The following is a 72089-nucleotide window of genomic DNA, read 5'->3' as shown; positions in this document are numbered from 1 at the left end:
ACTTGCAAGAGGAAAATTGATAACACATGTACGTATCTGAAATTAAAAAAAACAACATCTGCAATGGTAGTTGAAACGATATAATATAAATGGCTGTACATCCATTGCCTTTTTTGGCATTTTTAAAAAGCTGTATTTATTATATAAAATTAACAGGAATCTGAGAAATACAAAAATCCTTTGGCTTTTAGTTGGATGCTACACATGACGAACCATGTATTTGAAGCACGTCTTATTTTTGTCTACCTTTATGATAATGTTGTCTTATAAATACATCTTACACCAACACGATTAATTATTTGATACAAAAAAGGTAATACAAATACGGATATTTCTTAGAAATGACGGTTATACTATAAAAGTTACGGTTATCCTTTATAAATTACGGTCATCCTTTCGAAATTACGGTCATCATTTTACCAATCACGGTCATCCTTATTATATGTTACGGTCATCTTGAAAATATTTTAAAGATGATTTACGGTCATCTTAGCGAATTTTTCAAATCCAATTTCCCGTTCTATACACGTTCCTCGGTAGAGATTTGTGACTTCCGTGTGAATCTTTTATGAATTTACATCGTACCAATGTATGCTTTGTAAAGAAAATGATGTAGAAACACCATAACAGACAATACAAATACTGACCTAATTTTTCATCCGACATCTTGGGATGACCGTGAATGCAGTTACGGTCATCAGCTTTACCCCAGTGATTATAGGAATTTTACACCTAGGGATTATAATCATTTAAACAAGCCGAATCAACAATATAAACAAAAATCATGTAAATCAAAACTTACAGGGCTGAAGAAGAAGAAGATTCATCACCAAACATCCTATGTTCATAGAACCCTTTCCCGGTACTGTAAAAATTTAAAAAAAAGGAGTTTTGCATATCTACGATGGGAAAACATACATGTTGAAACACAAGATAAAATGTATGCAAATCCTTTTTTGTTTTTTGTTTACGATAATAAATACAAATTTATCATCCGAAAACGAAAAAAAAAAAGAAACGAAAGAATAAATAATGTGTTGCATGTTGAAAAGAAACATTTTCATTCAGGCGAAAATATACTTGAGATGTTAACCCAAAAAAAACCTCCAATAGTAAGTAAAATGATGTTCATATTGACATATAAAATTACAAGAAAAGAAAAGAAACTTACGAAACTTTGGGGTGAAAAGTTGTCCCGAAATGAATTGGGCTACTTTCCACCCCTCTCTCCTCCTCACCAAATCCTGGCATGTCTTCGAGGAATCTATTCATTTGTGAACTGTAAGGAATAAAAAGATAAATCATTCATCACTTATTGAAATATATTTTATGATATTGAAAAGACAAATTGTTTCAATCGTTCAAAATTTTAAATTAATTATTAATGAAACTTTAGGTTGAGTAAAACGAATGTGTGCAAAATAATTTCAACAAAGGAAAATTCAGGTAGATACTTACTTGCTCCACTTTGAAATGGAATCTTCCTCAAAGGTATTAAAATTTCCTGCCATTTTTCTTCTATCTGAAATAGACAGATTCATACCGGTCAGATTCATCAGAACTACGAACAGCGAGACATTCATACACATCGAAACACTCATACACATCGAAACACCAATGGTTCATTCACAGATATTTGACAGAGTAAGAAAATTGTAACAAATAATATTTTTTTTATAATAAAATCGAAGAAGTCGTAACAAGATCAATAAAAACAATCTGTTTTTGTTTGTTGTTATTTATTTCACATCTGAAGGTAATTAATTTAAATTAAAACTATCCTGTCAGCACTAAATTAAATTATTGCAGTAAAAAAAAGAAATTCTTAAGATTGTAAATAAATATCGTCATCATGTAAAGAACTTACTTTTCTCTGAACAGGGAGTTTTTTTATTTAATTTGAAATACTGTAATTTTTCAGCTGTATTTATAGTCAATCCAATTTTTTTTTAGATATGCACTCATAATATCACCCGGCTGTCATTCATGTCCTTTGTCATTAAACATCTATGACAGATTAAGAACATCAACCTAAATTAAATTTCATTTATAGGTCATGCATTTTTTTTAATCTATCTTTTGGCTCATAAAAAGGTCGTGACAATCTATTCTAAACAGATGCATTAAAACATGCTTAATTAGGGCGTTTTAATTATAGTCCGTGACCTGGGTCATTCAGGGTCATTTTTTTTTCAGTGCAAAAAAAAGTAGTCGGAAAAAGTTTGAATGTTTTTTTTTCTATTATCAAATCCTTTTTTCTTATTTTATTTTAAAAATCATATCATATATATAAAAAATACTTAATAAATATATATTGCTAAAAATACAACATATCTCGTGGTTTTTCGTTATTACCCGTGGCTCGCGTAAACTGGCCCCACCTAGTATTTTACAGAAACCACAGAAAATGGCGCGCCTCACTATTTTTGTCTCCATTATTTTTGTACTTGTATCTCTCAACACCACTAGACAGGACGAGGATTGTCCAAGAGGATCAATCCACTGTGTAAGAAGTTCAAGAACTGTTCTAAGATGTGGAAAGGGGGTTCAATGTGTTAGAATAAGAACCCCAATCACACATGTAACCTGTGGGTCAACCTTTACAAGGTTGATAGTGGACCCTGGTCATGACATTACAACATCAGGATGCCAGATCAGAAGTAAGACTTATTATGAATCTTTATCTTTATTCAAATATGTATTGTATCTTATTTTTTGATCAATTTTTAAACAAAATTCGAAAGATTGATGACATGTTACATTAACACCTCATGGAACCTTGAGATGATCCCCATTCCGCTTCAATAAACTTCGGAAAAGCTCGGAGGTGCAATCAAGGATCATTCAACTTATTTTTTTAAGATTGTTTTCTTTAAACTATTATTTTAAAATTTTTAATGGAAAACCGTTAGGTAAACTAAATAATTAAAGAAGTAATATTTATCAATGAACTTGATTACATATGTTTTGAAACGTTACCGAGGATTACATTTTAAACATCCGGTTGTTCTAGTGTATCATGAGTACATGAAAACATGTATTAATGTCTCCCTATTATTTATTTTGTAACAGTGATTAATGATGAAAAAGATAAGAAGGAGGAAAGAGAAGTAAAATGGTATCCTGTGGTGCATGAAGACAACCACGATAAGCACCACAATGAGCACCTACCCACCACTGCAAACTGTGAGGAGTCAATTCTTGGTATGTTATTAATGTAAAAAGAATTTAAAAAAAAAAACATCAACAGACAATAAGAAAAAAGACGTGGTATGGTTGCTTATCAGACAATTTTCTCTACAATAGACCAAATGAAACAGAAATTAAGAACTGTAGGTCAGCATATATACCCTTCTTAAATGAGTAAAACCCATACCACATATTTATAACAGGTCATGGAATAACCATGTAAAACAATTCAAATGAGAAAACTAAAGATCTAATTTAATGTTCATCTACTCTCATTTCTCTAGTATAACTAGTCATATATATATATAGTGATCAGTAAAATACTAAATTTTTTTTGCACTGTTTGAACATGTAGAGACAACACTTTAATGGAGAGATAAATTAGATTTTTAGAAAAGTTTCCTTATGGGATTATATATATAAATGGTTTGTGAAAACAGAGGTACTTTACATATAAAAAATATTTGTAGTATGAATGTCTATGAGACAACTCTCCATTCAAGGTAGCACAAGATAAGTTAAAATAATCCTTCATGCATATTCTTGGTTTATAAGAAACACACAAGCTTTAAAAGTGTTAAACGAAGGGTGGGGAGAAGAAACATATTTTAAGCAAAACATTAGTATAGAAAGTTCATTTAAAAAAAAAAATGATTTTTTTTATTTAAAGTTGTGTTTTTAATTTTTTAAACACTAAACTCTCTGTAGTATAAAGTAAAAACACAAAAATACCGAACTCCGAGGAAAATTCAAAAAGGAAAATCCAAAATCAAAAGGCAAAATCACAAGTCCAAACACATCAAACGAATGTATAACAACTGTCATATTCCTGACTTGGTACAGGCATTTTCTAATGTAGGGGCATCTTTAAATTTATTGTAAATTTAGAATATAAATCTAAATATCTGTGGTTCTTATAACAAGTACCTTGTTAAGTGTAAAAAAATTAAGTCAAAGCATGTTAATGACACGTTTAGTTTGAAATTGCCTGTTGACAATTTGAAGAAAAATTATTCCTATAATTTAAGAGAAAATATTTTTTTATTTTCTTGTATCCTTTCATTGTATAATTATATGTAATCACATTCATACATAGTGGTAAAATTGAAGACAAAAAGATCAGGGAAAAAGTGAGATTATCCTTTTAAGAATTATTTATCCTAGTGCAGTAATATCCTGATATTTATAATGCTATTCAAATGTTAATGAGACAGATAATTAAATGTCAAATATCTTTTTTAATTAAAAAAAACAAACTGTTAAGATAACCACAAATATAATTTATATATTGTAGAAGTTTTTGTATAATGTATGTATACATGTATTTTATGCAAGTGTGTGTCACTTATATTAATTTATTTAAGGTTACATTTATTTAGATAAGATGTAGTATGAATTTTAGTAAGAGAAACATTTTCAACATAGTTACTGTCTATAACATTGAGAAAATAAAAAAAATATACACACACAACACCCTAAAATCTTTATTATGTACACTCGGTGTAAACCACTTTTTTTCCAATTGACTTTAGTGAGGAACTTTCAAGCCAAGGTGTAACTAATGTTATTAGATTTCAAATTTAAAAGAATGGAAATATAATCAAATTAAATACTTATCTTTTGACCTTTAGAACTCCAACTCCTCCTCCATCTATTACTTTAGGTTGCTTCGGAATCAGAGTTGACATGTTTATCCCAAACCCAATTCGATGCTTTACTTGTCAAAAGTTTGGTCATGGAAGCAAACAATGTCGTGGTAAGCAGAGATGCTTCAAGTGTTCTGACGAAGGACACGAGGGAACAAACTGTCACTCTGAATCTTCTAAATGTGTAAACTGTGGTGAATCCCATTTTTCATCGTCTAGGGACTGCCCTGTTTACCTTAAAGAAACAAATATTATTAAAATTAAAACAGAAAGAAACATTAGTTACCCAGAAGCTAAACAGATAGCTTCTGTTTCGAATGATCTCCTTGTTTCAAACAGACCATCGTACGCCAGCAAAGTTGTCCGCTCATTCAGTCACGAGAATACACAAACTCGCATGACTTGGCCAATTGATGCGGACAATTTTAAAATGCTGCTTGTTGAAACAGAACCTACCGATAGAATATTAATTGCAAGAAAACCAATATCTTCCAAAACCAGTACTCAGTCAACTTAATCTTCCCTACAGAGCTCACTATAATCACCAAAAAAAAATGAGAAAAAAAAAATCAAATAAAAAAGAAACAGTAGAAATACACAATTGGAGCGGTGAATCAGTCTGGGATCTTCCCAGTGACATAGATGATTCTTCCACCTCCAAAGGTCTTCCTTCATCTGCATCCAAGAAGGTATCTTCTTCGTCCAGTACACAGTCTACCAGAGCCCCATCTCCTCTTCGTTCTCAAGACAAGAAGGATGTCCAAAAGAAGCCAGGAAATACATCCTCTCAGAAGTCTTCTGATTCTAGGTCGTGGGGTAGGGGTCGAGGCGGAGTAACACCAGCTGCGCGTAGTCCTGGAGATCGACGACTCTCATCGCACAACAGATTTTCAACACTTATCATCGAAACTGAAATGGAAACCGAAAGTGTTCCGCCACCCGAAAGATCACGATCTCAGGGTGAGCGAAATAAGAATGCTGGCAAACTCGACAGCATTCGCCCTTTTTTTTATTAAATAATGACAAATATAATCCAATGGAATTGCCGAGGTCTGAACATAAATCTTCTCGAGTTAACACTTCTAGTTCAGTCTTTTTTACCTATTGCATTTTGTCCTCAAGAAACTCATCTAAAAGAAAATGACAACGTATCTTTAAAAGGGTACAACATGTATAGCACATTTTCTAAGGTAGATGAACGTGCTGCAGGCGGATCATCCATTTTTGTGAAGGACAACGTCATTCATAGCACAGTCCAACTCACAACGGATCTGCAAGCAGTTGCAATTCGTTTATCATTAGACAAAACAATTACATTATGTTCGATATATATTCCACCTAATTCAATTATCGATAAAGCAAAACTCCAAAACCTCACTGATCAATTACCCTCACCATTTATACTTATGGGCGACTTTAATGCCCACAATCCATTATGGGGTAGCAAGACTCATAATGCCAAAGGTAATATCATTGAGGACTTTGTCTCTCAAGAAGGATTATGCATTTTTAATGATGGATCTAATACGTATCTTCATCCTGGAAACGGGTCTTATTCTTCTATTGATATCACTATATGCGATCCCTCTTTGCTTCTGGATTATTCATGGCGTGTTCATGATGATCTATGTGAAAGTGATCATTTTCCAATAGTACTTGAACATCTTTTTAATTCTGCCCAACAGAGAGTACCACGTTGGAAACTTGACAAGGCGGACTGGTCCTTGTTTGAGAATCTCTTTCGAGCGGAACTTCAGTCAAAGATGTTTGAGACTGTGCAAGATCCAATTTTAACTTTTAATACAGTTCTGACGTCAATTGCTGACAGAACTATTCCTAAGACCTCGGCAAATCCAAAACATCCCAGTAAACCATGGTTTGATGACGCATGTGATCAAGCCATAGGTGACCGTAAAAAATCTGAAAGACGGTTCAATCAACAACCAACGACGGAAAACTTGAGTAATTTCCGTATTTTTCGCGCTAAGGCACGGCGGACTTGTAGGCAAGCCCGACGAACATCCTGGAAAAAATTTGTCTCGGGGATTACATCTCGCACTCCGATGACAAAAGTTTGGAATATGGTAAATAAATTAAAAGGTAAAAATTCTAAAGCCACTGTAAAACATTTGAATAATAATTTAATTAATAATTTATTAACATCTGAAAAGGATATTGCCAACAAACTTGGTGAAACTTTTGCGAAGTCTTCTTCTTGTAACAACTACAGGGAAGACTTTAAAAAAGTTTAAAAACAAAAAGAAAAAATTAAATTAAACTTTAAATCAAAAAATGGTGAACATTATAATAAACTATTTTCTCTTGAAGAACTTAAAACATCTCTGTCAAAAGCCCATGATACAGCTTGTGGGCCTGATAATATTCACTACCAACTCTTAAAACACTTGCCAGATTCCTCGATAGAAGCTCTCTTGCAGCTCTTGAATAACATCTGGGAATCTGGTGATTTACCATCAATCTGGAAGCTTGCAACCGTCGTGCCTATTCCAAAACCAAGTAAAGATCATACGGATCCTATTAATTATCGACCAATTGCTCTTACCAGTTGTGTCTGTAAAACACTCGAACGGATGGTCAATGATCGCCTTGTTTGGTTCCTGGAAGCCAATGGGCTATTAGCCAATATCCAGTGTGGATTCCGACAGGGTCGCAGTACTCTTGATCATCTTGTTCGATTCGAATCATTTGTCCGTAATGGTTTTGCGAAAAATTAGCATGTGGTGTCGGTCTTTTTCGACCTTGAGAAGGCCTATGATACTGCATGGAAATATGGTATTTTAAAAGATCTATTTGATATGGGGTAATTTTATTTCTAATTTTCTCTCTAACAGACAATTTAATGTTAGAGTTAATTCGACCATGTCTGATCTTTATGATCAAGAGATGGGTGTCCCTCAGGGCAGTATTTTATCTGTTACATTATTTAGTCTTAAAATCAACAGCCTTGTTGAAGTTTTAAAAAGTAATATTGAAGGTTCATTGTACGTTGATGATTTTTTTAATATGTTACAGAGGCAACAATATGAATAACATTGAAAGACAATTACAATTATGTCTTGGAAGAATTGAAAAATGGGCCTCGGAAAATGGTTTTAAATTTTCCACTTCAAAAACGGTCGGGATGCATTTTTGTAACAAAAGAAAATTGCATCTTGATCCAGAACTAACTTTGTACGGCAACCCAATTAAAATGGTTGATGAAACTAAATTTCTTGGTTTACTTTTCGATAAAAAGTTAACCTTTCTACCCCATATCAAAATGTTAAAAGCGAGATGTTTAAAAGCTTTAGATATTTTAAAAGTTGTCGGCAGCACTGACTGGGGTGCTGATCGCAACATTTTACTTAATTTAAATAGATCTCTTGTTAGATCTAAACTAGATTCTGGCTCTATAGTGTATGGCTCTGCAAGGAAGTCCTACATACAGATTCTCGATGCTGTGCATCACCAAGGTTTGCGTCTCTGTCTTGGCGCATTTAAAACCTCACCAGTTGAGAGTCTGTATGTAGAGGCTGATGAGCACTCACTCACTGACAGACGTTTGAAGCTTGGACTTCAATATGCTGTCAAACTAAAAGCCCATTCAGATAATCCTGCCTACAGCTGTGTTTTAATCCGATTTATGAAGATATTTTTGCAAAACATGAAAATAAAATTTCTCCGTTAGGTTTACGTTTAAAACCACATTTAGCTTCTTTTGATTTAAAATCTGTTGCTCAAGTTCAAACTTGCAAATGTCCTTCATGGGAACTTCCCAAACCAAAAATGGATATTTGATCTCCGTGAACACAATAAAAATAAAACAAATCCTCTTTTAATTCAGCAACACTATGCTGAAATTAAAGCCGATTATCTAGATTTTTCAACTGTCTATACTGACGGATCAAAAGATGGTGATAGAGTTGCATCTGCTGCTGTCTTCAGGGACATAGCTGCAACCCTCCGTTTGCCATCTGATGCATCCATCTTTACTGCTGAAGCAGAAGCAATAATTTTGGCTTTGAAGTTTATTGCTTCTTCAGATAAATCCAAATTTATTATGTTCGGATTCACTTTCATGCTTACAAGCTATACGAAATACTAAAATTAAAAACCCAACAATCCTGAAAATTTTATATGTAATGAGGAATTTAAGAATTCTTCTGAAAGAAATAATATTTCTATGGGTTCCGAGTCATGTTGGAATCCTTGGAAACACAGCTGTAGACCTTGAGGCAAATAATGCCCTAGGTGACCCTCTATCTGACTGTGATATACCATATACTGATTTTAAATCTAATATTAGAGAATATGGTTTTAATATATTGAAAAATAAATGGCGTAAAAAAGATGATAATAAATTGCATGAAATTAAACCTAATTTAGGCAAACCTTTTGATAATATTATGTGCAGAAAAGATCAGTGTGTTATTACTAGATGTCGTATTGGTCATACTAGAATAACACACGAGTATCTTTTAAAAAATGAAGATGAACCACAATGTGTTCCTTGCAACTGCAAGTATACTATTAAACATGTTTTAATTAATTGTATTGACTTTGCTGATATTCGTAAGAAGCATTTCAATGTCAATAATATGTATGATTTATTTAATAATGTTCCATTTACAAATATTGTTGCTTTTTTAAAAGAAATTGGAATTTATTATAAAATATAAAAATGTTATTATATTTAAATCGATTTTAATTTTTATCACGTTATTTTACTGTTGATTTTTATTTGTATATAATCAATTTGCTTTAGTCAAGATTTTTAGTGTATTGAAGGACTTTTTGTCTTATTTTAAAAATATACTTTAAATTGTAAAAATATTCGAATTAGCTCTCGCCGCGATATAGCCTTTTTGTGCTAATGCGGCGTAAAGCAACCAACAATCAATCAATCAATCAACCAATTGACTTTATTTAAGAATACCTTTGTTTTACAGTTACTGTAGTAATTATTTGAAATCTTATCATATAAATGTAACCTTGAATAAATTTTTCTGTGTGTAACTATGTTTTTCTTTGTTATATTTTTGTGAATCTTGTTTTGTTTCTTTGGTGTACATTTTAATGACAAGTATATTTTTTTTTGAATATTATTGTTGATGCACAGTTGAATGTTTTGTGGTATAATAACAAGTTCTCACAGTTATCAATTGTGAATGGTTAAGATAAAGATAATAAAAACACATAAAAAAAAAATTTATATGTTTTTCATTTCCCGTTTAACATAATTCAAACCATCTTTTAAATTTTCTTCCATATTTCCAGATTTTTGTAGATACATTTGTGTGTTTTTTTTTCATTGGTTTTATTTATGAATAATTTGATTTTGGATGCAACACATCTTCTGATAGGCTGACGTTATTTTGTTATGAGCCCATAGACATAATTTAGTCATGTGGTCGTGACGTCTTCAACGTTTATTCATGGTTGTCTACGGTTTAAAATGGAATTTAGAATTAAATTGTAAGAAATGACTGTAATATTTTTTCTGTCTATTTGATATAACATAAAAAATGTGGTGCACACTGCTAAATAACCCGCTAAGCACGTTATTCAGTGTGCACCACATTTTTTATGTTATTTCTTCTTAGACAGAAAAAATATTAGTCATTCCTTAAAATAATACAGTACCTAGTGTACATTTGAATGATAAGTGTAAATTTTTTCTATGAATGTTATTGTCAATTCATTGTTGCATGTTTTGCCGTATAACTTTTCAAATTGTTTTCATTGCTTTTTCTAATCCCATTTAATAATTTAAACAGGTTTTTTTTGTGGAACCTGTATATTTTAATTTTTCCCCATAGTTCACCAGATTATTGTAGATACATTTGTTTTATTTATGAATGAATCAGTACCTGGTGTACTTTGAATAATAAGGTTTTTTTCTATAAATATTATTGTCGATGCACTATCGAATGTGTTGTTGTATATTAACATGTTCTATCGGTTAAAACTAGTGAATGATAAGATAAAAGAAACACATTTTAAAATGTTTTTTTCATATGGATACTACACCAGAGAAGTTAAATTTCTCGAAAACGAGACGTAGAACTTTAAATGAAAAAATCATCAATAACGAATCGTCTACAAACAAAAAAATGCGTTACTCATCCCAGGCAGAAGCAGGTCCTTCATTTCAGTATGGAGTTGGTATTGACAATGAACCTGCGTACACATTTAGTCAAATAAAGGAGCGTACATACGCTAAAACTGGAGCCATTGACAAGACTTTTCAGGCTATTTTTACCAGTCAATTACATAATAAGAAATTGTCTGAAATCACAGATGATCTTAACGGTTTGTTCGATGATATTCTGAATAAGGTCCGTCAAAATTCAGACGATAATAGTCTCGCTCGTGTGATAATTGAGCACAACGGATTTACAGATCCGATAGTAGTCTCTCTACGTGAACTGAATAAAATAAACTCCTCAGTGGTGATGGATGAAATAATCAAAGTGTAACAAAGTCACGAAGAACTACCTGTTGACGACAGTTGTACGATTGCAGTTGGTCGTATAGATATACCGTCTGGGGGTGGACGACTCCGCATCACGAAATTAAGTGGGGAACACAACAGTTTAATGAGAAAACGTTCTATTGTGAACATACCTAGCACGACGTTGTGTATGCCCATGGCAATAGCCGTGTGTTTTCTGAAATCATGCGAGATAGTTTCCCCCACAAACTGGCGCTTCTAACTAAGGGAGACTCTAGTTCGATGCCAGATAAAGTTTTAAAACACAAATGTTACCCTCATTGGTATTATAAACACGTAGTAGAAAAGGGAAGAAAAGAATGTACCGTATTTGCCAGACGTCTTTGTGAATTGGTTGGAGTGAGTACAGAAAAAATGTGTAATATCAATGAGATACAGCTTTTCGAAAGATTTTTAAACCTGCAAGTACTGGTTATATCATCTAAACTTGGGAACAAATTTATTCGCATTGGAGAAAACGAACCAATACGGAAAAAGGTGTTCCTGTACCTGGTTGAGTAAGACGAGTTCCAACATTTTACAGCTATTGTAAGTCTTACAGGATTCTTTACCTGTAATTATTTCTGTAGCACATGTTTAAAACCGTATAATGATAAAGATCAACATTCGTGTGAAACAACATGTACTGTATGTTGCAGCTCGTGCTGTATACATACATCTAGTACAATGTAATGCCGTACATGTAACAGGTTTTGTAGATCACAAGAATGCTTTCTCAAACATGCCGGAAAAAAACAGACACGGAAGGGCGGATCGTTACCCTAAGAATGCGAGAAAAGATATCAGTGTAAAATATGTAAAAAAAACTGCTGGACTGGGACGATCGTCCTCCAACCGTTCATCAGTGTGGGGAATGGAAATGTCCATGCTGTAAAGAATATTACACGGGGGAACATCTGTGTTATCAGAGAAAAATTGTCAATGAACTGAACGATAACATAATGATTTTCTTTGACACTGAGACGAAACAAGAATCATTATTACAGTGTAAAAACGGTTACAATCCTACAGACACAACGTGCGAAAAATGTACAAATCAAGAAATGTGAAAAAAAACTTTTGCAGACATGTAATAAATCTTGGTGTGGTTCTAGAGAACATACGATCAACTTCATATGTATGCAAACGGCCTGCAATCACTGTAAAGAGAAACCAATACTACAGACAACAAAATGTTTTTATTGCGGTGTCCGTTGTTCACTTTGCTCTCAACGTGAAAAGAAAGCTTTCAAAGGTGGCCCTTGTGTCAACACTTGTGGTTTTCGAATGAGATTATTCAAAGACAGTACAGCTACAGATGAATTCTGCAGAACAGTATTTTCAGATCAATATAAAAACAACATTCTCCTTAGTCACAACGGGAGTGGTTACGATAACTATTTTTTTTTCTTCAATGGTTACTCACCAACTCGATCCGTCCAGAAATCATATTTAGTGGAAGTAAAATTATGTACATGTCAGTACGACGAGGGTTGAACATTAAGGTACTAGACTCTTTAAACTTTCTGCCAATGAAACTTTCTAAAATTCCGAAAGCCTTTGGACTGAAGGAGTTGAAAAAAGGGTATTTTCCCCATTTTTTTTAACACAGAGGACAACAAGCTTATGTTGGTCCTTACCCCCATGCCAGGTATTATGGAGCTGATTACATGAATACATCAGACAGAGAAAACTTTTTAATTTGGTATGAGACGCGCATAAATAAAGTGTTTAACTTCGCTCAAGAAATGGAGGAGTATTGTGTCAGTGATACGTCGATTTTGAGAGAAGGCCTTATCAAATTCAGAAATCTCATGTTACAAGTCACTGGAACAGAAATGGAGACCACTGATTCGGAAACCGGCGAACCAAAGATAACTTATCCAGGTGGGGTAGATCCACTGGATTACGTTACAATAGCCAGCGTATGCATGGGAATACCGTATAGCGGGTTATTTTCGCGGATAGAAAATAATCGCCAAAATAAATTCCGCCAATTTAAAAGTGTACATGCAAAGGTAATGTTAAAAATGTTGAACCCGCCAAAATAATAACCGGCAAAATATTTCGTATACCTTATTCAATGAAAATCGCAAAATTTTACACCCGCGAAAATAACCCGCTATACGGTATACAAATCAAAATTTTTAACTGAGGATTTTGACATACAAGTAACAACACTCACCTCAGATCACGTTGAATGGAAGCTTATGCAACCCACAGAAAATGGTTTCAATATACGGCCTGATGATGCTGGCTATCGTCCGAAGCATATCTATCCGGACACCTTCACCATCGATTCGGGAGAAGAAAATTCGTTCGAAGCCCTCTTCGATTTTATTATTTTGTAGAACATAAATTCGGACGAGGAAGAGGGGACATCACAAGAAAAGTGTGCCAGACGAGTTGTGGTTATCGACGAGGAGGATTCAACTTAAAAAATCTCACATTGAAAAAACAATGCATAATCAATATTAAAAACATTATAACCATGATGTCTGTATCCCTACTAACAAGAGACGCAGTTGTAAAACTACCAACTTCGCTCTTAATGGAAGTGTACAAACAATTCGATATGGATTTGGCAGAAAAAGACTGTGGGGTAATATTCCTTTTGCACGAACTGATGACACGGAAAACTTGCATGCAATGTGGACAATGCATCCTTATATTTGTCAACATTTGCCGCTTTCATTCGACATTGTGGCACTTTTAAGAAACTTCTTTCCGCACACGGAAAATGCGTGAAGAATGTTTACATGACATGTCGGATTGGGTCATACATGAACACTGGAGTTCTATTATATCAAAAATTTTGTCTGAAAGACAGGGGTTCTTACACATGGAGGACAATTTAAAAATATGTTGACAAACGGATGTTAAGTTTCTTCAAAAATGGTAAGATGTTTCAATAACATTTAACTTATAATTTAAAAGGATAATTCCGCTTTGACTTATCTCTCTTTTTTGTCTTTCAACCAATTTGTACAATTATATAAATTAAACAGTTAAATGTATTTCATTATTCTAATTTGAGTAAAAAAGAAAAAAAATATACCCCTCTTTATATGATACACAAATATATTTTTTTTAAAAAGAAAACCGGAAAATAAATATTTGTTTAGATGTATTTGTTAACATAACTTTGAAAAAATAAGTTTTAGTTTAAACATATTTTATTGTTCAAAACAAATGGATTAGACACAAGTTTTAAAAAAAAAAGTGTCAATGCTGCGAAGATTATTGTTTTCTTCCTTACAATTCTATGTGCTACATTAGCACAACAGACACATGTTTTCAATATAAGATCGTGTACACAGATTACGGACAGGAATTTTGAAATACATGAACATGTACTGCCAATATATTAGACTCAGGAGCTATAAAATTATCGCCAGCATCACTTTTTGTTTCAAAAGTTTGTGGAACTATACTCATGCATATGGCAGGGCAGCTGGGGGCTTCAGTCATATCTAGTTATCCAGGTGATTTGAAAACGAAAGATACATTTGCCATTCTTTCGCAAAAGACCATTTAACGATTCATTACAATTTATAAGTTGATTTCATTAACAATGGTTTGTAAGGTTTGTACTATTTAAATGAAATTAATTTTTCATCATTTTTACCTTTTCATTAGGATTCCAAATTTTCATTCATTTCCCTACCAAAATTTGTAACAATAATGTGTGTTAAGTATGTTCATTCATATCCTGTGTTATGTAGTATAATTTACATGTGCATAGATACACATTTCAAATTGTAATTAGGTGGATGCATCAACAACCAAAGGACAAGCTATGGCATCGACCAGTAGAGATGTATCAACTAGCAGAGTAGACGCCCTCCCAGTAAAGAAGGTCCACCAATGAGTTTAGTAGAACACTATACCACTAGAGAAGGAGCCTCTACAGGGACAGACACTGATGGTGCACTTTTACAGGCAAACAGAAATCTGGGCCAGTACTTTAATATTGTAAAAATAAGAAATTTGTCTATTTACGGTTCAAACACAAAGACCTTATTATTCAGCAATAAACAAGAGGAAGAGTAGAGCGCCATAAGACACATAGAAACTATATTGAACAAAAAAAATCAGGACATGGCAGCAAAAATTGAATATGAAAATTATGTACAAGAGAATAGAAAACCCAATTAAAGGAACGACAGACATTTAAGGAATATGATACATTACAGACTATTGAATTAAACCTTTGACTGTGTATTTTCCAATGGATTGTGTATATCATGTTTTATTCTTGTTGGGATTTTATATTCATTTTCAAATACCAAATATATGTAATCTAGAGGTACACTTCATTTAAGGGATGTAGTTGTTTTGTACCTCACTGTCGACAGACCTACAATTGTATACCATTATGAGTCCAGTCATATATTATGGTAAATGATAGATCCTTAACATTAGGATACTAAGTTTCAAAGATATTAAAAAGAAGTGATAAAAAACAAAAGAATGTTTAATTATTTATTTTATTTAACAGTTATCAAAATATACAACCAATTATAAAATCAAGATGAATATTGTGAATGACTAGTTATATTATTGACTGTAGCTAGGAATGTATTACGATAAAGAGTTCTATAATAAGGAATGATGGTTTTGTTCTGTGTTTATATAATTTAAAAAAAATGTATTTGTAAAATCACATAGCAAAATTACAAATAAAAATATTTCAAAATGATGAATCACCATAAAGGAGATAGTAATCAAAGGTACCAGAATTTTAATTTAGTACGCCAGACTCGCGTTTCGTCTACATAAGACTCATCAGTGACGCTCAAATCAAAATATTTATAAAGCCAAACAAGTACAAAGTTGAAAAGGAAATATTTCAAAATGATGCATTATCATAAACGAGTATGAAAATGAGGAAATACACAAAGGGGTATGAAAATGAGGAAATAAATGAATTCAAAATGAGTTAAGATTATGTATGAGTACCCCAAAAAAAAAATCAAAGAAAAATGAGAGATATTACAATTGACATTGGTAGTATAACGGACTTTACTATATAATAAAATAATGAACAATACATGACAGAATCAATAAAATTCAAACATAATATAAGCATGATGTAGACTATCATGGCTGAATCAATAAAATTGATATGAAATGTTAACAGAAGGTAGATATCATGTAGCCACGAGGTAGTAGCATAATTTTATAGACGGGTGATAGAATAAACATCATAAGTTATAGGAGTAGTGTTTAATAAAATAAGAGTAGAAAAATCTGATATCAACATGTTTAAGTAAAAATACTTTCATTAAAAAATAACAAATATTTATTTAAAAACACATGACATATTGAATAAGTGATGATAGTAATGAAAAACGAAATCAGACATATCACCAATTGAATAAAGGAAATTTCTTATCAAAGAGAACCAACTCTAATAAAAATAATTATAAAATAAATGTCTTGCAGTAGTAGTTTTATGTTAATTTCAATATGATTGTCATGAACTATGCATATGTGATGTTTATTTAACATTACATTTAAATTATCAAATTAAAATCAATAATCAAAAATTGCACATTGAGAAAACAAATATTATAATATATCCTTGTATGATGTTGGCACATTAAAAAAAAAGTATGATTATATTATCCTTATATGGCATGTTTAACTTCAGGTCACAAATCGAGAACAAAAAAAATGTTAAGGCACAATGAGTATAACAAAAAATATCATAATAAAAGGCAACAAACAAATCAAGGTAATAGCCTTTATACCACATTATTCTATTCAGAACAGAACATTCGCCTAACTCATGAAAGACTTCTGACTCTATTCTGTGAAGTATTAAGTGTTCTTAATGGACACCCGATCACAGAAGCGTAAGATAGTATTACAGACTTAAGTGTATTGACTCCGAATCACTTGATATTCAAAATGTAGTCCTGGTATCTATGATGAGTTTATTGATGCATCAACTTCCGGGTGAAAGCTTTACACCTGGTGTGTTCTCTAAGACCGACAGCTATGTCAGAAGGCGAGGGAGACACATTCAGTATCTCGCTGATTTATTTTGGACTAGATTGCGAAAGGAATACTTACCTCTATTGCAGCGCAAAACAAAATGGACAAAAGCGACAAGAAACATGCAAGTAGGAGACATAGTTCTCATTTCCGACAAGGCACCGAAAAATTCATGGAACATGGCTCGAGTGATGAAATTAATCAGACTAGGACAATGTTATTAGAATTGTTTAAAAGTTTTAAAATGTGCATTAAAAGAGAAACTATATATTTAGTACCTAGTTGACTAGCTGCTATATTAAATGAAGAGGTCAGACGTAAGTAAATTGGTTCCTCACACTGTTTTATTTTTTGTATTTGCAGAGAAGACAGATGTCCAGTGATAGCACTGAAGGCAGCCCGAAGAGGAGTTGGGCTGCCGAGGAAAAGAAAGAAGAGAGAGAGGTAAGCCCCAGGGGACGACAATACAGTAGGGTCCCCTCAGTTGAAAGGGGTACCCAAAACCAGGAAAAGTATAATATTGTAAAAAATAAGAAATTTGTCTATTTACGGTTCAAACACAAAGACCTCATTATTCAGCAATAAACAAGAGGAAGAGTAGAGTGCCATGAGACACATAGAAACTATATTGATAAAAAAAAATCGGGACATGGCAGCAAAGATTGAATATGAAAATCATGTGCAAGAGAATAGAAAAAAACAATTAAAGGAACGACAGACAGTTAAGGAATATGATACATTACAGACTATTGAATTAAACCTTTGACTGTGTATTTTCCAATGGATTGTGTATATCATGTTTTATTCGTGGTGGGATTTTATTCATTTTCAAATACCAAATAGATGTAATCTAGAGGTACACATCATTAAAGGGATGTAGTTGTTTTGTATCTCACATAGGTGTAAATATCTGTAAACTTGTCCAGATAGGACAGTTCTTTTTTTAAGTTCATTTTTAAGTCTATTATAGTAACTTACTAGCCCCACCTACATTTGTACTCAAGGGGGCATCACCAAGGGGGTGAGGGGACTGTGGTCGTTGCTGGAAGGGGTAAGGGGCTGGCTGTACATACCAACAGGGTTAACTTAATTTAGCAATCTCGAAAAAACAAATAATTAGTACCCTTGTCTAATCTGGCAAACAATCAATAAATTCTAAAACGTACAACAAAAAATATAAAGCTAGGGGAGTGTGGTATTCGTTTGTACTAAGCCAGACCCTGCCGGAAGTTGCACGATCCCATGATGCCTTCTCTCTCTCTTTCCGGTACTGAATCAACAAGACATACAGAAAATCAACCAAAGAGAGAATATCTAACAGAAGGACCATATCAGCTTCTTGGGTAAGTGCTCATATTTACTCGGGATCACAACAATGTTTATCGAAACATATTTTGTTCAGAATTTAATATGTCATTCCATAAGCCAAAAAAAAGACCAATGCCAGATTTGCCATAATTACAATACAATGATTGAAACAGGTAATATCGATGAGGCAGTAAAACGAATTTACACAGAGCATCAACAACGCAAGGTTCGCGGAAGGGAAGAGAAGCAGATCGATAGAGAAATTGCCAAAAAAGACAAATCGTACCAAGCAGTAACATTTGATTTAAACGCTGTGTTGCCTACTCCTTGTTCTTTGGTGAGTCAGGTATATTACAAACGAAAACTAAGCTGCTACAATCGGTCGTTTTATTCATTAGGGGATAACAAAGGGACTTGCTATTTATGGAACGAAACAAAAAACGTGGTTCATGTGAAGTGGCTTCATGTCTTCATAAGTACATCACATCCCTGCCACCATATGTTTGTCACTTATCATTTTATTCTGACAACTGTATGGGACAAAACAGAAACAAATTTGTAGCAGCAGCTTTACTATATTCCGTTAAAGTAAACAAACATATAAATATAATGGACCAGAAATATTTGGAAGCTGGCCACACTCACAAGGAGTGTGATTCAATGCACGCTGCGATTGAACATGCTAAACGGAAAACAAATATTTATATTCCTAGTCAATGGGATACCGTTATCCATATGGCACGCAGAAATAATCCTTCTGGGGTTATACCTTTAAAATATTGGGACATTCTTGATTTCAAGAGTTTACAAAAGGAATATTTTAAAAATATGGAGCAAAATATAAAGGGAGAGAAGGTCAGATGGAGAGAAATAAAACAGCTACAGTTCCGGAAAGAAACACCAAATATTATTTATTACAAGTATAGCTTCCGTGAACACTTCAACGAAATCACATGCAAAGTTGTAACAAGGGGTCGGCAAAAATCAGTAGAAAACCTTACAGTTTCTACTAAGTATAAAGAAAGGCTACCTATTACAGAAGCAAAAAAGGCTGACCATCTCTCTCTTTGTCAGAGCGGCATTATATCGGCGGACTGTGCCCAATTTTATAAGAGTTTACCTACTAAAAAAGGGAAGAAAGACAGATTAACCGAGCCTGATGTTGATGAACAAGATCAAGGCTCGGATTAAGATAAAGACAAAAATACAATTCCATCAATAAAAGTGATGACAGATAGTCTTTTTATTGTTTTATTGTATCTGTATGTTGTGATCAAGGTGCTATATAAAAAAATAGTTTGCATAACTTAGCATTTTTTCCTGGAAAAAGAGATAGCACCTTTTTATTTAAATTTTGAAATGAAAAAATAGTGCCAGATGGTGCTATCTCAAAATTAGGTCAATTACGACTTTAATTAAAACATAAAAAGCATTTGCATTATCTGACACAACAAAGCATTCATTGAACAATATGGATATTCTATTTATCTAAATGAAAAGTCAATGGGTGATTTATGACGAACAGACAACTTTAAACTCAATTTTCTCAAAACTTCAAGTTTGTGAGATAGCCCATTCTGGCACTTAACCCTCGTTATTATGTGCATTTTTAAACTGCTTATATACTCGGTTGTATTGAAGCAATATGGGTAAATTGTTATGAAACATTACGTGTATCAAACATACAAATCACAAATAGTTTTTCAGTCAACCTTCACATATCTTTGCTGCTGCGACTTGAAAGAATTTTCAGTATTTGTCGTCGAATCTACATACAAAAAATGGTAGTCCATTTTAACCACATTCAAAACACACAAGATATTATCCAACTCAAAAATGTTCAAAACAACCAACTATAAAATCATTATGTCAGTTCAGAGGTAAAGCCGTGTTATTAATCAGTTTAACCAGACTTTATGGATATTACAAGCAGCTAGTTTGATTGACTGAAATTTGGAATTTGATGGATTGATGGATGGTTGCTTAATTAACATCTAGTGAGAACTGCACACAGTGCATATTCAGGACAACAAAAATTAACCATATATCAATTTGAATCCATATATAATCGGTTTGTCTGTCCATTTAAAATAGAGTACCAATGAAAATTTGCGCGGGCAGTATGATGAATAAAATTTGAGGAGATCAGCATGAATTTGTTTCAATATAATTAGGGGTCCAGACACTACGAAATTTCATCGGTTCTCCTAACCACAGCAATTAACAACACGTTAACAACTATCACCGACGGGGGTGAAATATTCCGTTGCAGCGGCACCTTTGGTCGAGACAAAACCATCAATGTTAACCATTTTGGAAGGGGGACGTACCTGCACTTATAGGCGTCTAAAAAGTATGGCAGCGGGTGGAAACCATAACGTATACGTTGGCAGAGTATAAGGAGTTGGTCAGGCACAACTGAATAGTTTTGACAGCCAGTTCTTCTTCCATGTATGTTTTCGTTGAAATTCATAACACGACATTTATTATTATCTCTTGTTAGATCGATATTTCACTTAAAAATCATAATGATATTTTTATTCAATTTTAATATGTACTGATTTGATTTTTGTCTGTATATGTAATTTGTATATGAAAACACGTACAATTTTTTAACTATATTAGACAAGGAGGCAGCCAAGGAGATCAGCAGCGAAGACAGTGCGTAAACAGGACCAACCCAGGAGATCAACTTAGAATATTTTGTTTAAAAAACAATGTTTGAACGATATATGTAATACCCTGTGCATGGTTCGTGCAACACTACTAACGAGAGACGTTCAAGTAAAACTACCTTCGTTGTTACTAATGGACATTTATCAAACTCTTGAAAAGGATTTGTCCAGCAAAATCACAGACGTTCTCTTCATGCTGTATGAAATAGTGACACAAAGAACTTTCGATCTGAGCAACACATCTTCTCTGTTTCTATCGATGTGTACATCACTCGTCAGATCTTGCGGATTTCTAACTGAAGGAGAGATTTCGCATCATATAAGAAATAGTTCTTCTTATGCTCTGAAAGATCAAACTTACTTATTTGCACACGAACACTGGTGTTGTATCATTTCAAAAATTGTTAATGATAGGATTTGAGACTAGAAAAAATGAGGTAGGACTTTTGTTTTTAATCTACAACATGTATATTTTTCTACTCTTAAATTCCGTTTAAGGCTTTCGTCCTTCATGTTTTTTTCCTTTGCTATTCTTTTCTAGATAAATATGTTACAGTAACAAGACATCTGTAAACTTGTGATGCTCGTGGGGACGTCGGTTTATGTTTTCGACAAGTGATGTATATAATTTAATATAATAAGAATATATATTCCTTTTTGTAGTGTGTTTATTAAGATAACGTTATATTTTTGTACAAATTTTCCAGTAGCAGTCCAATTTCCCGGCCATCATCCCAAATGGCCTCTGTTAAAACAAGACCTTCCTATTGTGTTTAATGTGAACTTGTTCTCGTCCTGAATATGCATGAAATATTTGCCACTGGACGATAAGAAACCAACAATCAATCAATCAAATAATAAAATGTTGATTTTGTTTAACAGATTGCTTCACAAAACCGGTTATTCTGAAATTAAGAGGCGCTGCGAGTGTGAATATTTCGATCTCACATTGTTGTACATTTACGCAGTTATGATGCCAGTTTTTAAATATTATATTTAACGATGTTTCCAGTTATTTCTGTTTAAACTTGTACTCAAGCTAATGCCTTAACGTCAATTCAATTGTAAAACACTACATAACATATTGGAAAAGGATCCGTATTTGATAATGCTCGATTGTGATTGTTTATGCCAAACCGGTTTTACTGAATGTTAGAGGCCCCAACGAGGGTCAATAGGTCTATCTCACATTAAACAATCACGAAGTAAAGATGGCATTTGTAAAAGTTTAAATTTAGAACAAGACGCGTTAACGTTTTATTACGTTAGTATATTTGGAACGACAATATTAACATCTTCAAACGGAAGGGCGTAGCACCATTTGAACCTGAGAACTAGAAACGTCAAATTTATTTGTCGACTACCTGTGTGATTGTTGTTCCGATTTATATTACTTGGAGCTTTGTAGAGATTTACATGCCTGCATACAAATACAAGTGAATATAAAACTGCTAGCACTACACTTCTTTTTCAAGAATTTCAGATATAAGTCCATGTTCTGAGTTATTTATCCGAATCACTATTGATTACACACTGAAATGAGAGTTTTTTTTATTTACAGGTAGATAACAAATAACTTTGACGTTCCATGTTCTCGGGTTATAATTTTTTTAAATGTGGAAAAGCCCCTCCGTTCCTGATGCACAGCATTCTAATGGCGAACCTGCTTGAAAATCGCTCGTTATAATTGTGGGATGACCCAGAGCAGAACGAGATTATTAATATGTCCATGGATATTAGGAGGTTAAATCTACATATGTTTTTCTACCTCATCTGCTTAGCAGAAATTTGTAATTCTGTTACAACGACCGCCCTTGAGGTCTTCTCAATGTGCTTCTCACATGAGTGATGGGGGAGAATTTTTTGAAGCACAGGTGGTCGTGTGGTGTAGTGCGTCAGTTACTGTGCAGGCGATTTGGTGTTACGATATCTCAGTAGCATGGGTTCGAATCCCGGCGAGGGAAGAACATTGTTGGGTTGAATATCCTAACTAAATAACTAACTTGAAACTTAGTGTTCCTTATGATATGATCCTTCTAATTTTACTGCCAAATTAAAGATTTTACTTAATTTTTACGGTCCACTGAACATGGAAAAATGACTGTACGGATGGGAAATCCGTCTACTGCATGACACATTCTTGTTTGAAGAAAAGATACTGCGCTATTGCAGCGACTGTAGTTGGTCCCGCCACCCTCACCAGCTCTCTATATTCTACCAGTGATATGGTAAATGTATTCCATCCAGCAGCATCCTTTTTCGGTGATCTCGGGTGAGCATATGTCATCCCACCAAACTTTCACCGTCTTATTTTTACGAAAGGATCAATTCGAAAAAATAATCAATCATCTGCTTCCATGTTTGAGAATCCCTCCCTTTCAGATAGAATTTTGAAATAATGAAACACCAATGTTCATGCACGAACAAATTTGACATGTCACGCAAACATTCGTCACTCATTTTTCGTGTGTTGAATGAAATTTCATCTGCAGACAGGAAGCCACAATGTCGGATGAAGGTGGCACATATGGACAAATACAAAGACGAAATTGTCCACATTGAAAGTTCTCTGCGTCATCAGCTCATGTTACATGCACAACGCCCCAATTTCATTACTTCTCAAGTCCATGTTAAATGTTTTAAAAACTTCCTTTATTAGTGGTCAAGGTAGTTTGACTAACACATCCCTAGTTGATGAAGACACCGGCACTATACATATCATTTTAAGAATATTGTCTTTGCATTGTTTTTGAAGAAGAAGTACTCTCATGTTCAATCGGAGTCGATAATCACGGTCCTCCGGGTTCTTTTCTCCTCCAAAACCTCCTCTTCGTCCGACTCCTTGCAAACTTTTCTCTTTCGTCTGGATGGACTTGTCTCCTCCCGTTCTGACTCGATGTAGACATCCATCCTCTTGGGTGGGTGAGAGTCGTCCGTAGCTGCTTCCAGAGCTGCTAACTCCAGGTTACGGTTCTCCCTATTCTACAATATAACAACACACATTTTAAGTAACAATATAATAGACAAATTTATCGCAATTCTCATGGATCAATTTTTGAACACGTATGTAAATGAAGAAAATTGAGGGTTCACATGCATCCTGTTATTTCATAGTTGATAAAAAATCCCCCCAAAAAATTTAAATTAAAAATAATACCGAAGTAAAGCAGCTAAGTCTCCTGCCTACCTGTAAATCGAAATTCTGCGCTATTGCAGCGACTGTAGTTGGTCCCGCCATTCTCACCAGCTCTTTATATTCTACCAGTGATATGGTAAATGTATTCCACCCCGCAGCATCCTTTTTCGGTGATCTCAGATGAACATGTCACCCCACCAAAATTGTTAACTGTCACCGTCCTACTTTTACCAAAGGGTCCCTTCGCTTTTGAATGGTGGCACCATCGTGTACCGTTGTTAATCCGTTCATTGTTTTACTTTTTGTATGATGTGGTTATTACGAAACCGTGTGTATGTTGTAGTAGACATTCTAATTTTTGAGTTTCAATCGGGTTCCTTTGAAAATCTAATCATTGTTGATGAGGTCAATCGGTTGGGATCTTCAATGAATCCCGTCCTCATCTCGGAAGGTGACGACGTCACAAGCGACAGTGACTGATATTTTATTACTTTCCTTGAACGACCTAGTTATTTGATTATACTTACAGGCAGTGATAGTAATTAACCATACAAGGTAGGTTTTCACCTTAGCTGTTTCCTCATGATGTCCATCCCCAATTGTAGAAGTACCTGGACACACAGATGTCGTATTCTGGTACTCGGATGTCCCCGTCGTTGCTTCCTGACATTGTGGCGGACTCATCATTTCTCATTGTCAAAGTACTACCGTGTACAGGTGTGGCGGAATCATCATTCCTCGCTGTCGCAGAACTGCTTTGTACAGGTGTGGTATGCTCAGAGCGCTTATGTCGTTGTTTACTGACATTGTGGTGGAGTCACAATGGTTTTTATTGATTGATGTGGTGGAACCATGATTGCTCTGATATGTTGATATTTGTACTTTGCCTCGTTTGTTGTCTACAGACACTGGTTGTAGACGTTTCATACTGAAAAAATACAATGAAAATACATGCATCTTATAAAACACCACTACACCCCAAGGGTGACTGGGGTATAGAAATATGGTCATATGGTCTTCTCCCGACCGGCAGTAAAACGCTTGCCGAAGTGGGACGTCTGTTGGCTGTGCGGGATGTATCAAGTTCGCAGTCACGTCCGATCAGAAGGGGGACGTTAAATCCGATGCCTCGTGTACAGAGAGTGCCACGCTCTTTGCACGTTAATATATTTGTCAATATATAGGTACCTTGGCAGGTTAAGGTTACGACACAGTACTTATGTGGGTCAAATCAATAACAAATTTAATCAAAATTGAAAGTGCAACTATGAAAAATATATTTACACTCCAACTTACCTTTTCGCAATATTATTCCAAGCTTTCAAAACCACATCGAAATTAATAATCCAAATTCTCGAAACACGTCTAAAAATGTTGCCCAAACACGAGGAACAGAAAAGTCGTGTGAGGTCAATTTACCGCAATTCGTTTCTGATGAGATAATAAAAGAACCCCAAAAGACATTCCGAATGAATGATCAATTTCCGTAAAAACATATTTGTGTAGACATTTTTTATGAATATATCTGAAAATACTTTTTGTGAAGTAGCAAAGACTATTTGTAACAAATATAATAATAGTTTAATGTGCGAATAAAAATAAATGAGTTGAACTTTTGAAGTTTTTTTCTGCACCATCCACGGCTTTTGACGATATCAAATAATTACAAATGTCCCTGTACATGATGGTTGGCCACTTTCTCATATCATCAATCCACTCCGTTACGTTATTTAATCCTGAGGGCATTGATCCTTTCGTCTGAGTAGTCATGATACAGGTAATAATCCTAACAATTTTTACTTACAATTTCTTTCACTTTTTCAATTGCAGACTTGTATCGTGACGCGCAAGCAGCAGTTTTCTTGTCAAAGGGCGATAATTGAAAAAAAAAATCGTCTACAAAGAGATATATTTACAACCAAGCATGTCGAATATTTAGCATATCATCTTTTTCCTTTAAAATAGAAAAATGTCTACCCTTAGTTCATGTCGTCCATGCGAAGGTTATTATAACGTCGAGTATTTGGCATATCATTTGATTCCTGTCTGTTTGTCAATTTGTTTGTGGTATGAATTTCTAAATATTGTTTATTTCAGTCCATAGATCATATCATAGGGAACATGTGTACAAACCTGCCTTGAAAAATAACTTTAATCTGAAACGTGACAGACTAACAGACAAACGGACGAACAGAACAGAAAACATATTGCCCCTCTTCTATCGTAGGTGAAGCATAAGGAAAAAAAACTCTCAAATATTTAAGACAGACAGCTAGATACCATCAACATACTATGTATGACAAAAGGAAGTGACCACCACGCACTTACACGTGAACGCATGCTGACCCACTGACCAATCATACACTGGTCTTAATTAAAATGTGTCGGCACTTGAGCACATGTTATCTAATTTCAACAATTTATTGTTGAATTAATTATGATACTCTGGCCATTTAAACAGTATGAATAGCTCACTCTTAACTTGAGTCTAAGTATTAAACAATTAAAACATATTATCTTCTCTCTTAAATTATTTAATTCACCTTAATTTTCAATTAGAAAACAAATTTGGTTTTCAGACAGCCAGCTAGATACGACCAACATACTAGGTAAACACGGTCCTGACTAGCTTTGTGGTATATAAAAAAAACTAAACTGACGAATAAAAGGTCATTGTTCAAAATCATAATAGGCAAAAACTACATTTTGCAAATAAAACATTTCACACTAAAGTTCATATTCAAAATGAATAATTAATACATAGTTCATACAAAATTAATTCAACTAATATCATATCAGCCAAATAAAGGACAAAGAATAGCAAAGGTGGGGAGAAAAATCTTCCCCAAATCCACTCGTAGGCTGAAATAGTGGCTCCCCTACCGATGACGCTGGCAACGTGAATACTTGTATATATAACTTTAAAGAATTAACAAGCAATACTGACCGTCAACAAGATAAGGTTGTTATTATATGAAATAAAGAAGAGTTTTGTCGGGCAATAATGTCAAAAATCAAACCATATCATTTTATTACTAAAGATCTTAAAAACGTTTTGTCAGGCAATACTGATCCATAACACAACAGTTGTAAGAAATATACACGTTTTGGCAGTTAATACTGAACTAAAACAGAAGCATACCATTTTATTACTAAAGATCATAAGCTAGAAATGTTTTGCCAGGCAATGCGGACCCAAACAAAACAGGTGTAATTGTATGAAATACAGATATATTCACACAATTGGAATTGTATGAAATAAATATCATAAAATGTTTTGGCCAGCAAAAACTAACCCGAAACAGATGAAGCATGAAGTTCAGTAACTAACTTAGCTCTTTTTTTCTGTAAAATCCGTACACGCATTTGACTTCATCCCTTGAATCACAAACAGGACAATTACACCCATGAACTGCAGCAATAGTCTTTTTATCTTCCTTCTTCTAAAACTTAGTGCTGTACAGTTAGGAAAGTCCCAAACAAATAACAGCATAGTCAAAGATGGTTAAAGAGATGGTGAAATAATAGCGTGAAACTGGTGCGTCGGACTTTCATTGGAACTAGGGTCAAGTTGAGTATCAATGTCATATTTTGTAATTTGTATTAATAAAACAGTCAAAGTAGGGTTTAGTTAGTCTGATTCTTGTTGACATTGGATAAAAATTCTAATCTCGGAATAAGGTGTCATTAATGTCATTGAAACAGCAACCCATTAACATTCGTATGTTTGTATTATCGGAACTATGGCATAACGCTGATATATGAAAGTTGTTGATATCACGCTTTATTGTACATCTAAACCTTCAATAGACAAAAGAACTTTCGTAGATCAATACCAGACAACGAAAGCCGGAAAAGATAATTCAAAATTCAGAATTTGAAATTCAAAACTCAAAAATGAAAATTGCAAAAACATAACAAGTTTTTCCGGTATGATCGAAATATGCCAAATGGCACCAAGGATATAATTTTGAAAAATATGAATGACTATCAACACTAATGTTTGCTGGCTTGATATCTTTATGTATTATTGCCTTTTTTAAACTATGCTAAGGGATAGTTTGTTTGACAAGTTTTAATTTGCTTCTATTTTTGTCTCCTCGTCTAATACTATCTTCCATATTGAAACCATTGATGAATTCAGTTACTAAATTACCACCATGACAATCATATGCAAGTGCCAGTAACTGAACAATATTTGGATGTCTGATTTTACAATTAATTTGTATTTCCTCATCAACCATGGTTTTAATTTACTTTTGACTTTTCTTCTTTAACTCTTAATGTCAACAGTCTCACCATTCCATGTAGTCCTGGCAAAAGCTCCCTTCCCTATCTCTTGTCATGTACTGAAAATTACTTCTGCAAACGGAATAATTAGTACAGAAGAAACTCTGTTTATGATCTGTGAAGTGCTGGCGTCCGTTTGTATGTGATTTTTCTCTTTGCATCACATGCCATCTGATGCATCCATCTCTACTGCTGAAGCAGGAGCAATAATTTTGGCTTTGAAATTTATTGCTTCTTCAGATAAATCCAAATTTATTATATGTTCGGATTCACTTTCATGTTTACAAGCTATACGAAATACTAAAATTAAAAACCCAACAATCCTGAAAATTTTATATGTAATGAGGAATTTAAAAATTCTTCTGAAAGAAATATTATTTCTATGGGTTCCGAGTCATGTTGGAATCCTTGGAAATACAGCTGTAGACCTTGAGGCAAAGAATGCCCTGGGTGACCCTCTATCGAACTCAACTGTGATATACCATATACTGATTTTAAATCTAATATTAGGGAATATGTTTTTAATATATTGAAAAATAAATGGAGTAAAAAAGATGATAATAAATTGCATGAAATTAAACCTTATTTAGGCAAACCTTTAAATAATATTATGTGCAGAAAAAATCAGTGTGTTATTACTAGATGCCGTATTGGTCATACTAGAATAACACACGAGTATCTTTTAAAAAATGAAGATGAACCACAATGTGTTCCTTGCAACTGCAAGTATACTATTAAACATGCTGTACTCAGATATCGCAGATCAAATTTATTCGTTCTTTGTGTAATCATACGTTTTTTGATTGAGTTAAGTCTGCTAATTGATATTTTATCGTATGTTTTTATATGTTGTGATGTTATGCTATTGTTTCAGGAAAAAGGGAGAAGGTTTGGGCCCATTAAAACGTTTAATCCCGCTGCAAATGTTTGCACCTGTCCTAAGTCAGGAATCTGATGTACAGTAGTTGTCGTTTGTTTATGTAATATATACGTGTTTCTCGTTTCTCGTTTTGTTTATATAGATTAGACCGTTGGTTTTCCCGTTTGAATGGTTTTACACTAGTAATTTTGGGGCCCTTTATAGCTTGTTGTTCGGTGTGAGCCAAGGCTCCGTGTTGAAGGCCGTACTTTAACCTATAATGGTTTAATTTTTAAATTGTTATTTGGATGGAGAGTTGTCTCATTGGCACTCACACCACATCTTCCTATATCTATTTAATTAATTGTATTGACGTTGCTGATATTCGTAAGAAGCATTTCAATGTCAATAATATGTATGATTTATTTAATAATGTTCCATTTACAAATATTGTTGCTTTTTTAAAAGAAATTGGAATTTATTATAGAATATAAAATTGTTATTATATTTAAATCGATTTTAATTTTTATCACGTTATTTTACTGTTGATTTTTATTTGTATATACTCAATTTGCTTTAGTCAAGAATTTTAGTATATTGAAGGACCTTTTGTCTTATTTTAAAAATATGCTTTAAATTGTAAAAATATTCGAATTAGCTCTCGCCGCGATATAGCCTTTTTGTGCTAATGCGGCGTAAAGTAACCAACAATCAATCAATCTTTGCATCACATACTATAACTTCTTCTGACTCTTACCTCTCTATTCCCTTTAAAACCATATAGTAATATTTTCCAGCCTCGCCTTAAAAAACCTTTATTGGTTTTAAAGTAAAGTCAGTAAGACTTAATTCCATGTCTTCGGGTTTTCCTTTTGGTAAATGGCCATCTGGAAAGTATAATATTTTAGCTTTCAGGAACATTTCTTTCGAACCAACATTCCTGTCTATGGAGAATTCTCTTTATCTCCCTTCATATGACTGATACACTTGTTTATACCCCTGTTAAGATGCATACTTATTTTCATTCAAGTGAATCCACTAGAATCGGACAGATACATATGTTTACATTGAAAATTCTATTTTATTTATTTTTACTATTATTCGTTTACCTATTTTTTATTTTTTTTTTTTTTTTTTTTTGATCTAGTTAAGGTGGTACCTAGCACTTTCACTAATATTAATTGGGCTCGTTTAATTTTAATAAAATTTTCACATAGTATTTACTTAGACCCTTTTCTAAAAGTTTGAACCAACCGTTTTGTCAGAAAAATTACATTGTTATATCGCAGTTTGACAAATACCAATTTTGATCATTGAGAAGCTTAATATTCCTTTTACAACACAACGTAATTAAAACGTTTAGCTGACTTTACAAAGTTATCTCCCTGTTGTGTTAGGTACCACTTTTTAGCTGTGATAAACATTTTAACTGCATAGTTTAACTTCTTGGAATATAACAAAATTACCCGCATAGTTTATTACAGTGCGTAAAGTTAATCAACAATCTTTATGAGATTTCTTAAATTTTATGACAGCAGGTCGACCAAGAGTTCACCCCATCGGCAGCTGCAAAAACAGAAGGGGATGATTCATTACTGTTAGCTTTATAATTTCTCTGAGAAATTGGAAAATATGGTATAAATTGAATGACCATTGTTGCGAACGTAAATACTTCATTTTATCATGTGTTAAATTATCCTTGAAAATAATGGTAGCAAATTATTGTATTTCTTATAAATATCTCAACTTTATTATACAAAATTTTTATCACGTTATTTTACTGTTGATTTTTATTTGTATATACTCATTTGCTTTAGTCAAGAATTTTAGTATATTGAAGGACCTTTTGTCTTATTTTAGAAATATGCTTTAAATTGTAAAAATATTCGAATTAGCTCTCGCCGCGATATAGCCTTTTTGTGCTAATGCGGCGTAAAGCAACCAACAATCAATCAATCAATGTAAACAGAATTGAAAATAAAGAGGCCCATGTCCCCATTTCATTTCGTAATCAAAGTTACCAACATAGATACAATTAAAAATGAGTATCAACTATACTGAAAAGTTATAACACTCTCATACATGTAATGAAAATACACTTCATACGTATTAACATTTACTAATTAAAACAATATCATACAGTTGAGGAAAATATCAGGCTAAACAAAGAGTAAACAAAAACAAAAATTGTGAATTTCTTTACCTTTTGTACACATACAAGCTAATATAAAAGAAGAAAAAAACCACATTATCCGTTTATGGCACAGTGGCAAGAAAAAGGAACCCTTCAACGTATTTCATGAAAAGAACAGCCTTGTGTCGTATCAGAGGTCCATATCCCCATGATACAACATAAAAACACATAAAACAGATTCAGAACTGGTATCCGAATATATTTTTTGTACGCATCTGAATGCCATCTTCCTATTAACTGAATGATATCATTTGATATGCCCATCATAGCTGATGAACTCGCTGCCCCAATCATAAACATGTGTCCTTTATACACGGCGGTGTCACATCCAGCCCATCGTAACGAAAGTTGTAACTGGTGTGTAAAATACTGCCTAGGAATAGGTTTACCATCCATAAAACAAAATAAAGAACAATTTTGAATCCCCCTCATCTTGCAATATTCCCATGCCGCATGCACTGGACATAAATCTACATTTGTAACATAACAGTTAATTGGAAATTTTTCTATTGGTGGAGTTAGAATCGGCGTTCTCGTGTATGGATTGTTGGCAATCCCTCCTGCTGTGGTCTCCATCTTAAACCTGGCAGGTGTGCTCATATCTACAAATTCTTGCCGTGCAGCCTGATTCATTGTTGAAAGCATAACAAAACCTTTTCTGTTTACGGGCTGTGGCCGTGAGGCTTTGTGTAAGAAAGGGCTTTCATGGTATTGAGTTTCCCAATAAGCCCCATAGCTAACGCCTCATTGAACAATTCCCTATTTACTCCATCCCATGGTAAGTACAAAGGTTCTTATTCCCTCCACTGCCTATATGCCTGATCATAAAAAATGCAGCCTCAATTCCATTTTTTTGTCAAGTTTGCAATGATAGCCGCATATTTCATCAGCTTCGGGGATTCAGTAGGATATTTTTCAAAATAAATTGCTCCATAAATGCGAAAAAGCGTCATGCCACTGTGCCATTGACTCAATGTATGTCTTACTACTACCAAATTTAACAAATGTTAAACAATCGTCCTTCTCTACTGAGACATACTTAACAACTCTGGATTTGGATTTCAATAAATCCTCCAGATTAGTGTATTTGTTAGACCAAATATAAGCTTTCAGTTTTTGTTCCACACCCAAAGCCAGTGGGCGTGATAAACCATGACCTCATAACTCCTTTGTTTGGAGTGCTCTGTAGAAGATAGTTCACCACCTGTTGACTCGGTGATCCTTCAGTTGGCATAAAACACTGTTAACCGCTTCTGGTAATAACATTTGAGCAGGACGGATGACTGCTCTCAGATGATTGGTAATCAATAATATTTGTTGAGTGGGACTGGGATGGTGTCGTCATCTCTGTTGTATTACATGCATCTTGCCTTGGAGGACAAATGGGATTAACACCTTGGTGTGTTGGTATCAAAGTTGGATCTCGTGAGATGACATCTCTGCCTTGAATAACACCAGTGCTTTTGAGGATTTTAAATACTGTTTGGGTGATAATTGGAGTTGCGACCATCAATATTCTCAGAATTTGGTCATCATTGTACGTATTTGGATCAATTGGATTGAACTGTACATGTGGATTATCAGCTGGCAACTGGCCGGAATTATTATTTTGGATTTGACGAGCTTGGTACAGGATTGTCAATAGATGCACCCACTCCCAAATCTGAACTGCCTATGTTTTCCATTACTTCTCCAAGCCTCTGTGTGCTTTTCCGTTTACGATTACTTCTTTTAGGTACTTTGGATGGCATTTCTGATAAAACGTTTGCTGGAAAAAGAACACAAAATATATTGAATGCATGATATAGAACTTCCATATCAAAATAAGTGCCAAAAAAATATTTTGAACATATTGATACCATCTGCATCTCTCTCTTATACCATAATATATACTATATACCCTTAAATTCATTTAAGTGCCGTGTGCACTGATTCTAAATATTATATTTTATCAACCATATATACTTTATACCCTTAAATTCATTTAAATGCCGTGTGCACTGATTCTAAATTTTATGTTTTATCAACCACAACAAAATTGATTGATATAAGTACTTTAATAAGCACTGCCCATCAAAGCACCATCTGAACGTCACAAATTCATCTAAATGATATATGCAATCAAAACTAGATACAATAAGTACTCAAACACAACAAATTTATCTAAATGGCATATGGACATTGCTCATCAAAGCACCATATCTACTAGAGCCTCATAGAATTCATCTAAATGTTATAGGCACCCATCATGCATACAAATATGTACTCAAGCACAATAAAGCTATATAAATGCCATATGGGCATTGCTCATCAGATCACCATATGTACTAGAGCCTCATAGATTGAGATGCGTTTGTGTTTAAAAGTACAGAAATGTATCCTAGTACACTATTAATCTAAGTGGCTCATCAAAGCGCCATTTGTACTAGAACCTCCTATATTCATGTAGGTGTCACAACACCTGTTTAAAGTACACAATGTATCCAAGTACAAAATTTAGGAAAAAATAAAATAAAAAGTTAATTATGCTCCATACGTGTGTCATATGCACTATTAACTAATAAATATGTGAATTGTAATAACAATGATTCTTGGTGAAAAAGTCTACATGTATAATTTTACACTTATAATAAAACTCAAGAAGATTTAAGTTCTGTAAATATACGCCGTACTGTTGCCAGTATTTAATTGCCCACCTAATTTGCTATGATAAGGATTGTAAAATAAATTTCTCTCATTAATTATGTAATGCATGTCTATTAATGTAAGTTGTTTTTATGAACCCTATTATACTGTCTGAATGAACGTTGGAATTAAATGTAATATGCAGCTGTGTTTTAATTTGTTCGGGTTAAGGTTGTGAAATAGTTTTATCTAAAAAAAAATATGAACCTTAGCAGACTGTCTGGATGACCGTTAAAATTGATGGATGATGCAGCTGTGTTGTAACTATCATGACTTTCGATTACAAGCCGTATAGCTTATGAGTTTGGTTTTTTTTTATCTTCTACTCCTATGTGTGGTCCCAATTTGAAGCAACAACGCGAGAAAGTATTCAAGGAATATGACGTTTTCTGTTATAATACAAACTTGGGATATGACACTCCGATTGTAGACCGTAATTTTAACATAGTTATTTTTAATTAGTTTTGAAAGAAATTGAACATGGACTCGCATTGTTCTGTACAAGCATGTTTATGGGGAATTTCCCTTGGACTTAATATAGCTTTTAAAATATAAATAAATCAATAAAAACCTGACCAATACTTAACTGCTAATAACTTTCTTCTATTTCATAGCTTTAATAATTGACCCTCTTATATTTCGAAAATATTTTGGCAGCCAACATCAAAGTTAAAGTGAACACCATCCTCTCCTCTGTTGTATCTTCATGGGCTTCTAAAATATTCAAATCGTTACCACCAATGTGAACAATTACATGTTCAGAACGATTTTTCTCTATGAAAGATAAAATAGTTTGCACATGATCTGAATTTTGAAATTTTCCGCCGCCGATCCTGAGACATTTTACCTCACAGTTCATCAGGTTGAGATGATGTAATGTAGTCTTTTATAAATCAAAGTTCCCATTCTACGAACGTGTGAACTACCAACTACGACAATTTTCATCGTAAAATTATACAGTCTCTCTAATTAAACGATAATTTTATTTTCTGGCGCTTCAGCTGACCAAAATCACTCACGGGAACTAATACAATATTCTCTGGATACTTTTTCTTGTACGTATGTAGGAACCGTTCAGTGAAAAGTAATTCATCAAAACCATTCAATAAAACTAGAATACAATGTTCGTTAAACTCTGGAAATCTCGAGCAGGTAGATGCAAATTACGATAAATTACGGACATATAAATTACAATGTCAAATCGCAAATGAAAGTTACCTAATTATCTACAGGATAATCCTTTTCCTTTTGAAATCACATTATAATCGTATTATTTAAAACACAAATTACGCAGAATGTAATATAATTGTTCTGCCAATTCTAACTGCAACTGAAGTGCTTCTGAGATCAAATAACATGATCAGGGGAAGGAATAACTTGGTATTTGCGTTTCTCCCGAATAAGGGCAAAGAGTTATGCCGCTTTCCATAGTACCGCCTAGTTTGCCAAATAATAATAATTAGCATATATGGTTTATCCAGATTGTAATTACGGAATAAGACCTTTGTTAAACGGCATGATAAGACCGAGATGTAGCAATATTATTAAACTGTTCGACAGTATATATATGCTATGGTCTAGAGATGGGAATTTAGACTACACACAAGCTAATAGTATCAGTAAGTCCATGGCCACAGATGAACCTTTGGAGACAGATAAACCTTTAAAGACAAATGAACCGCTCGAAGAGGTAAACTTGCATGAAAGTCAGAGTTTGGACGACACTATTACTACACCTAAATCTGTGTCCTCTTTCAACTTGAAACATTCTTACATAATACCACAAGACCAGTAGACAATGCAACAACGTATTCACTAATAAAAAACAGAATACCACCAGAACATTTTGCTTAACCATCAAAGGAGTTTAAGGACACAAGCAAGAAAAGTGGTAAACGCAAACGTTCCTGCCAACATCAGTGGTTTGAACAGTTTAAGTTCATTACATATTCGATAGAAAATGACGGCATATACTGTTTGCCATGCATTGTTTCCACTTGAAAACACATCTGGTTGTCGTGCAGGTTTTTAAAACTGAAACGACACAGTTGCTGATATAAAAACTATTCTGTTAGTGCCTATCACAAAGCTTCACCTGAACAAATGAACAATTGTATTGAAGTCATGAGAAAAGAGAATTGGGAATAGATTGTATCTTAGATGAGAAGTTGAAGGAGCAAGTGGCGAAAAATAGGAAGGTTTTAGAACCGATTCCTTGATGCATTGAGTTCTGCGGTCGCCACGGGATAGCGCTAAGGGGCTACCGAGATGATGCTGACATTGAAACTGGTAAGGACAGCGTTGACCCAGACAAATAGATTGAAAATACTGATAATTTTAAAGGATTGTTGAAACTCTGTAGCGATCTCGGCGATACTACGTTAACGGAACACTTAACAACATGCTATATTTCAGCTACTTTTATATCTAAAACATCCCAGAATGAACTATTGGTTTGTATCAAGAAGTATTTATAGTCAGAGATTATACACCAAATACAGAATCAACCTCACGGACCACTTTTTGGAATCCAAGTTGCCGAGTGTACAGATGTTAGAAGTAAAGACTAGTTAGGTATTATATTGCGGTATTTAGTAAATGGAGTAACACCAGTTTAAAAATTGATAGAATTTGTTGAGTGCCAAGAGACAACTGGTGCTGCCATTGCCGACCACATTATTGAGAGGATAAATGAGCTTGGTCTTAACATGATGAATTGTAGGTCACAGTCCTATGATAACGCTAAAAACATGACAGGAATTCATAAGGGTTGTGCAACAAAAATCAAAGAATCATTTCTTCCAGAAATGATGATTATGTTGGAAAACACTAAGCAGCTTGGTATATTTTCAAATATTTACCGAAAATGCAACACTGTTTGGAAGAATCCTCTGATGCCGTAAAGAAAAGACAGGAAAATCAGGAGGAATTGATCAATCGATACAAATTAAAAACTCTTTGTAAGACTAGATGGGTAGAGCGCCATACGTCTTTGGAGCATTTGTATCATATTTACGAAGCAGTTGTTCGTTGTCCGACAACGATTTCAACACGAAGAAAAGGTTCATGGGATGCAAAATCAGTTACTGAAGCAAATGGTTTGCTTACACAAATATCATCAACAGCATGGATACTACCTCTATCAACAAACCACCGTTTGTCAGGTTACTAGTATCTCAGAAATTTAAGCAAACTGTTACAAGATCCAACAAAAGACATTATTTTTAAAAGATAACTGTGGTGAGAGCTGACTTAAAATATATGAAGATAATGTGAAGAAGAATGTAAAGATGTATGGACTAAGGCAAATGAAATAGACAGGATTACAGGAACAGAGTTTATTATACCCCGGAAATGTGGTAGACAATCATTAAGAAACAATACGCCGGCCAGTACACCCATGGAATATTGGCTCCGTTGTCTTTTTATTCCATATAAAGATCATCTAATAACAGAGTTTGAAAGCCGCTTTTCGCATGCAAACGAAACCTCTGCATTCTCGCTGTGTCTTCTGCCTTCAAATTTAGATCTTTTGACAGATGAAAAGATAAGCACCGTAGAAAAATTCTTTGAGGATGACATAACAAGTCCGTCTGCCCTTAAAGGAGAACTAAGATTACAGAAAATGCAAACAAAAGCCTACCTGAATCGATAGAGGAGACATTGAGAGTTACAAACGACAGGTTCTATCCAAATATTGCAATGATATGGAGATAGCTGTTGATGCGCCATTCATCCTTCAAACAGGTCAAAACCAAACTAAGATCAATAACAACAGAAGATCGAATGAATGATCTCTTTCTTTATATTCATAAAGATATTGCACTTGACTTTTCCAAAATCATTGACATGTATGCTCGTGCTCATCCAACAAGAATGAAACTTCTAAATCCACCGATTTAAATTAAAGTTGTTTTAAACTTTCGATTTTTTATGTCAACTTCTGTCAATAAAACAAAACAAGGATAGACTTAAACCAATTTTGCATGTCACACACGCATTTCGTCAATATCAAGTAGAGGTTGTTTTACTTGAATACAAGTTCCCAATCTCCGGGATCTGTCAGTCACACTTTTATAGATTTCAGTGTTTATGTTTCCTCATTTTGCTGAGCAAGAATATGTTGTGAAACAATTGAGAGGTGCTGTCTGGTGCCTGTTCCTGGATATTAACTTGGGATTTCCCACTTTCATTGTCTTTCGGTGTATTCTCTATTTTGGGTTCTGTTTCCTTGATTGGATTGGTGGTGTAATATTAATTGTGTCGTTACGATTTTTGTTGATTTTTATATTGTTAATGTTTTTCTTACTGAACCCCCCTTTTTTTAGCTCACCTGGCCCAAAGCACCAAGTGAACTTTTCTCATCACTTGGCATCCGTCGTCCGTCGTCGTCCTGCGTCCGGCGTTAACTTTTACAAAACTCTCCTCTGGAACTATTGGGCCAAATTAATCAAACTTTGCCACAATCTTCATTGGGGTATCTAGTTCAAAAATTGTGTTCGCTGACCCGGCCAACCAACCAAGATGGCCGCCATGGCTAAAAATAGAACATAGGGGTAAAATGCAGTTTTTGGCTTATTACTCAAACACCAAAGCATTTAGAGCAAATCTGACATGGGGTGAAATTGTTAATCAGGTTAAAATCTATCTGCCCTGAAATTTTCAAATGAATCTGACATTCTGTTGTTAGGTTGCTGCCCCTGAATTGGTAATTTTAAGGAAATTTTGCTGTTTTTGGTTATTATCTTGAATATCATTATAGATAGAGATAAACTGTAAACAGCAATAATGTTCAGCAAAGTCAGATCTACAAATAAGTCTACATGACCGAAATGGTCAGTTGACCAATTTAGGAGTTATTGCCCTTTATAGTCAATGTTTAACCATTTTTCGTAAATCTTAGTAATATTTTAGAAAAATCTTCTCCTCTGAAACTACTGGGCCAAATAAAACCAAACTTGGCCACAATCATAATTGGGTAATCTAGTTTAAAAATTGTGTCGGGTGACCCGGCCAACCAAACCAAGATGGCCACCATGGCTAAAAATAGAACATGGGAGTATAATGCAGTTTTTGGCTTATAACTCAAACAGCAAAGCATTTAGAGCAAATCTGACATGGGGTGAAATTGTTAATCAGGTTAAGATCTATCTGCCCTGAAATTTTCAAGTAAATAGCATGATATGAAAAAGTATAACAAAAAAGATCAAAGGAAAATGCAAAAAATAGCGATAATAACTTCACGACTTTGTGAATTATCAGTTGGAATGTAAATGTTCGGTCTCACCTCTAGCCATTGGACATCCTTTATCTCTGACATATTCAGGTTAAGCACATGATCACAACTTTGCTGCACCTAAAGCGAATTTCGAATGACAATATTTAAAATTCACACTTCAAGTATAGCACGAAATATTAGATACTATTGTCAGTTCTAAGTCGACCAATGAAAAACGTTTTACCAAATATACTTTCAACACGTGTATAATTATAAACAAAATCATTCGGTTATGTTTACATGCCGGTGTAAATAACTTTGATAAATATGCCCATCTTTCACTTGCAGTATATTTATTTGCATATTAATTTTTTTGCATAGGGAAATGTCCTTAAATTTAGGTAGATTATTTCCTTATCAATCAATTACGCTTGAGCATTTGCAATAATAAGGAAATTAGGTTACTAACTCACAACTTTTGCGCTGTACGGTATAATACTTTATATAGAACATATAACATAAATGTATGTTGTTGGAAAATATAAAATTTATATGAAAGAGCTTTCGAAACCGGTCGAGCTTTTATGATTCGTAGCGATTACAAATGAATCTCATAATTTCCGACAATTTAAATATATTGTTTTTATCTTTAATTAATCCCAACACTTGACACTTGAGTTATTTATATCAAAATCATTCTCTTTAATTTCTCAAAAAAAATTCGAAATCGTTGAAACGCGGACCGCGAAGAGGACCCCAAAATGAACCGGTTTGGAAACAGAAATAATCATATTACCGCTTATTCAATATGGAAGTGGGGTAACATGAGACTTTATTTGTACAAATAATAAAATGAAATAGAGGGCAGTTAATGGGGTCACACAACCACCTCCGGTTTAGTAGCTTAGAAACGGTTAGAATCCCCACCCCTAATCCATATACAATTTTTCAAGTATGGGGCAATATAACTAATCAAAGGAAATATAGGAAAAGTCCCTGGGGTCAATCCACCCCTCTTTTTTGGGAACTTTGAAACGGTCGAGATCCCCACCCCTAAAAGTATATTCAAGTATAGGACAATATAATAAATCAAATTTAATATAGGAAGAGTCCCTTGAGTTGCCCCACCCCTCCCGTTTGAGAACTTAGAAATGGTCGAGACCCCCTCCCCCCGCAATCACAAACACTCATGTATGGGACTTTAAAAATCGAATGAAATATAGGGGAGTCTCTGTGGTCACACCACTCCCTCCTGTTTAATAACTAGGAAACGGATGAGATCCCCACCCCATCCGTGAACTATATATATTCACGTATGGGAAACTATGATATATTAAATGAAATATAGTAGGAGACGGTCGCAATCTCCAACCCTGAACCTTATATATTCATGTTTGTGACAATATAAAAAATCTAATAAAATATAGGGGGAGTCGCTGGGGGTCAGTCCACCCCTCCTGTTCTAATTTGAAAACGGTCGAGATCCCCATCCCTAAACCATACATTCCTATGTGATACAATATAACAAATCAAATAAAATACAGAGGGAGTCCCTAATCTCACCACCCTCTCCTGTTTGAGAATTTGAAACCCCTTGAGATTCCCACCACCCCTTAAACATATCTATCCATGTTTGGGACAATATAACAATTCAAATAAAATAAACGGGAATTCCCTGGGGTCACCGTACACCCTCCTATTTGACAACTTGGAAATGGTCAAGATGCTCACCCCTTAAGGTAGATTGATGGTATACCGCCATCTTAGATAGTACAATCACAGTACAAAATCGGTCTAGTTATTTTCCTAAATATGCATATTTAGAGACAGATTTGCAATTCAGTAGTTAGACTGTTTTTTTCTATTTGAAGAAAACCTGTTTATTAATCGTATTATACAAAATATTTTAACCAATAATATTTTTTTGGGGTTTTAAAATCATTTTTTTTCAAATGAGCCATTTAAGGGGAGATAACTCTTTTAGTATAAAATTTCTACTGGACAAATAGGGATTTTTTTTTTACTTGTAGCAAGAAAACAAGTTCGGTGACACCATGAGTTCTTTTTATTTTCTTAAAAAATATATTGAAACCTTTCTTCTCACAATTTATTTCAAAATTCTATCTCATAGAATTATTTTTAAGCTCACTAATGTGTTTTTTCATGAACAAACTAACCAATTTTTGGCAGTTTTAACGACTCATTGCTTGAAAATTAGCACGGTGACCCATACTTTTTATTACATTTTTTAAAAGAGCATAGGAAAATCTTCACTTTGGCAAATTATAAAAAAAATCTGTCTCAAAAAATATATACTTGTGATCTACCTTAACCATATATACTCATGAATGGGACAATATAGCAAATAAAATAAAATATAGGTGGAGTCCCTGTGGTCACCACACCCTTCCTGTTAGAGAACTTGGGAACGGTCGCGATCCCTAAACAATATATAAGTGTGTATGGGTCAATATAACTAATTAAATGAAATGTAGGGGGAGTCCCTGGGGTCACCCTACCCCCTTATGTATGAAAACTTGGAAACCGATGAGATCACCACCCCTAAACCATATATTCTCATGTATTAGACAATATAACGAAGTTTTCAAATGAAATATAGGGGAAGTCCCTGAGATCACCCTACTCCTTCCTGTTTGAGAATCCCCAAGGGTGACTGGGGTATAGAAATATGGTCACTTGGTCTTCTCCCGACCGGCAGTAAAACGCTTGCCGAAGTGGGGCGTCCGTTTGGCTGTGCGGGATGTATTAAGTTCGCAGTCACGTCCGGTCAGAAGGGAGACGTTAAATCCGATGCCTCGTGTAAAGAGAATGCCACGCTCTTTGCACGTTAAGAACCCTTGCAACAACTCTGAGGGGTCCGTAGGTGGCCTGTTGCAAGGCTAAATTTCTGTCCCTATCAAATATACCCTCCTTTTCCGGTGGCAGTCCAAATTTCTCCGACCATCATCCCAGATGGCCTCTTTTGTATCAACCTACCTATTGTATTTATTGTGAACTTGTTCTCGTCCTGAATATGCATGAAATATTTGCCACTGGACGTTAAGCAACCAACAATCAATCAATCAATCCTGTTTGAGAACTTGAAAACTGTCCAGATCCACAGTACTTAACCATACATATTTATGTATGGGACAATATAACAAATCAATTACATTTACTATGGGCATGTCAGTCAGACCTCAGCTTTGAACCCTGAAGTAGAGAACATTTGTGTCTCATAACTTTTGTACTATATAGCACACAAACTTAGTTTTCTTTCCAGGGAAACCAGTCTATTCATACTTTTACAGTAACATGTTCGCACTATGTCAATTTGTAATATGAACAGTCAACTAAAACTAACGTGAACTACCAACTAGAACAACTGCAGTCATTGCGAACTTGTACGTCTGCAGACTCAACATAACAAAATCTACATCGATATATGCGTTGCTTTTAAAACTTTGATAACACATGCATTATTTGCCTTAACAATAATTCATTAGATAAACATAAATGTACAATATATGAATGTTTAATGTTGAAGCAAAATTGCCACAGTTTTCATTATTACGTTTGCCTTGGTTTTTGGTTAAATGCCTTCAGCGCTTACCGCGCTTTGATTTTTTTCCTGATGTTTTTTTACGAGCAGAATCTACATGTAGAATAAAAAAAATCTTTAGAGTTAATAACGTACAATTCGCCTTAAATTTTTGGTTTGATTCAGAAATTTCATTGAGTACTCTTGGCTGCAATAACAATGTGTCGCATGTTACTACAATTTACTGCTGATAAAATCATATTAGCATTTTATGTAAAATATTCATAAGTTTGGTTATATATGTACAATATACAACTGATCAATTGTTTTGCACTGCTACATTTACGCATTTTATACTTACATCTGCTGCGTCTGCAGTAGCTGTGGGATATAACATTAAACATTACTGCATAACAATTTATTATGGCTTAACATCTCTGACCTTAATTTTACATAACTGACAGATAATCAATAATTGATAACATTTGTTAGCTGGATTATGTAAAAAAAAGTTATCTTGATTTCAAGAATAGTAACAAAATTTATTATTTCTTTAAGAAATTTTTAAATTTTGTTATAAATTGTTGATTTTTGTGCTAAATCGACACAATGTTTAAATACGGAAATTATAAAATGTATACCTCAATAGCTACTGCGTTTAGAATAACTACCATCTGTTTCCTTTTTTTTTTTATAAACAACAATTTTGCCAGAGGGATTTTTCTTTCAGCAAATGTTTGTGTATAATATGATGGCATTAATCATTGCCATGCAAACAAACATTGTTTATTTGAGACCAGCTGGATTTTAATATACCTGTGTATTGCTTCAGGTGGTAATATATATAATTATATATACGACATTTTATTATCTAACATTTTAGTGTTTGTCAGACAGTTAGCTATAATACGTTCAAAATGAGAAACGGGATAATACAGTCATGTTTTTTGTTGATTTTGTTATTTTCAGTGTCCGAACAATGTGGATGTCCTGCACAGTATACACAACAAGTGATTTGCGACTCTAAATTGGGTAAGACCTTTTATCAATGGAATGACGTTGCGTAAATATTGCAACATGATGTAGGGATGATTTCAAAGTAAGACAAATATTTGAGAAAATCATAAATTTAAAACCGTATAACAGAGTAAGTAGAGTACATTGTCGAGATTATTCCACGTAATAATAATTGAACAAGACATAAACAGAAAATTATCGAAACAAGTTCAGCTTTAAAACTTGTGTGTTTGAACAGGTCAGAAAAGCTCCGTCTTTTTATGTTTTACAGATAGGTTACATGGGTTGTTTTATTTAGGATTAAGGCGTACAAAAATGGAGATGTTGGATATAAGAAAGATTTGGGTTAAAACATTACAAAAAGATCGAAATATCGGAAATGGGACAATTGTGGATGTGTTAATGATTATACTTGTATTATTAATAATAACAAATATTGTTTACAGTAAATTGGGTCAAAAGTAGGATCTGGGGAAAAGAAACAAATAGTTGAGAAATCGGAAACATTACCAAAAAATCGATATTTCGGATATGAACTGCCCTCATAAAAATATACCTTATTTGCACAATTTTTCATCTTGTCAATAGCTCATTGTATTTGGTTTACACCAATGGAATTCTTCAACAGAGGCGAAATAATGATTAAAATATAATCTTGCGAACAATTAAAAAAACAGATTATATTTTTACTATTGAAAATATTGAACATTAAAAACTTCGCAATTCAGCGATCAATATAAAATTAACAATTAATTGCCTGTTGCCTCTTTACAGTTGTTGTTGCTAAAATTGATTCGTCCTCATCAGATGGCTTCAACACCAACTATAAAATATCTGTGACAAAGTTTTATTATGTAAGTGTTAACAATAATTGATATCGTCAACTGCATCTTATGTGAAAGTCCATGGGATGAGCCATGATTTAAAACGGTTACCAAGTGTTCATTCCAATTGGAAATCCATTTAAAGTTCGTTTTAGATTAAAAAAATAAATAAAAAAAGTTTTTATTTATGTTGTGATTTTTCAAATTTTAGGAAGATGGGTTGTGGTAGGGTTTGATTTGTTCTCTTGTTTTTTTTGTACATTATTAAATTGATCAGACCATTTTCATGACCTTTGCAACATTTCTCTCTGTGTGAGTATTTAATATTTTCCAACCTCTATTGTTTTTTTGATAAAAAAAACTAATCTCACACACGAGCAAACTATTCGTTTTGCTATCAAAAGTGAATTTATACAATATGCACAAAAGTTACTTTTTGTAAGAATATTTTACTGTTTAATTCGCCTAATTTGGAAATTTGTTTTCAGTTTGAGTTATAGGATATAATCGTCTTAATTGTTTTTTTTAGAGATTTGTAAAATATGTTAAAGGATATAAGAACTGTAATACTGATATTTTTTTTCAAATGATTTGGTTATTATTTTATATATGACAGGGTAAGATGGAATATAATCAGTTGTCTGATAAAAAGACCCTAGAGACACCGAAATCAAGTGCAGCATGTGGACCTGTGGTTCTAACTGTAGGATCAAGTTATATTTTATCAGGTAAAACATTGTTCTCAATAAACGACAGCATAACATGCATCATTATTATCTTATATTACCTAAAGGGCCAAGTGAGCTTTTCTCAACTCTTGGTGTCCGTCGCCGTTGTTCGTCGTTAACGTTTACGAATATTTTCTCCTCTGCAACTACTGTGCCAAATATACCCAAACTTGGCCACAGTCATCATTGGGGTATCTAGTTTTAAAAAAATGTGGCCGCAATGGCTAAAGTTATAACATAGGGATAAAATATATTTTAGCTTAAATCTCTAAATTCAAAGCATTTAGAGCATATCTGACTATAGTAAAAATTTTAATCAGGTCAAGCTCCATCTGCCCTGAAATTTCTAGACGAATCAAACAACCCGTTGTTTGGTTGCTGCCCCTGAATTGATAATGTTAAGTAAAATTTGGCGTATTTGGTTATAGTCTTAAATATTATTATAGATAGACATAAACTGAAACAACAATAATGTTCAGCATAATAAGATTTACAAATAAGTCAACCTGATCAAAATGGTCAATTGATCCCTGAAGGAGTAATTGCCCTTTATAGTCAATTTTTGACAATTGTCACATATTTTGTAAACTTTTTTGTAAATTTGTAAAACATGTTTTCCTCTTTAGACTACTTAGCTAAGTCCAATAGAGATAGAGACAACTATAGACAGCATAAATACTCAGTAAAATAAGGTCTACAAACACATCACTATCAGCAAACACTATTTTATCATGAATCCATCTGTGTCCTTTGTTATATATGCACTTAAATCAAGGTGAGCGACACGGGCTTTTTTTTCAGCTTCTTCTATGTTTTATCTCAATACTTGTATTGGCTACCGACATTGCATTAGATTGATAAATCAATTACATGTGAAAAATTTTATTAGCTTATCTGAAAATAAAATATTTATGAGGACTTTTGACTGTTAAGATTATGAAACAGTTAGGGGTAAATATAAGATAAAGGAATAGTTTCATGGTTAATTTAGAGCTAGTGTTCGTGTGAGGGTTCTGGTTTAGAAACGAGTCAGTTAAGTTTTACATTATATTGTGAATAAACTTTTCATAGATACGAGGATTAAATTTCATGTTTACGTCAGACAGACTCACCACTGACGCTCAAAACCAGAAAAGTTAAAAAGACCAATTGAAGTACGAAATTGAAGATCATTGAGAACCAAATATAGCTTAGGTAACCTATTCTTGAAGAAGAAAAGCCTTAGTATTTCAAAAATTCAAAATTTCTCTTCAAGTAAAAGAAGCCCGAAAGGTTAAAGGGTTTATGAGTCTTTTGTACACGAAGCGCGCGTCTGGCGTACATACAAAATTTAGTCCTAGTATTTATGATGAGTTTATCATTTGGTTGAATAAATGTATTAGTAATTCATTACAACAACAGCCTTTAATTTTTTCTGTCACTGATTTATTTGATGAAAAACACATATGATCACAAACATACACTTATTGTTGAACTTATCGATACAGTTTAATTTCAATTATTCATATTCTTTGTACATTTAATGTTTGGTATATTTTTCACTTTATAGTTGACCTGTATAATGGAAAAATGAGCCATAACTTGTGTGGACTTCAGGTTGAAGCCAAGAAAGCAAGTCAGGTCTTGTTACAAGGATTGGCTGGAAAATATAAAGATAATTGTGGATGTGAGGTATGATTCTGTTATTGTTTAAGTGACGACATGTGTCACAAATGATCAGATACGACTAAATAAATATGTATTTGATTACGGACTTATGTTTGCCTCTGTCTTACTGGAAGTTTTTAAGGAAGTTCGTTATTTGCTATTTAGTTCAAAAGAACAATTTTTTCACACAATTAATATACATTGATAGGGAATTAATAAAGTAACAAAAAGAGAAAAAAAACATTTAGGTCAATTTGACTGTTTTTGAGATAAAAGTCATTTTAATTTTGGTGGGAAAACGTTCTCTCTTGATATTTTGTAGTTTTAGGTTACAGTCTTGAAATTGCCTGCTCCATAGCTTAACATGCAAAACTGCTGATATTTGAAATTAAAAGAAGAATAAAAATTTACGTAACTCTGAACATTTTTTCTACTTTCTGTTTGCCATTTTTACTAGGCCGCACCACTTCCAGTTAACATGATATCCTTCCACTTCTTTGGATTGATATCCCCAAAAGATGGCAGATTAACCTATAATCAAACAGAAAAAAATAGTACAGAAAGAAATTCAGAAAAAAATGCACTATTTTGTTTCCCTCTAACTGGAGTTGTAATACAAGACAGACTGGAACCTTTATCAATGACAAGTTAGAGTTCTCAAAAACTATTAAAAAATGACAACGATTTTATAAGACTTTTACATATGACTTATAATGATACATGTAATGGAATTAAAAAAAAGAAAATTTGAGTCAACTGGCAATTTTGTTAAGGCATTCAAATGGAAAAAAGGAGAGGATTCCGAAAATCTGACGAAAATTCCAAATCATGATTAATAAACTTTTATGGGTAAAAGGTATATTTAAATAAGTAACTGTGCTTTAAACTTAATTTTTCGTAAGTTGAAAGACCTTTTGTCTGAATTTTAAAACTGTCTTTTTTTACAAATATTTGCAAGGCTCTTGCTGGTGTGAAGCTTTGTTGTGCTGATGAAGCGTACAGCAAATTCTTAGCAATCATTATTTCACGGTAAAGGTTTTACAAGACCTTGTTACTTCAGACACAAATTTTGTATGATCAACATTGATTTCATTTTTTTAATTCGAAAGTAATTAACATTTTCGGGTGGGTTTTTTCAGCAACAAAGGCAAAGGTTTTCTATGTAATTGCTTTACATATCTCCATGCCTGGTTCCTCTACAGCTCGCTATGAATTGGTGACACACAATAATTACTTAATTATTGAAACTAAATATTTCGTAGAGATGAAACTTTCATATTGTTTTACTTTCAGATTCCATTTGCGTTTGATCCTCCACCAACAAGCCCACAAACCAGAAACCAATGTAGAAATACACCTCCAGGCTGCTCCTATCATAGTATATGTAGCAGGAATGGATACGGTAGATGCAAGTGGCAAGGTTGTTAAAGAAGCTATTAAAATATTTCGTTTAAACACTTTGTTAGTTATATTGTTACTTTCTGGAAAACAAATTCGATAGATTGTTTGTAAGTTTGCCTACCGTCCAGAGGTAAACATTTCCTGGCATGTCTAGAACTATAACATATTAAAAATGCATATGGTGGTTGCTGAAATAGAAGTCCACAGAAATGAAGGACAAAAAGTGTTGAATGCCATTGGAAATAGAGTTTGTTGGGGCTATATGTGCAATTGTTTCTCCAAAATCCTTTCGTGATGTGACTTCTCGTTGGGAAAAAATCCTTTCTTTGAAAATTCACACATTTATTCTATGTTCCTCTACCTTCTAAATCAACACAAATGGTTAAGCTCAGTCAATGGTGAAATATAGAAATATCACTACACAGAGATTCTTGAGTCACGCTTATATATTGGCGAGTTTTGGTAGTGTCTATAGGCCACTCGATGTCCCTCGGAACGTCTCTAAAATTTTCATGCTTTGAGATGGTCATTCTGTGTGTTGGGTGTGTACTATTTAATAAACCTGGGAAATAGTTGAATGATATACTGATTAGTTCTGAATGATTATCATTTGATATTCAGTGATTCAATCATAGCATAAAAAAATGTCGGAAAGCGTGAAGAAAATTAAATAAGAGTACGATATTGGTGTTAAAAGTATTTATCTAGATTATAACAAAAGATTTTTTCTGTCAAAAAAAATATCTAATTTCTTTAATAGATATTACCAGAATAAGAGAATATTCATTGTTTATATTGTAAAACTGATACAAAATTTATTGTTGATAATTATGGAATATGATTAACACTGTAATGTATATGTTTGATCAATCATTGCTTATGTAACGTATGGGCACCAGTGAGCAGGGATGTATACCCAAAGATAGCTAAATATCTTAATTTTAAACGGTCGTGAATGAGAAAAAAATACTTGCGGGGTTCCAATTCACAAGGACTTTACATCCTTGTCATCTCAGAAAAAAAAACATGATTACATGACCTGGGATTCAGTAAGCTTAATGCATATCTAAGATCGCTGCATAGTTTGATGAAAATCAAAGTTAATTTGGAAAAATTTATTAAAATAAATAACGTGTTCAATCTCCTTTTTGTCTGAATTACAAATCCTAGCTTTTTTAACCTAGATTAAATTAATTCTTAAATTTGACAGCAATCAACCAAACTTCATAACAACCTATGATTCAGTAAGATTAGTACATCACCAAGGTTACTGTATCGTTTGAGGAAAATCCAAGTTAATTTGAAAAAATTATTAAAAAAAATAAGGTGTACTATCTCTATTTTGTCCGAACTGCAAATTCTAGCTTTTTTTACCTAGATTAATTTAATTCTTTGATTTGACAGCAATACAACAAAAACAAAATGACCTGGGATTCAGTAAGCTTAATATATATCTAAGATAGGTGCATAATTTGATGAAAATCCAATTTGATTTGAAAAAGTTATGAAAAAAATTAAAGATGCCTATTTGAATTTAAAAATTTTAAAACAGGTTGAGCCTTGGTAAAGACCATTTCAGACTACAACAAGATCATCAAGCACTGAATCAGACAAATAAGCAAAGTCGAGACCTAGTCGAGTACAGTAAAGTACAGTCGAGACAATGTCGAAGTCTAGTCGAGTAAAATTTGTGCTCGATTTTACTGGTCGAGCACAAAAACTGGTCAATTCAAACTCTGAGCAGTTTGTAGTGTACGTTTAGTGAAAAAAATATACGAATATCTAAAATACTCTTAATGTTTAAACCTTCCTTGTATGAAATTAAAGTATTTAAATAATTTGTAGAAAATTGTCACCAGGTTATATTAATATTAACCTTGTTATATGGAAGGTAATCCATTTGACATTTTAATTATTAAAATTGAGAATGGAAATGGGGAATGTGTCAAAGAGACAACAATTCGACCATAGAACAGACAACTGAAGAAGGTCACCAACAGGTCTACAATGCAGCGAGAAATTCCCAAACCCGGAGGCGTCCTTCAGCTGGCCCCTAAACATATATATATATATATATACACTTGTTTGATATTATATATATATATTGATTGTTGAATTGAATGACTGGAAGGTACTATGCAACAGGTTTATAAAAGATTTCTAAATGTAGCAGCGCAAATTAACATCTCATTGTTGATAAATAATAAAATATATTCATATTGATATCAGCAACTTTTAAAGCAACATATTGTTATATTTAAAAACGCCAGAGGTAGACGTAAATATAGTATAAACTAAACAAGAATAATTGATAATTAACAAATCGTAAGTCAAACCAAGATCAGGACCCGTATGCATAAAGCTACTTAAGTTAAGATTTTTCTTAGTAAACACTTAAGTTAAGGAAACTCCGCCCTTTTTATCTAAGTCGTATCCATAAACAATCTTAAACTAAGTATTTCCTTAGTAAAATCTTAGTTGGTTTGAGCCCCTCCCCCAAAACTTAAGTGGTATCATAAAACCCCTTAAACTTAGGAAACACATAAGCACATGGAGGTACCTTAGAGTTCAAGAAAATTAATTAACATCAGTTATAAGCGTGTGGTTTGTCAAAAAATATTTAATTTAGCTACCATTTACTTCAACATCAATAATTGCAGGATATTAAATATGTATATTGCCAATATGTAAATTCATCATACAAAAAAGAAGGGATACAAGGATAGTTATGTCATTTCATCCCGTCTGTGTTTTGCAGATTCCCCCGATGGAAAAACATTATAATGAGAATAGAGTTCACTATTTAGGCGCCCATGGAATGCGTGCTTATGTCTTTTCTTTCATTCCCTTTGTTCATGTATTTCTATATGAATAAACTCATACTTAATGTTGTTCAAATACAATATGTTTCACATCGCTCGGTATCGGTTGTTAGCAGGAAGAAGGGCTATGTGTCTTTAGCGATAGAACAAATCAGCTAGATCTGTACGATGATCTGGAATTAGTAGTCAGAGAGATTTCGTTTTGATAGGCAAACTGTTCTGCAGATTACTGATTTATTACAATAAGATTTAGAGAGTTCTACACTTCGCAACCATGCAATACCTCCAGTCATGTAGTTTTTATTGCACTTAGATTTCATGCTAGTGGGTCCTTTCAGAACATTATTGCTAGTACCTTCAATATTGACCAGTCAACTTTTTCTAGAACAATTCACTCAGTTTCAAACGCATTAGTCAGAAGAGCCCCTAAATTCATTAAATTTCCAAGTGGTCAGGTAATAGAGGATAATAAGGTTAAATTTTACGCAGTTGCTAATTTTCCAAACGTTGTAGGACTGATTGACGGCACACATGTTCGGATTATTGCTCCTTCGCAGCATGAAGAGCAATTTGTCAATAGGAAAGGTTACCACTCAATTAATGTCCATGTAATAGTTAATTCAGACTCTAAGTTCATTAACATTGTAGCGAAATGAACTGGGAGTTCCCATGACTCTAGAGTATTGAAACAGAGTAGAGTATTTATGCAACTCGAACAATCCAATCATGACGCTTATTTACTTGGTGACAGTGGATATCCGTGCAAAAAGCTTTTGTTGACGCCATATCTTCACCAACAAACTAGATAAGAATTCCGCTTCAACAGATCACATAAAGTGACAAGATGTGCTGTTGAACGAACAATTGGTCAATGGAAGAGACACTTTCATTGTCTGCATAGCGAGATAAGGCTTTCTCCAGCAACTACATTTAAAGTTGTTATTTCGTGTGGAGTGCTGCATAACATAGTCACGAAAAACAACACCCCCCTTAATAGAGATGATTTGGATGATGATCTGAATGATGACATGGAAGAAGTTGAAAATGGAATGGCTGGAAATGGTTTCCATATCAGGAAAAGTGTTACTGAGCTTCATTTTTGAAAGTAAGTCCTTGAATGTTTTTGTCTATTAAATAATCAATTGAAACATCAAAATCACAAAAGTGGAAATCAGTGTGTGTTCCAATATTGAAAAATTCAATCAAACTTAAAATCATTACAGTCTGGTTTTACACTTCGTTGCTTGAACTATATTCACTGTGTAATCACATTGATGCAAAATCAGTGACTGTGGTACGGAAGCCGATAAGGGCCATTCAAAAAAAATATTTTATGTCGTAATTACGACATAGCATGTCGTAATTTCGACATAACATGTCGTTATTACGACATCGCTTTGTCGTAATTTCGACATAACATGTCGTTATAACGACATCACTATGTCGTAATTTCGACATATCATGTCGTAATAACGACATTACTATGTCGTTTTAACGACATAGCTATGTCGTAATAACGACATCGCTATATATAAAAGAATGTGTATTATGATTGGCAAGAGACTAAATGACACAGAAATTAACAACTATAGGTCATCATAATGCCCCAAAAAATTAGAAAAGCCCCCGCATAGTCAGCTATAAAAGAGGGAGGAAAGATACCAGAGGGAGAGTCCCCGAAATGCTGTGTAGCAGACAGTGTTATTATTTAATTATTAGCTCCCTTGGTAAAACTCCAAATTTCATATTTAATGTATTTTTTTTGTTAAATGATTTACATAACGCTAAATAAGTATATGTTAATTGCATAGCTTTTGCTATTTGTATTCATTGTTTAAAGATTTCTATTTATATTGTAAAGTTTGATATTTGCATCGTTGCAAAATCTTTGGTTACCTTCTTTGGATACCTTCAGTGAGAAACTTATATATTTTATAGACCCCTGCACCGATAGAAATATTCTGATAAAAGCTGTGCAGCAAGACATGTTGGTTGTAAACTTGATGTGAAATTATTAGAGAACTAATCTTGTCCTAACAAGGCAAGCCATTCTTTCTATCTCCCTATACATAAGCGCAAAACTATATGGCTTTTTGTAAAAAGGGTAAACTAAAGTAGTGATTGGTCTATATCTACTTTCAAACGTTTGCCACGATGTTCCTACAACCCTAAGATTTAAAACAGAATCTTCACAATTTCGTCCGCAAAACAAAATAAAAATGTTAGAAAACACGAACCAATATTAAAACAAATTCAATATATGTTTTGAATTATGTTTTTAGAGCTCTTCATCATATCCTAAGTAATATCTAGTTTATTTGAGAATTGAAATAAGAAAGCTATGTGAAAAAATGTATGTCCAAAGTTACATTTATGAAAAACTATTTTAACTCTTATGTATATTGATCCTATTTCTTATTCTCTGGTCTTATTGATTCTTGGCAGGAACAACGACATGTGTCGATTCTTTTTGGCGTTAAAGCCGTTATTTTACCAAATGTCATTTGACTCGGTGCCTGCATATTAAGCTGGAATAAGAAAACTGTCCGACGTTTTTGAATTAACGACTGAAAGTAGATATAGCAGAAAATGAATAAAAAGAGTAAGACAATTATAATACTATCTACCATAGTACACATATTTGCCTCATGTGAGTTCAAATATTGCGGATTCAGTAAAATCTTCTCTACACAGTCGTTTTTCAAACGGTAGTCCAAGTTGATATTTCATTTTTCAAAGCAGTTAACGCGTACTTTTTATAATTGATCTAAACAAAAGTTAGATACACGAAGAGTAAAAAATGCCAAGATTCTTGTCTTATTAACTACATATTTGGGTCTTAAAGGAATAAAATGCTTCCATACATTACAAAACGGTAGCCAATTTTTCCAAACGTCTGAAAACGTCTAAAATCCTAAAGACGCTAATTTCCGACGTTACATGTGCTAAAGTTTCAATTAAATGTTCATGATAATTAAAACAAATCGTGTTATAAAATTTGGAAAAAGAGGTTGATGATTGCTGCCGAAAAAAAAAATAGTGCATGTTGCTATAGACTCCGCCAGGGAACATAGGTTCGACACAGGTTAAATTTTGCAATTTTTATTAATCGTATATAGCTTTCAAAGAGTTATTTAAACGAATTTGGAAATGGGGAAAAAATCCCATTACATGAACTTCGTCCAACTTTTCAAAGACCAATTGGAGACACCAAGACAGTCCTCTAAATGTAAAATGCGTACTGAAATTTATGTAACGGAAGTACTCCAAATATATCATTTAAAGTCGTCACTTTAGTAACTTAAAGGTGCAATCACCAATATTAAAAGACTTAATACTAGTTCACGGAATGTTTTACTTCGCGATTTGTCCTGCTATTCATGTTATAATTGTCGTGATGAAAGTAATTCCTGTACTAGTAGCGAAGCCTGAACTTTTCGTCAATATAAACTTGTGCATGAAATGGAGGTAATTGAAAGACGAATCCCAAACAGCGACGAAACCCGTTTCATCGAATTAATAAAAACCCGGGATTATATTTGCCGTTTTCGCGGACGATCCAGGAGTAGATTACTATATTTTAAAATGTATATATCTGAAGATGACTTGGGAAATAATTCTAAAGCTAAGGTTCAAGTAATTGAAGGGGTGTATTTCGACAACATATGTGCCAGGGAAAATACAATTCTATTCAAATTTAACCAATTAAGGGTAAAAATGATCGATTTACCTTCAGAGTGTCAAATATATTTGTATTGGGGTTGAATTAAGAGTATAGGAAGTTTACAATGACAGATGATATCACAGTGGATGATATGCACCATGAAAGTTAAACATCCTATGATAAATTCTTTTTATGGAAAACCGTATGTATATACATGTACTTCCGTCCCATCTTTCCTTCCTACATTACTTGCGACAGTAATGCCTTTTTAGTTGAAATAACATAAAGGGTAAACATTATAAATCGATTTCCACAACTCGAGGTAATTTTTGATAAAATGACATCACAAAACGAACAAAACCAGAATCAACCAACAATATAAAACACCATATTAAACTTTCAAAATTAATCGGAGTCAAAAAACATCTTCGACACCGCTTTATCAGTGAAACGTGTTGTAGGAACATCGTGCCCAACGTTTGAAAGTAGAAATAGAGCTATCAATACTTCAATTCACCCTTATTACAAGAAGTCATGTAGTTTGCGCTTATTTACAGTGAGATGGGATGCTTGAATCGCAAATTCAGTCCCTTATATCAATCCACAGAATATTCTTCCATTTATTAGAAGATTAATTAATACATCCTTGTCCGACTGTATAACCCTTTTAATACCAATCCCAGAGATTGGACTCAATTTTTTTATTTTTTTTTTATTATATCGGACATTCGAATTGTTTTCTTACTTATACTTTTATTAATTTCCTATGGAATCTATAAAATATATAAGTTTCTCACTGAAGGTATCCAAAGAAGGTAATCAAAGATTTTGCGACGATGTAAATATAAAACTTTACAATAAAAATAGAAATCTTTAACCAAATGAATTCAAATAGCAAAAGCTATACAATTAACAAATATATACTTATTAAGCGTAATGTAAATTATTTAACAATAAAATATGAAATTTGGAGTTTTACCAAGGGAGCTAATAACTGAATAATAACACTGTCTGCCACAGAGCATTTCGGGGACTCTCCCTCTGGTATCTTTCCTCCCTCTTTTATAGCTGACTATGCGGGGGCTTTTTCTAATTATTGGGGGCATTATGATGACCTATAGTTGTTAATTTCTGTGTCATTTAGTCTGTTGCCAATCATGATACATATTCTTTTATAAATAGCGATGTCGTAATAACGACATAGCTATGTCGTTAAAACGACATAGTGATGTCGTTATTACGACATGATATGTCGAAATTACGACATAGCGATGTCGTTATAACGACATGTTATGTCGAAATTACGACATAGCGATGTCGTAATAACGACATGTTATGTCGAAATTACGACATGCTATGTCGTAATTACGACATAAAATATTTTTTTTGAATGGCCCTTATCGGCTTCCGTACTGTGGACTTCCGTTTGTCAAATATTAGTATAAGCCCTATTTTTATGATTTGTCTGTAAAAACAAGTTTGTACAGATTGACTTTGCAATTTAACGTAAGCAAATAACCCATAAAAAATATAGAGATGTTTTAGGATTAGCAATGAGACCACTAACCGTCAAAGTTCAAATGAAGTGGATGTAAGCAAACGAAGTCGACTGTAAGTATATGGCTTAATCGTTTGTTTATGTAATTTATACGTGTTTCTCGTTTCTCGTTTTTTATATAGATTAGTTTTACACTAGTAATTTTGGGGCCCTTTATAGCTTGTTGGTCGGTGTAAGCCACGGCTCCGTGTTGAAGGCCGTACATTGACCTATAATGGTTCACTTTATAAATTGTTATTTGGATGGAGAGTTGTCTCATTGACACTTACACCACATGTTCCTATGTCTATTAACAATGACCAAAAAAAAAAGTGTATTGTAGGCTATACAAATATGTACTTTAATTGAGAAAATAACGGTTTGATTTATAACAAAAGAATTTACGAAAAACAAAGACAGACATGGTCAAACGACAACCACTGAACTACATGCTCCTGACTTGAGACACACATTACGAATGTGGCATACATGTATTTGATTTAATAATAACCCAAACACATAACATACCGAAGCCGTTTACGTTAAAACAAATGTAGCAAACAGTGGAAATTACTATATTTTTTCATTTCAAAAGAGAGTTTAGTTATTTCCAGTGCTAACTTATTTTTCTCCTTTGATAGTTTTTCCTTTTTCAGTTTTGGTGTTTCAATTTGTAATTTGAGTTTTTCTTTTTCCAGGTTCAACAACTCCGTGTGCAATGTTGTAAGTGGATCCGGTGGGTTGCTGACGTCACTGCTGGTTTTCGTTGTACCCCGAGAAATTCTGTGAAAGGTATATATTCATTTCATTAGTTTTAATGAACTTTTGCAGTGGAAAAAAAAATTGAATGATTTAACTTATTTTCCTTCTTTTGAAGTTTTTGTTCTTTTTAGTTATACATATATATGTTTTCACATATCATAATTTGATTAAAAAGGCATTATACTCCTTTATTGAAACATATTTTTTTTTTGGGGGGGGGGAGGGGAAGAAACGCTTACCGACATTTTTGTTTCAAACATCAAAAGTGGGTTCATATTTTAATGTAGTTAAGTAAAAAGAAATTCTCATATAGATATAGGAAGATGTGGTGTGAGTGCCAATGAGACAACTCTCCATCCAAATAACAATTTAAAAATTAAACCATTATAGGTTAAAGTACGGCCTTCAACACGGAGCCTTGGCTCACACCGAACAACAAGCTATAAAGGGCCCCAAAATTACTAGTGTAAAACCATTCAAACGGGAAAACCAACGGTCATGAACGGAATGTTCATATCCCCACCAAAACAAGGGCATACCTTTGTCTCTTAAAAACGGGTGGAATGTCTTCTTCATCTTCACTGGCAGGCAAAGATTCAAACCGTCTTTTGTTCTCATTCGAAAACGCTTATATGATATATTTCTTCGATTTCTAAACCTTCTTCTATTCTAGATATAGTTGGCGAGTCCTCCCCAAGAATGTCACATACTTTTTGAGAAATTGATGAAATGTCATTTGAGCAAGGACCTCCTCATACAAACATAAAAAAAATGAAACAATAGCATTACTATGCATAATTGTTTATTAATAATATACACAATTTTCATTTCGAGAATATCAAGGCAACATTAAAACAAAATTATATATATATATATGTAATATGAAATTTTTGTTGGTAACAGTTTTCAAGTATATGTGTAAATAACTCACAAACACGTATGATTTAATACGAAAAGCTACTTTATTCCTTAAATCAATCTCGGTTTTTGGAACCAAAAAATGGCATCAAAGTAGAAGCATTCGATAAATTGCGAACACATACATGTTTGGATAGCGAGTCTAAAAATGTTAAACTCTATATAATTTTCTATCGTACAAAGGATACATGTACATCCTACGTTGTATTGTATTTACAGGTTATAGTCTTTTCTATTTACTTCCACCGTACAACTGCAAGAAGAACTTGAAAAAAATGCTATAGATTTTTGAGATATTATTTACCTGTTTGATATTGACTGCGTCGGTGCGCCGAAACTTCTGTTTTTGCTGTCGCACAAATAGTATTCCATTTCTTTTGCATGTCCTTTGTGCTTCTTCGGACGCTATTTTCAGCATTTATTGTGTTTGCTATTTCTTCCCATGTTTTTGTCTTATCTCCAGAAGTCAGAGTAGATGATAATTTTGCATTTAAAATATGCCGTTTCTTCTCGTTTTCCTCCATCAAAATGTTTTTCGCTCTCTTTGTCCAATTTGGCTTTCTATTTTACATGTTGTTCGATATCATATGACTGTGTATTAAAGGTATACTAAATTTGAAATTCGGACACACCCAACCTTATATACAACCCAAAACACACACATAAATCGTGCGTAGTTCAGTCAAGCATTGTTACATTCAAAACAACAAATTGTAATCATGAGTTTATTCATTGAGTTTACATTTCATACGGTAAAAATAGAAAGGTTCCGAAAACATTCATACTTAAAGTTACCTGAGTTAAGTGCCAACTTAAGTAGTTTTGTGCATATGACTTAAGAATTTTCTTCACTAAGGGAACTCTTAGTGAAATCTAAGTTTAAGGAATACTTAAGTTAAGATCGTTTATGCCTACGAAGGATATGCTCCATGCAAATCATATTAAGATTTTTTAAACGTTACCATATGGTCGGGAAGTTTGGCTAGCCATAAACCAGGTTCAACAAAACATATTCAGATTTTCTTTCCACTGATGGTGGGCTCGTAAAATTGCTCGTCGTGAATCGGTTCGGGATACCCATTGTTATCGTAATTCAGATAATTAAAATCTTGCTTGCTAATTTCAGTCTCAATGACAATAAAGTTCAATAATGAGACTTCTTCATTTTGCTGATGGCAATTTATTTGCAATCATACCACATCTTCTTATTCTTATATATTATATAAAACACGGAAAAAGGAAGACCATAGACGGTAGCGTTAGTATTTACCTCATGAAAAGAAGGAATTCTTTTGAATTCTCATAATTGCACCTTAACAATTGTATTTGAAGGAACGTCCTTTGTATTATTGCACATCATTAAATTCATTCTTACGACTTTACATGTAGACGAAACAAACTTCCCATCTGACTACAAAAACTGCTGCGAGAAAAGCAACAGTAAAAATTAAATCATTTGACTTTTTTTAAGGACTGTTTTTTCCTTGTGCTTTATGTTGAACTGTCTAAATAATGTGGTTCTTTTTACTTTAGTTTTCTTGAATTGTTAGAATCTATAAATTGATAGAAAGCATCACTTCTAGTACCAACTAGAATAGGGGATAAGCTGTGTAAAACAACCATAGTAAACCTTCAGACAACAAAACTTTTGTAAATCGAATTTGAAATACTCATGTGTTCCAGAATTTTTTTAATTTTTTTGTTATCTTCGATGGAAAAGAAATAATCCTCGTCACAAAAAAGGAGAAACAAAAAGAACATACTATAAAAGTTGTGAGAGTACTAAGGTTATAAAACAAGTGGAATGCATTAGAAGACACACACAAAAAAACAGTACAAACAAAGCACTCAAAATATTCCAACTATTTCTTTTTTCTGTTATTTTTAGGTTGTCATATTCGTCATTAATAACATATTCATGTAACCATTCATATAATTTATAAGTTTTAAGAAATTTACAACAGGAATTTGGAAATTACACTATTTATTATAATTTTCTCTTAGTTTTGACATTTCCCATTGTAGACAATGATGTCATCAATTGCTATATCGCCATGGTAATCTGTTCCTTTGTAACCTCTTATTGTGACTTCATAATCAAAGGAAGAAGATAGTGTAACATTCAATCTATTCCATTGGAATCCCTGACCACCGGATAATACTTGCAAAACAAGGTAATTTGTCGGTGTTTGTGTTTTCTGCAAAAAAAGGATATTTTACACTACATTTTTTAATTATAATACAACGAATACAGACTTTTTTTTTTTTTAATATTAATAATATGCATTTGGTATAATAAGTAGAGAACTTAATACGCATATATATATATAATAAATTTGTGTTTAAGATTCTGGCTCTTGCTGTGTAAAGACCCTGGTTGTCAGCTGTTTTAGACTAAATGGTTGTGATGTCTTTTTAAACGCGTGAAAACTAGATGTCAAAAACTAATTCAAATACCTCGTTAAAAAATATATACAAAATGAAATGTTTATTTTTGTATTAAACTAAGAAATGTTATCAGGTACTCCGGAAGGTCAGTTATTCATTGAAAATATATACCTGTATTATTCCAATATTCAGCTTGTCAATATCTGATCCAAACCGGAAGCCAGGTCAGTTATTCATTGATAATATTTACCTGGATTATTCCAATATTCAGGTTGTCAATATCTGATCCAAACCGGAAGGTCAATTATTCATTGATAATATTTACATGGATTATTCCAATATTCAGCTTGTCAATATCTGATCTAAACAGGAAGGTCAGTTATTCATTGATAATATTTACCTGGATTATTCCAATATTCAGCTTGTCAATATCTGATCCAAACCGGAAGCCAGGTCAGTTATTCATTGATGTCATTACCTGGATTATTCCAATATTCAGCTTGTCAATATCTGATCTAAACAGGAAGGTCAATTATTCATTGATGTCATTACCTGGATTATTATTATCTTCAGCTTGTCAAGATCTTATCCAAACCGGACGATCAGTTATTCATTGATGATATTTACCTGGATTATTACAATCTTCAGCTGGTCAATATCTTATCCAAACCGGAAGGTCAGTTATTCAATGATAATATTTACCTGGATTATTCCAATCTCCAGCTTCTCAATACCTGATCCAAACATGTGATACCAGAGACTTAAACATCTGTCCTGGTTTCCAGTCATTAGTGGTGATACCAGATCGGCATATTCGTGACGAGTATGACTTGATGTTTCAATATACAAATATCTACCTCGTACGTTACCTAAAATTATATGAAACATGGGGTATACTAATACCATTTAAGACAATCAATGTACCTGCGTTTATATTATTGATATGAATATTTTTGTTTTGTAAAATTAATGAAATTTATAAATTGATCTTCATTTTTTTAATTCTTTGAATACTAGTACACATGTATAACTTATTTCCAATTGTTTTACTGGAAATAGCAACATCATGGTTGACACTTGTAAAACATCTACTGCTTACATATTTCTGAACATTTAATTTCAACAATTCGTCGCCAAGTGTTTGATGTTTTATATGTTACACAACTGGGCAGTACTAGTATTTAGCTCATAATTCATATTAAAAGCTCACCGCGATATTGCATTTTTTACTGAGGCAGTTTAAATCAAACAACAGCAAATAAATTGTATTGAAAACCTGCTTAGTGGACTAATAGTTGAACTCTTCTTCCTAGCAATTAGTTTTGACATTAAGGAGGTAGCAAACGCCTCTACTAACATTAGTTAGGCTCGTTTAATTGTCATAAAATTTTGACCAAATATTTTCTTTGACCCTATGAAATAAATATAAAATGTTCAAAAATCTTTAACCACATACTTTATCTCATTGGTTATATAGCAGCTTGACAAACACGTATGTTCATCATTGAGAATTCCTTAACAATATACATGTAACGTGATTACAACGTTAAACTGATTTTTACAGACTTAGTTATCTCCCTGTAGTGTTATTTACCATGTGAATGAGTTGTTGAAATGACAATTACAGTCTCAGCCTTAAAAGCAGATATTATAGATATAGGAAGATCTGGTGTGAGTGCCAATGAGACAACTATCCATCTAAATAACAATTTATAAAAGTAAACAATTATAGGTCAATGTACGGCCTTCAACACGGAGACTTGGCTCACACCGAACAAAAAGCTATAAAGAGCCCAAAAATTGCTAGTGTAAAATCATTCAAATGGGAAAACCAACGGTCTAATCTATATAGCTATATAAAAAACCCTAACTTTTTCATAACTTGAATATCAAACCTATAGTATGATCATAACTTGGACCAGTGGCCGTTGACGGTGTTCCTGCTGTATGGGATAACCAATCAAAATTGTCACTGGGAACTTGTTTCCATAGACATATATCTCCTGCTTCAAAATCACAGTTGTATTTTGTAATACCTGGAACAAAAACATCTCAAAATTACGCACGAAGTGTAAGATTAATAAAGCTTGTTTTGAAATCAACAAAATTAAATAAAATTTAAGCCAATTATTTAGATTTTTCAACTGTCTTTACTAATGAATCAAAAGATGGTGACAGAGTTGCATCTGATACTGTCTTCAGAGACGCAACTCTCCGTTTGCCATCTAATGCATCTATGTTTACTGCTGAAGCAGAAGCAATAATTTTGGCTTTAAAATGTATTGCTTTCCCAGATAAATCAAATTTTATTATATGTGCTGATTCACTCTCATGCTTACAAGCTATACAAAAAAACAATTCGCAAAATGTTTTATGTTATGAGGAACCTAAAATTCTTCTAAAAGAAATAATATTTCTATGGTTGCCAAGTAATGTTGGAATGCTTGGAAACACAGCTGTAGACCGTGACGCAAAGAATGCACTGGGTGACCCTTTATCTAACTGTGATATACCATATACTGATTTTAAATGTAGTATTAGAGAATATGTTTTTAACATATGGAAAAATTAATGGAATAAAAAAGATGATAAATAAATTACATGAAATTAAGCCTAATTTAGGTAAACCTTTCAATAATTTTATGTGCAGAAAAGATCAGTGTTATTTCTAGAGATTGTATTGGTCATACTAGAATAACACACGAGTATCTTTTAAACAATGAAGATGAACCACAATGTGTACCTTGCAACTGCAAGCATACTATTAAATATGTTTTAATTAATTGTATTAACTTTGATGATATTCATTGGAAGCATTTCAATGTCAATAATATATGTGATTTATTTAATAATGTTCAATATACAAATATTGTTGCATACTTAAAAGAAATTGGAATTTATTAATAAATATCAAAATGTTATTATGTTTGAATCGATTTTAATTTTTATCGCGTTATCTTACTACTGATTTCTGTTTGTAAATAAAATCAATTTGCTTCAGTCAAGAATTTTAGTTCATTTTGTCTTATTTTAAAATATCAATGCTTTAAATTGTAAAAAAAATCGAATTGGCTCTCGCCGCGATATAGCCTTTTTGTGCTAATGCGGCGTAAAGCCACCAAGAATCAATCAATCAATGTAATACCTAGAACAGAAACATCTTAAAATTACGCAAGAAGTGTAAGTTAAATAAAGCTTGGTTAAATCAACAAAATCCGCTGTGATGTGTTTCAGCTTTTGATTTTGCCATTTAATAAGGGGCTTTCCGTTTTCAATGTTCCTCATTTTTTTTTAATGTTTTTTAATACTTCGTTACAAATTTCTCTATAGTTCCTGATCCACATAGGTTTCCCTTCCTTTCAAGCACAAATTACGTGTGATGTCTTATTCAGTGATATAGTAACTACAGGGAAAGGGGCGGGACTGTAGTTATGGCAATTGAAAGAAAGTTGCGTTCATCTTTGACACCAAAAACACCCAAACTGTTAACGAACAATAAACATAGAAATGCCTAGAATATTGTGATTTTATTTATATCATTTGATAATACGGAAGCCGTACGGGGCGTGTTTTCTGTAATATAAAGAAATCAAGACAGTATGTGCGTAGGAAATTAACCGTCTCCCGGAAGATACATATAAATCTAGTTACATTGCCGTTTCAGAATAGAAAGCATTCTGGGTAATATTTCATTAAGCGTACACCAAAACGTTGCTATTGTTTTAAAACGTTCCCAACAATGGAAATTTAACCGATGACGTAACATCATTTCATTTTGGTGTACAAACAATGAGATTACCCATAATCCTTTAGATTCTGAAAAGGCGAATTGTCAATTCAATTCATCAATTACCTTTAACCTTCAATTCATAAGTTGCAATTTTCCTTCCATTTATAAAACAGGTGTAGTTCCCCTGGTCGTTTGGTAAAACATCTGGAATCGTCAGTTGATGTTTATCAGACGATAATTTTACACGTGAGCCTAAATTATTCAAATCATGCGTCCACGTGACCAAGCCAAACAATCCTGTACTATTTTTACAATCAATAACAATATTTTTGCTACCTACTTGGATACCCTGATCACTTTCACTTTGCTGTTCTGAAATACATAAATACATAAATACATAAATACATCTTGTTTGAACTGTTTTACATTTGATATTTCGGGGGCGTTTATAGCTGACAAGCAGTATGGTCTCTGTTCATTGTTGATGGTCGTACAAAGATATATGGATGTAAATGTATCTGTCACTATGTCTTTTTTGGAGAGTTGTCTCTTTGGCAATCATGTACTACATCTTCTGATTTTAAGATTCACTGTGACATCAATTTTTTCATGTCCGTTGGTGCCATTTTTATACGCCCGTTAAATTTTCCGTCTATCCATCTGTCCGTCTGTCTGTCCGGTGTAAACATGTCTCTTCGAAACTTGAGAATGACTTATCCAAATTACATGAAACTTAACATTAGTGTTTGTTATGATGGCCAAACAAACTCTATATTTCATAAAAATGATTTATGATTATTGCTTAAAACTTTACACACTTCTTAGTTATTGATTGATGATTGGTTGCTTTGCGTCCAGTGGCAAATATTTCATGCATATTCAGGACGAGAACAAGTTTACAATAAATACAATAGGTAGGTTGATTCAATAGAAGGCTATCTGGGATGATGGTCGGGGAAATTAGGACTGCCACTGGAAAATGAGCAAGTATAGGATAGGGACAGAAATTATGCCTTGCAACAGGCCACCTACGGGCCCTCAAAGAGTTGTTGCAAGGGTTCTTAACGTGCAAAGATCGTGGCACTCTCTGAACACGAGGCATCGGATTTAACGTCCCGCTTCTTACCGGACGTGACTGCGAACTTGATACATCCCGCACAGCCAAACAGACGTCCCGTTTCGGCAAGGGTTTTACTGCCGACCGGGAGAAGACCAAGTGACCATATTTCTACACTCCAGTCACCCTGGGGGTTCACTTCTTAGTTATATAAATATAAAGATCAGAATATTTGTTGGTGATAACTTAAAATTTTATTTTAGAGTTATTGAGTTTTTGTAAAAAAGTTTTTTTTTCACATGTTAGAAACTATTGATAATTATTGAATAAAAATTCACACACAAGACGACGGGCGTATCATGCGCTCATGACACAGTTGTTTATTTGTGATATAAGATAAAACTGCATTTAGTAAATATGATTCAGAGTTTCAAAGTCTTGATACAGAGCTATCGAAAATGTGTACATTTTTCAACATTAAAAGGTAACTGCCCTGTATGAACTAAACCCACAACTATGACAATAATTTCGGCTTGTTCTTGACAACCAATGATTGAAAAGTTTTCAAAAACTGTAATAGACGTTAACCGTAACGTGTGTTTTAAAGAATTAGGGTTAAAATGAACAGAAAGACAATTGCACCAATAAATATTATCAATCATGTTAGTTTACACAAATGTTTACTATTTTGAATATAAAAATAGAAATTACCTTGTTGGCCATTATACTTACTTAATTTACAAGCACAGTCCGCATCTAAAACTTTACCGTCAGGGCCCTTTGGTCCTTGGTCTCCTTTTTGACCTATTTCTCCTAGTTGACCTAAAAAAGGAAAGCTATATGATATATTGATTTTTGTAATATATCAATATTTTCTGATGTAACAATGATACAATTCGAGAAGTTAACCATTATCTTTGGGGCTCACATTTTATTTTGATACCTTCAAAACTAAATAAAAAATCAAAATAAATCAAAATAAATCTAAAGCTAAATATACTGCGGGACAAGGTTAAACAAAGCTGTTTCAATTACAAAAATGCCAACAAAGCCAAAAAAAGAAGGTGAATGAGGGCATTATATAACTTATATTCTCTAAACGATTCAATTAATTGAAATAATGCGTGTAAGATATAATGGCTATTGCGTGTTTAACATATTTTATTTCAGATTTTGAATCTTTTAAATTACCTTTAAAACCTTTTGCGCCGGTCAAGCCTGGTGTTCCATTTAAACCTATATCACCGTTTGGTCCTCGTAAGCCCTGGCTTCAAGGTTCTCCCTTTAATCCCATTATGACAGGGTCGCCAATTTCCCCTTTCAAACCTTTTTCTCCGTTCATTCCAGGAAGTCCACGAAGACCCGGCAGTCCTCTCTGTCCTTTATCTCCTGGTGGACCCAGTGGTCCTTGGTAACCTAGATCTCCAACCAGTCCATTGAGACCAGGCAAACCCTTATCTCCCGGCATTCCTTCGTTTCCTTTAACGCCACTTAAGCCCTGTGGTCCTTCAGAAACAATTGTAATTTTAGTCTTAGCTAATAAATGTATACATTGATAAAAAAAAAAATTGTGTTATATTAAACTTTATATGTTCATATATAGTTCAACATATGTATATATGTAAATATAAACTACCGATACCAATTTTAATGCGCTAGATGTGCATTTACATAATTAATTTTTCGTCATTCATGGTCAAAGTCCCTATATTTGTTGGCAAAATTTATATAGATTTTTAGTGATATTCAATTATGTGTTGCTTGTTTTCACCTTTTCTTCTGCCTATATTTTACTGACTTTTATCTTGTTTTTTTTTTTAAATCTAATTTGTTCTGATGTTAAACTGTCTCTCATTTTGTTCATCTGTTTGTTAAAGTTCAACAATACAGTTTCTTTTTAAAAAAAATATTGTATACCACCAAAATATAAAGTTAACAAGTGGTTTTGTTTGATATGAAATGCTAGTTGTCGTTTGTTGCTGCAAATCATATTTGTTTTTCCTTCCATTATTTTGTACATTAATCAAGCTGTTAGTTTTCTCGTTTGAGAGTATTACATTGCCATTTAGGAGCCTTTTAAAGCTGACTTTGCACTTTAAATGGTTTACTTTTTAAGTTAAAATTTGGATGGAGAGTTGTCTCATTGGCACTCACACCACATCTTCCTATATCTATTTGCAGTATGGTTTGTTGTTCATTGTTGGAGGCCGTACAATTCTCTATAATTGTTAACTTTTATGTCAATTTGGTCTTTTCCGGATAAGTGTCACATTGGCAGTCATACCAAATCTTTTTATTTTCATTTAATTATTTTATTTGATAAATTCATGTCGTTTATCAAATGCTAATTCAAGATTAAGATATTGCGAAAGTGTGAGTTTTAAGGTGACTCAAATAAAATGTAAATACTTGAAATCGAAATAATGTCGGTAAACTTTTACCATGAAAAATTATTCATTTAACTGAAAGCGTAGTAATCACCTTTTGTTCCCTTTGCTCCAGGTTGTCCTTTGAGTCCTACAAAAGAAACGCATTAACTTAACGGTAAGGAGCACACATCACGCCTGTCTTACACAAACTGAAGATGTCGCCAAAATGATATGGACATTTGTAGACCTTTTTTTTTCAGAAGGCGTTACCCCCAAGGATGACTGGGGTATAGAAATATGGTCACTTGGTCTTCTCCCGACCGGAAGTAAAACGCTTGCCGAAGTGGGGCGTCCGTTTGGATGTGCGGGATGTATCAAGTTCGCAGTCACGTCCGGTCAGAAGGGGGACGTTTTGAGGGGACCATAGGTGGCCTGTTGCAAGGCTAAATTTCTGTCCCTATCCAATATACCCTCCTTTTCCGGTGGCAGTACAAATTTCCCCGTCCATCATCCCAGATGGCCTCTATTGTAACAACCTACCTATTGTATGTATTGTGAACTTGTTCTCGTCCTGAATATGCATGAAATATTTGCCATTGGACATTAAGCAACAAACAATTAATCAATCAATCAGAAGGCGTTAAAATGTTGTCATAAAAAATCAACTGAAAGAAGGCTAGCTTGAGGCGTATGAAAACGTTATATTATCGGCTTTGCGATTTCAACAAAACCATATATGATCATATTTCTATAACTATAGTTTACACTTTGAATGTCCTTTCAATTTAAAAATAACATGCTCATCAAATTTCTTAACAAGATTTAACTGATACTCACCTCGAGAACAAACAGTACCATTACTAGAAGTGCAATGTGTCTCTAGAATAGATTCCTGTTAATATATGCAGATGTACAAACTTTATTAACCATGTAACATCAGGTTTCCTTAATCTTCTATAGAAACACTAAATAAAACATAATGGTTCCTAAAGTTTGTACACATGAACGATGATGAGAAAAAATTGGATTGGCAAACTTACGGTGATGGTTATTTACTCATATGCAATAAAATGTTAAGCAGTATTTTGTTTTATAGACTTGATACAGCTGTCTTCATACTTTTTTTTTTTTTTTTTTTTTTTTGAAAACATAAATAAATTCTGTACAATGCTTTTAAGGTGCAAATATGTAAAAAAAAAAGAGACTAACAGTGGAAAATCAAAAGTGATTTTGCACCTTTTAACACGTTTTATAGCATTAAATACTATATGTTAAACTGCCTTATGATGCATTATAAGAAAGCACTATTGATGTCGTACCTGCATGGTCAGCAATTGTTGAAACATAGCGTGAAGGGAGGAGGAAGTCTGTCTTTTGTGTATATCCTTAACAACTCCCCTTTCAGGTTCCAAGACTTCAAGTATGTCTCCTACTATATTGGTGTTCTTAAGAAAAGCTATCATTTCTTTTGTCTGAAAATTAGTAATTATACTTAATATGTTTTCTACTTTTGTACTTCAATTCTGTCATATTTTCTAACAAAAGGGACTACTTATTGATTAAAACTGCACGACATATTTACCAATAAATGATTCCGTTTTTGTTGTCGAGCCTGCAACTTTTGTTGCAGAAAGCTCGACATAGGGATAGTGATCCGGCGGCGGCGACGGTGGTGTTAGCTAACTTTTTAAAGGCTTTATATTTTAGAAGGTGGAAGACCTGGATGCTTCATACTTTGTATATAGATGCCTCATGTTACGAAGTTTCCGTCAGTCACATGTCAACTTTCCTTGACCTCATTTTCATGGTTCAGTGACCACTTGAAAAAAAAAATCAGATTTTTTGTAATGTTGAATTCTCTCTTACTAGTATTATAAGTAATTATAGAATAATTATATTTGGTATGTGCGTACCTTGCAAGGTCCTCGTGCCCGTCAGACAGTTTTCACTTGACCTCGACCTCATTTCATGAATCTGTGAACAAGGTTGGTAAGTTTTGGTGTTCAAGTCCATATCTCAGATACTATAAGCAATAGGGCTAGTATATTCGGTGTATGGAAGGACTGTAAGGTGTACATGTCCAACTGGCAGGTGTCATCTGACCATGACCTCATTTTCATGGTTCAGTGGTTATAGTTAAGTTTTTGTGTTTTGGTCTATTTTTCTCATTCTTTATGCAATAGATCTACTATATTTGTTGTATGGAATATTTGTAAGGTGTACATGTCTAGCGGGCAGATGTAATCTGACCTTGACCTCATTTTCATGGTTGAGTAGTCAAAGCTAAGTTTTTGAGTTTTGGTCTTTTTATCTAATACTATATGCCATAGGTCAACTATATTTTGTGTATGGAAATATTTTATGATCTTTAAGTCAGTCGCGCAGGTGTTATTTGACCTCGACCTTATTTTCACAGTTCATTGCTCAGTGTTAATTTTTGTGTTTTGGTCTATTTTTCTCAAACTATAAGTAATAGGTCAACTATATTGTTGTATGAAAACATTGTTATCTGTACATGTCTGCCTGGCATGGTTCATCTGACCTTGACCTCATTTTCATGGTTCATTGGTCTTTGTTTAGTTATCTTGGTTAATGTTAAGTTAATGTGACAGTATTTTATAAAGCTTTGATTATACTTAGGACTATCAACATGATACCAATGATAAGAAAAGAAGGCGAGACATTTCAGTGTGTTCACGTTTGTTCCAGAGCTACATGGTTATATGGAGCTGCTTCACGAACCAAATTGAAGATAAAGAGATCGACTGGAGTATTCACAAAATATATATATATATTTATCGCTATTTTGTGCATTTTTCTTTTGATCTTTTTTTGTGATAATTTTCATATCATGCTTCTCGCTTGAGATGGAAAAATTATCACTAGAAACTAAGCAAGCACGTGGCGTTGCTATCGAAATTGACATGAAATTGACAATGTTGTCATAGGTAAAATAGCGATAAATAGATTATCATTGGTCATCTCAACTCGATTGCTTTTCTCACTTTCGCTGTACCAGCTCAAGCGAAAAAATCAATCTCGTTGAGATGATCAACGATAATCCGAAATATATATATATATTATATGAATGATTACTGTGGCATTCTAGTATGTCAGGCATTTGCTCGATGTTTGGTGCTGTGGTGCATGTTAATTTCTTTTATTTTATTTTCTTTAAACGTTATAACTTTTATTTCTCGTTATCACAATTTGCAAAGTCTAGACGATACTTCCTTTTTGCAAGGCTGGTATTTGGCGATCATGGCTTTCAGTTTTATCTCTTTTCATGGCAACGCTCTATGATAAACTATAGTTGGTGTAACCAAGGACGATGAAGTAATTCAATAATCGCGCATTGTGTGAATATAAATATGCATTTATTGGTCAGTATTTATTTCACATCTTGTGGGCCATGTTTTCCAAACATGCAATTTAAAAATGATATCTATATAAATGTATCATGTACATGCACGAAGTGCATGATGATATAATCTTACCTCAGACATTGTATACTCCGAACCACACCGTGTTTCTAGAGCTCGTAACTTTTCTGACTCGTATATGTTTGAGTGTGTAGGTTTTATAATATTGCCAAAGAGACAATATGATAAATAATGCCGTGTACAATGTAGTCAGACAAATAAGTATTGTACGAGATAAAGATGTGATCTCCATTTTGAAGTTCTTATCACTCAGACATGTCATGCTAGTTTAACAATGTGTGGAATTATCTTTACATGTATTCCTAATATAGCAAAACAAGTTAAACATTGGTCAAAGGTCCTTTGCGATAATCTAACTATGAATTTAAGTTATGAATTTTTATGATGTCATTTTCTTTCGCTCTTTAGTAGATTTTTTTTTTAAATAAACTACATTTTTGAAACAAAAACACTCAACATAATATTTAATGTTTTAAAGGGAAATTACGAAAGTGCTGTGATAAACTAACCGTAACGGGAATACATTTTTTTGTTATCCCAAAATA

General features: G+C 33.4%; 2 protein-coding genes across 2 annotated transcripts; one reads left to right on the top strand and one right to left on the bottom strand.

Moving 5' to 3' along the window:
- Window positions 1–44060: 44060 nt before the first annotated feature.
- LOC134719628 (metalloproteinase inhibitor 3-like) lies at window positions 44061–48908 on the top strand. The gene is made up of 5 exons (XM_063582615.1): window positions 44061–44269; window positions 45029–45108; window positions 45695–45806; window positions 47356–47477; window positions 48747–48908. The coding sequence occupies exons 1-5, from the start codon at window positions 44155–44157 to the stop codon at window positions 48879–48881; spliced, it is 564 nt and encodes a 187-aa protein (XP_063438685.1). The 5' UTR covers window positions 44061–44154; the 3' UTR covers window positions 48882–48908.
- Window positions 48909–60557: 11649 nt separating this feature from the next.
- LOC134717914 (thyroid hormone-induced protein B-like) lies at window positions 60558–71607 on the bottom strand. Its single transcript, XM_063580413.1, has 9 exons — window positions 71599–71607; window positions 69421–69573; window positions 68939–68993; window positions 67059–67268; window positions 66465–66554; window positions 64799–65047; window positions 62841–62981; window positions 61648–61814; window positions 60558–60755 (listed from the first exon to the last, which is right to left on the bottom strand). The coding sequence occupies exons 1-9, from the start codon at window positions 71605–71607 to the stop codon at window positions 60558–60560; spliced, it is 1272 nt and encodes a 423-aa protein (XP_063436483.1).
- Between the last annotated feature and the right edge of the window lie 482 nt (window positions 71608–72089).

The sequence above is a fragment of the Mytilus trossulus genome, chromosome 5 (genome assembly GCF_036588685.1).
Source record: "Mytilus trossulus isolate FHL-02 chromosome 5, PNRI_Mtr1.1.1.hap1, whole genome shotgun sequence".
Classification (NCBI taxonomy): Eukaryota; Metazoa; Mollusca; class Bivalvia; order Mytilida; family Mytilidae; genus Mytilus; species Mytilus trossulus.
Note: the sequence above shows the minus strand (reverse complement) of the source record. Positions and strands in the feature narration are given on the sequence as shown.

Coding starts and splice junctions, on each gene's coding strand:
- LOC134719628 (XM_063582615.1), top strand. CDS start 44,155: ATGAGAAACGGGATAATACAGTCATGTTTTTTGTTGATTTTGTTATTT. Junction 45,109..45,694: donor CTGTGACAAAGTTTTATTAT/GTAAGTGTTAAC, acceptor TATATATGACAG/GGTAAGATGGAATATAATCA. Junction 45,807..47,355: donor ATCAAGTTATATTTTATCAG/GTAAAACATTGT, acceptor TTCACTTTATAG/TTGACCTGTATAATGGAAAA.
- LOC134717914 (XM_063580413.1), bottom strand. Junction 67,269..68,938: donor TGGTACTGTTTGTTCTCGAG/GTGAGTATCAGT, acceptor TACATTTATTAG/CTAAGACTAAAATTACAATT. Junction 61,815..62,840: donor AAGTTATGATCATACTATAG/GTTTGATATTCA, acceptor ATATAATTTTAG/GTAACGTACGAGGTAGATAT.